The following is a 68,619-nucleotide window of genomic DNA, read 5'->3' as shown; positions in this document are numbered from 1 at the left end:
AACTGCCAAGCGTTTTACAACATTTTGACTGATTGTCCAAGACCCACAAACAGTGTGTTCTATGACCATGTAAACAGGTCAAGTAGACTCTCTTCTCTCATCAGACATCATTGGGAGCCAATGATCTCCAACATTTAGCACGGAAATGTCTAAACTCTCAATATTTAAAGCTGAAAGCTGGAGATCGTGAGCCCAATCCCAACCCGTTCAGTCGTATTTCAGTTCAGTGACCGTGTCAGGATGACGTCTGTGCTCCGGTCCTGCAGGAACTACTGAATTAATCTTTTTAATAAACTCATTCTAATGATTCAGTTACACCGAATAGACCAGTTTGTGCGCAAAGTGAATAAAACGACGTCACGGCAGTTTGGACCCCGCCCAGGAAGTATGATCCTAATGCCAAAGTATCAGGCACATCCAGTAGAGAAGTGCTAGAACTTTATCATGAAAAAACACCTTTACTCGACTCTCATTAGTTGGTGAATGAATTAGGTTTACGAGGGTGAAGCCGTTCACCGTCATTTGTGAAGTAAAGTCCTGCTTCAACATGTGACACACAGAAATCTGTTGGCTCAAGACGGCGGCCTCCATAAAGCAAGGTCCTTGACTTAAAGTACATATGAAAGACTAATTCTATAGCCATGAAAAATGAAGTTTAAAGCAATTATGCACTTATTCAGTCACACTCATGGGTTATATATTTAATTTCTATCAATAAAACCTCAGAGTCCCACACAAGACCTTTAAGACACAACGTAAAAACAGGTTTTCACTGAGTGCAGAAGTGAAAGTGCAAAGTTCCTGTCCTTGCAGTGAACCGCTCATGTTTTCAATATTAATTTGTTTATGAGAGGAACAAATTCAAAGAGCTGTGTGACTGATAATAATCCGGAAAGCCAAATACTCTCCGAGGTGAAGCAGAGGAGGAGAAAATAAAAGAACACTGTGAGCTCAACGACGTCGTGTGTCTCTCAACATGAGAGAGAGGGAGAGAGAACGTGTGTCTCTTTACTGTATGTGCAGCAGTGAGCGTATGTGCAGACATGTATGTGCAGGCATGTATGTGCAGACTGTGCACGTGTCTGCAGTACACATCAGACACAAGGGGGAAAAGGGGAAATACTGCAAAACCGAATATTGGTGCAGGACCAAAAGCCACAGAGGGAGCGCTGGATCCAGCATCACTGAGCCCTGCAGAGACACAAGAGCAGAACAGTGGTTCTATTCAAACCAAACCATTTTTCCCTGGCTCCGCTTTGAATTGGTAGAAAATGAGGTCACTTTTTTTTTTTTCTTCTTCTCTTTGCAATCACAGAACTGTCAAAAAATTCAATTACGGGGAAAACAGAAAACCCTCTTTCCACCAGCGACATAAACAGCAGCGGCTAACGCGGAGCTTGTATGCAACAAAGTTTGATCGTACGACTATAACAACGAAAGAGCAAGACAAGAGACAGAAGTGTGTTTGCATTGAAGCTGAAGGGGCCTCACTTTTTCCTAGTGGGAGTTTCTCTTCGGAAGTGGAGGGGAGTGGAAATATTTCCTTCAGCTGAGTAAGAGCAGACAAATAAATTCACAGATTAATTCCACTTTGACCTTCATGACTCGGTCTTTTTTCCCCTCCCGTGTCACTCCTTCCTCCACTAACTGCAGAGAAAAAACACTGTAAATACACGGCCAAGAAAAGAAGTGTCTGTGTCTTAGATTAGAACATGCAGTCGCCGTGGTATCACTGAGATAAGCTCATGTCACAACATTCATTTCACCATGATCCTGCTGGAGCAATGTCACATTTATTTCAACCCACAAATGCATTGATTTAAGATATTTAAGATGTATTGATGATTGGTAAAGATGTCCCCCTGTGTTCAGTCTTCTCCAGCACATCCCCAAGGATTCTCAATGAGGTTAAAGTGCAGACTCTGCGGAGGCCAATCCATGTGTAAAAAATGATGAGTCATGCCCACATGCAACCATTCTTTCACAATCTGAGCCTGATGAATCCTGGTGTTTTCATACTGGAGTATTCTGGGGGGGAAAAGTATGTGCTTTACTTCATGTTTGCAGATTTACTGACTGTATGACTTCAAGTCTACAAATCTAAAATAACCAAAATAAGACCTTCAGAACTGAACTGAGACAGGAAGATTTCAACTCAAGTTTCTTGGAAAAAAACTACAAAAGGAACTTCCACTGATCACTTTAGAGCCATGGTTCTTAAACTGTGGTACATGTACCACCAGTGGTACGCAAGCTTCCTCTGGTGGTACTTGGAGGAAAATCTAAAAAACAGTTCTACTTAATATATATCAGCTCGCGATCAGCAGTGATGTCGCTAAACACACCAGACTCCTCTGTTAAATATTGAGATTTTCAACATTTCCCTGGTAATTGTTGGAGATTAAGCCACATTTTTAGGATTGTTAAGTCTTTTTAACTAACCTACAGTTCGGCACTGTTCAGCTTGATTCTTGATTCACTATACCAGTGCGTGAAGTACATGTGCAAATGACCTTATTGGGAATAAATCTGCCTCTTGTGAAAAGTCCGGAGCTGATACAGCTGATACATATATGTATATATATATATATACATATATATGTACATATATGTATATTTATATATGTATATATATATATGTATATATATGTATATATATATATATATATATATATATATATATATATATATACATATATATGTATATACACACACACATACAGTCAGCTGTCCTGAAAAACTAACTGATAGGATTGTCAGGTGAACCCTAAACCGGATTAGAAGACGAGAGTGTGTGACTCCTTTTTTGGCAGGTGGTGTATATGCGTCTGAAATCTGTTTTGGATCATTTGCAGATTTTATCAGATGCTTTTAACACCACAGTGATGTCACCCTGTCACAACAGGCCACAGACTTTTTCAATCTCTGAGACTGTGGGAAAACACTGACCGTCAGAATAGGATTACATGAAACAGCAAAGGATCAGGAAAACAAACATGCAAACAATTACTGTGTGATTGCATAAAAAATGAAAGTGCATTCAGCACCAACAGTAAATCAGAGCTGCGAATCTGTCCCCTTGAAGGAAATCTGCATATTTTATGTATTTTCATTTAGTGGTTTTTGCAAAGATGAAAACACAGGGAGCATGAGAAGCAAAACAGTTCAATCAGCTGTTATTTAGTAAGGTCAGAATAGGAGTATTTGCTGGTGCTGTGAGAGGGATGAAATATTTTTCCCTTATTAAGACTGTAAGGAGATTACGTCACAAAGAGATTTGTTTAAATGTGTAGGTCTGAGCACTAATACATTCAATAATCTGCTTCAAGAGCAAAATAAAAAGATTCAGTATTTATCAATATGTTAATGCATTAAAGCAAACAAAGTATGTGTAGTTTTCTGCCATAGGACGTTTAAACCTACCTAATGTCATTCTTTAAAGGGACAGGTGACAAATGTTTATATGCATGTTCTCTGCATCTATGACCTACAACCTGTGAATCTCAACAGTGATTGTTCATCGCATTGTCTTTGAAAGTTGAACATTTTCAACCCGAGAGCTGTAGCCGATCATTCGTCTGTTCATGTCTTCAGATCATAGTAGTAAGATAAAGTATTGTAGAATTAAGAGAACAGGTTTTTAATGAGCCTTTTGTGGGCTTAGAGTTTTTAAGAAAACTATTTCCTTGTGTCCCCGCTGGCAGCCACGTCTCTACTGAGACCCAGCCTTGATGTCTCAGGCTGAGTGTGAGCTACTGTATGTTAGTGTGCACAGTGCAGTCAGTGCTGACAGTGCATCAGTGACACACCTAACTTAAACCCCTGAGCTAGGCCTGTAATTATTATTATTTTAATTATTAAGAACTAGTTTAAACCTCTTTTATTTGTTTTTAAATCCCTTGCCCCGCCCTACCTCAGGTCAGCTGATCAGCTGCTGCTGAGTGAACACAAGCTCAGGCGTGAGAGTGCATTCACTCACCTCTTTTCATTGGCCTTTGACACTATTTGTTAATGTTATTTCTATTATTAATTATTATTATTTTTTTATTCGATCTGTTTTTATTATGGTTTATTGGTTGGATGTTTATTTTATCATGTCTCTTAATATATTTTAGTTGTTTTGGATGTATTTTATTGCCTCATGTGAGCTTTACTTGCCTTTTATTTATTCTGTCTTTGACCTATTACTCTGTAGAGTGCTTCACAAATGAAGCTGGATTGGATAATCATTATAAATGGACTTATTTGTTTGTTTTGTCAAGTAAAAATAGGTTATGTTTTCTTCTTCGTTTAAATCCGCACAGCTCTGATATTACGGCCCTTCTAACTTCATTTGTCTCCTCAGGTTCCGAGGGACATGATAATCTCATGATCATCATATCAGGAATGACTTTACATGCATGTCCTCTTTCAAAATATTCCACTATTGACGCCATCTCGCCCTCCATTCTTTCCAACGCGGTTTAAAACGTGTGCACGGACACAGCGGAGTAGAAACAGGAAATAACGTTACACTGTCGGGTTGTGTCCAATCAGGAAGAAGAAGTGTTGTCCCTACCCTCTCCGTTACCTGAAATGTTTTTGTGTTTTCTGAAATGTCGTTGTGTGTTGACCTTCAGGGCCACCGTAATTATGTCCTTATTTAGTTACTTTGCATTATATTGTTGCAGTTTATTTCTTTATGATATTAGGAATTACCATAGTTAAAGTGTCATATTTGGCAATGCCTTCATGTAAATTAAGTGTTTCATTAATAAAAACTATTTTAATTATAATACACTTTCATCCTTTGCTGTTTATTTTAAAGCTCAACTTCATTTAAGAGTCAGTGTCCTCAGCGTGTCCTTCTTCCTGAGCTCCCGTGAGCTTCTCTGCGTCTTTGTCAATTCCCAGCAAAGTGAAAAGTTACTTTTCACCAAAACGGCTAAACTAATGTGCAACTGCCTCAGGAATTCAGGAAGGTCACTAATTTGCATTATTTCTGTTAGCCAACCGATGTGGAACTAACTGACCTGACCTGAAGCATCCACACTTATCGCATTAATGAGGTCTGAGTCCAGGAATACACTCATCTCTTCTCTTGAAGCATCTTTCAGACTTGCATTTATGTATAATATATAGAACAGATGCTTTTTCCAGGCAAATACAGAAGCAGTTAACCGATATTTGCTGGACATGTTGGTGAACATTCAGAGGGATTAGTTGTAACAACCTGCACACTGGTCATCTATTGTGCTGAATTAGGTGATAATCAGTCTGTAAACAATTTATTGCAGTACAGGAACTAAAGTGTATAACATTTCATGCCAAATCTGAAGCAAATTAATACATTTGTATGTGTTCTTGATGTGAAGTCTCTGTGAAACTATTACTTTCAGTTAGGTAACAGTGTGTGAGAGGGAATTAAAGCCAGATGGCATCCTGGCACATTCCAGTGGTCCAGGGAGCATCTCCAGGAAAAGGAAAAGAACCAAGCACCAAATCGAATGCTTAGCTTGTTTCTGAGTCTCTCTCAGACGAGCCGTCTGCTCTCATTTATAAAAACAACAGCTGACTTTATCATGTTAACATACTTGTTTGATTGGCATCGCCCTTTAGGGTGTGAACATGGATTAAAGGTACAGTGAGTGAGAATTGGTGATATCTAAATGTGAAACTACCGCGCTCATCCCCTCCTCTTCACATCCAGGTCAGGGAACTGCAGTTGTTATACTCTTGATTAATTGATTAGTTTGAACAATGACATGTTAAGAAATGGTGAAAAATGTTCCCAAACCTCAAAATGATCAAGTTTTTTGTCTACAAAGAGGAGCAAATAAACCAAAAATTCAAATTTAAGAAGCCAAAAATCACCAAACATGTATTTAAGAAATGACATAACATATGGCAGATTGATCTAATATTACTTAGTAGTAATTACTAATTGACTTAATATTGCAGCAGGCTCGTCTTTCATGCAAAAACAAGACAACACAGCTCCGACGTGGCCCACTGGGCTGTGGCTGATGTGTGTGCGTGTGCATGTGAGTAATGTGACACATTTACAGATATGATGATTTCCCCACAGACTTCACTTCTCATTAAAGTGTTAGTCCTGTGCACTGCGGCACTCCTCTGGGCTTTTAACCCCCTGAAAAACAATTACACGTTTATTTTTGTAACACGACCGATACTAGCCGCCCGCAGGCTGGTGTTTGTGAAGAGCGGCGGTTAAATGCACACTAAGTCATTTCTGCCACTAGTGGTCTCTCTCAATCAGAACAACAGCAGGGGACCTAGGTCGGGAAGCAGCATGGCATCATGGGAATTGTCTTGTGTCGTTTGGTTCTCGCTTTAAGGCGGAGAGCTTCGGCGATAGATGAGCAAAAGGCAATGAATAGTCATGATTCGTCATAAATACGCGCAATAAAACAATAAAATGAAACAAACAAAAGACAACACACAGGCTAAATAGTAACATAACATACCATAATAACATAAAACGGTCAGTTACCTTGAATATAAATAGAGATTTCTGTGGATTTAAATAGTGCTTTGGTAAATGTAATTAAAACAAACAACATTAGTATTGTCATTTTTTGATATTTGAATGCAGAAAAGTTACATATTATACCTTTAACATCACTGTTCTGCCACCTTCTCTTGTATCTGCCGGTGTGAATCTACACTCTATTATAAAGCCTATAAATCACGATTAATTAAGACATAACCAGTGCTGCCATACTGCTTTAAGACTTTGACACACATAATTATCTATATAGAAGATCCACTACACAAACCTGACCAGTCTTTATATTCACTGACAGATCTCCACCCCATCAAACTCATGTGAAATTCATTTCAACTCATTTTCTTATTCAACTGGTTTTTTTTTTGTTTTAAAGTTCAATTGAATTATCTCTTCTAAGGAAATGATTCGGGCCAGATTCTGTGTTACTTGCAGAGTCAATGGATTCTTTGTAGATCGTTGGCTTTTGTTTACTTTTTCAGTTTCCATTTATAGTTGGTTGCGCTGCTGTCAGTCACGCGGGAACTTGCCAATAAGCATCATAATACGACGCAGTGACGATGACTTAAAGGGGTAGTTTAAATCTTTTTGGTAGTTGTATGTTGTCTTTAACATAAACCTGTGAGTCCAACCTACAAAGCATGGCAGTGTGTACACAAGACTTTTTTTTGCCACTTAAAGTTACCCTATGTAAAGTTTTTCAATTAAAATATCTAAAAACAACTAGAGTCAAGTTAAATACTTTTACATAATGAATTTACACACTGTCCATTCAGCAAAAGCATCACCTAATAAGCGCTCTGCCTGCTTAAGTCTATGATATCAAAGCAGTTGCTGCCTTCATGGGGACATTTAAAAGTGCCACTTTGTGTCTTGTTTAAAATAATTGGGTCTGATTAACCTCAGCTACACAAACCAAACCAAAAGCAGGCAGCAGCTCCTGTGTCCCTGTGAGATCATCCATTCTCTATGGACTGTTGTACTTTTCCTTTGGGTAAAGTTGTCAAATAGAAGATAAAGTGGCAAACATATTCTTAAGATATAACTTTTACAACCAACAATCCTGAGTACTACATAATGTAATTTTACTGAATCGTCATTCCCAACTCATTTCTCCACAGACACAGAAAATCAAATAATCGAGGACCATTTGTACAACATTATCTCGCTTTACAAGGAACAAAATGGACGACTGTTGATGATAATGAGATACTTGTGGAGCATTGTATAAATGTGGCTGTCACAGTCAACAAGCGCAGTCAGGTGGAACTAATGTCTCTGTGGTTGCCCTCATGCTCTTTGAAAAGAATCACTCAGAAACTCAAAGCCTGAGCCGAGAGAAGTGACAAATGTGAAGAAGTCAAACTTTCCACTTCTTCACCAGCTTCTGTTGACATGACTCTGACATGACTTTAGCTTTTACTGCGGTGGGAGGACGGTCAGGAAACAGTCAAAGGGCGGTGTTGTTGTATGTGTGAAGGAGGATATGACTTATACTGAATGCATGTGTTACGGCTGGGACAAAATGCTGAAATGGAAATATAACGCCTGACTTGTGACTGAGATAAGATTATTGACAAGCTTCCAAATATTCATATTTTGTCTCACCAGCATCACCACTTCATGACACCTTGCAGTGGCACTTATCACAGGAGTGACATTCAAAAACTGAAACCTGTGTATTTTTCCTCAGTTTCCTCTCCACACAACTCATTTACTGATGAGAGACTGAAGTCAAAGCTCTAACCCGATTGGTCTAACAAGAAAAGGAAACCATCCACGATACTTCCTCAGAAGTTGAGTCAGAACTGAAGAGGCCTCTTGGTTCAAAAGTGAAGTAAAGTCGCCTACAGCTAAGTCCTGAAGATGACTGAGAACCTTCACAAGTCACTATGCTGCCTCATGTTTGTAGGTTGTTGTAAAGTGAGTGCTTGTCCACCATGATAGCACACAGTGCAGTAGATCATCACCAAGCATTTTTCTGATTCTAAAGTGAAGTTAGAATAAATGTAACATTAATATTGATAGCTCAGTATTGTAGAATAGGTTCTTGTTTCCATCCCTACTCATGCTTTGAGTGGTAATAGCCAGAATGCTGCTAAAGGTCAACTTCAGACGATCACATCTGTTCCAGGGATTCTTTCAGACGCTGGTACTTTTGTCCTTTCTTGTCACTTCTTCATGAAGTTAGTGTCAGCTGGCATTGCCACATCTTTCACCAATGCCCTCCTCTGCTCCTTATGAACCATCATTATGTTTGCCAGCAGCTGTGTGTTAGTCTGGAACACTAAAGTCCCACAGGATTATAGCTCTGTTCGTCTCAATCATTTTGTCAGAATGTCCCACACTTGGTTACTCCTCTTGGTGTATGTTGCCCCTACCTGCTACTATGTGCTGCACTGCACAGTTACTGTGTAACTTGGCCTCTATGGATTTGGTGTGAAGGTTTGTCTCCTCCAAAAAGTATCTTTGGGCTAAAGTTTCTAATGAAATTAAGTAAGTTTACACAATATAATTTACAAGATAATTTAAAAAAAGTTCGCTCAGTTATTCTTCTGAGGACACAGCATTGACTTTAATTAATTTGGACAGCCTAATTAAAGTGGCATACTTAACCTTAACCATAACCAGTTAATGCCCAATCCTGACCTTCCCCTAACCACAATTCCGAGCTTAGCTCTAAAATGAGGTTCTGCCTCATTAGGATCAGGTCCCGGTGTGTTCATGTGAATGTCACTTTGATTTGTCTGTGTTGTCAGAGCAAATCCAGCCCCTGGCTCTACAGCACAACATCACAGGTGATGGAACAGTCAGACCTAGACTCAAAGCAACAACTACACTAACTAGGATAAATAAATAATGAATCATTTTCATTCTCTCACACACAAAAAAAACCCACATTCATTGATATATAAATAATAATAAACAGTATAAAACACTGATATTATTTCAGTTGTGAATATACCCTCAGGTCAAAGTCAGTCTTGACTGAGCAGCCACTTGCAATATTCACCCAGCCAAAATAAATGGAACAGCATCATCAAATGACCATTAATGAGAATGGAAAAAAGTCTAGTTCAGGCTAAACTGTTCTGGTGCACACACTGTGCAGACACAGCCTCTGATTTGTGATGTTGTCATGTCAGAGCTGGATGACTAAAACCAAAAGGATTAGTCGGGTAGTTCTGCCTCTGAGTCCTGATGTAAAAACATCTGAATGTATCCACTCAAGCTCTGACACGTGGTCTGATAACTACAAATAACTGATTAATACATCGTTTTCACTGATTAAAACAGTGTCCATTTCCATGTGCTGTAAAATAAACTTTAACAATTCAAACTGAGAGTAGAATCTGTCCGTCTTCTTTGATGTGAGACAAATACAGTATGTGTTTATGGCAGTCCTGGATTTAAGCCACCGGTGTCTTTTTTGCACTTAAAATCTCAAATATAAAAAAGTTGGGAGCCATATGACAGGGGAGGAGACGTATGCCACATTTAAGTGGTTCTGGCTCTTGGCGGGGCGTTTTTCTTCTCACCAAAACTGACTCATTGTGGTCTTCCAAAGGCATTCGCCTGTTTCCTGAATGCTTTTTGGAGGAGATTGTTAAATCTGCAGCTGAACTCTATTTTTTCTCTTTATTTAGTTGTGTGGAATTTAATGTTTCTGTTGGTTTGCGAGGGTTTTTTCACTTTCATCACACTTCTCTTCCCACATTCTATCTTGCAAGATCATACTATAAAGCCGAAGAGTACACGTCTGCTTTTGCTTAATGAAGATTAAGCATAATTCGCTCCAAGAGGGCTGCTACTCACTAACAGTCGACTGTATTGTGTAATATTCTGAACAGAGGAGGTAAGGTACTGTGGCTTTGAATGACACGAGCAACTCGAATATTTATTAATGACAAAGATGCAGATGAACAGATGAATGACTGTATAAGTGTGATAATGAATCTCACACTCTTTATTTGCAGTTCTTCAAGAAAAAAAGGGAAATTTCACATTAATCCAACATCTCACTACAGGACTTCACTGAAGATCGCTGTGTATCCCACACGACAACAACATGCTGCGCTGTGATTCATGTGATTCATTGACCAGTGACTGAATCGTTGTATGGTTCAGTTTGGTTTGGACTGAGAACAGTACCTTTACTTGGTAGGAAAAGTTTCAGGCGCCCAATCAGCTGACTGCTGTAGGTGGAGCCAGTCTAGCTCCATCCTCACCGTACTGTACCATTTTACTCTGGTACCCCAAGGGAAGGTGGGGCCAAAAAATGGAATAGTTGGGGCCTGTGATTTTACAAAACGCAAAACGCAAAAAATACGTACCATACTGTACGAAGCCGAACCTTTGGAAACACGGCTATCCACTACATGATATTTCACCAGGAGCCCCTGATGAAATGATGAAAAACACATTGAATTTAGCTTGATTTCATGTCTACAGGGCAACCACTGATCGTTATTTGTAGACTTAGACTTAGACTTAGACTTCCTTTTATTGTCATTGCACAGAGAACACAGCAGTGAAAACTGGCAACGAAATTACGTTGCTTGGCAAGCAGATAAAAAAAACAACAACACATAGCATTGACGAGGTAGATTATTGTGTACTGTGATTAGTAAAGGAATAAATAAGTGTTTTTGTATTATAAATATATATAAAGTGCAAAAAAACAACAAAAACAGGAATGAAACCTGTGAGCAGCAGAACAGATAGCAGTTAAATATTGCACAGATCGTGGAACGAATTCCAAATTCCTTATTTGGAATTTAGTAGTCTGATGGCCAGCGGAAAGTAGCAGCTCCTTCTGTGATGTCTTTTTTGTTGTTTCATTTCTCTTTTCCATCTCCCTGTTTTTCTTTCTGGTGAACCGTTGTTGTATTCTCTCCTGGTCTCTGATTGGCTGGTTTGGCTTAAGTTGTCGCAGACTGAGATCAAAAGTCCCAGCATGACGTTACGTCTGATGTGTCTTTGAATATTTCACTTAGTGGCAACTGCTACTTACTTACCAATTAAGGACAAACAGCCATTACCTGAGAAAGTCATTAGCAAATGGATCATTGGGCTAAGTGCTAGTTGTGTTTGTGTGACATGTTATTGTCAGGAGCCCACAATTAAGAAGAATTTAATCCTCGTCTATGAGCAAAACACATATCCACACAATTAAACTGCACTTTCAGTGATGTTAAGCAAAGGCTATACACTACACTGCCCAGCCAAAAACAAGAGCCACATGTTTTGATATTTCTCTAAGCCTGGAGGGCAGTGTTACGATCTGTGGTTGCTTCAGTTCGTCTATGTTTAACAATGTTATGTGGCCAAACACTGAGGTCAGCTGACTATATAAACATACGGAATGACATATTCCAAGATGACAATGCCAGGATTCATCAGGCTTCACACATGAAATGTCCAGAACTGAACACAAAGGTCCAACTCTCGCATTATCAATACAAGATCTTTAAAATGAAAGCAATACCAGGATGACGTAAGGAACCTAAAGGCCAGTCAACAAAATACTGTGTGAAATATTATGGAGTGTGTGACCTTTTTTTTATTGCCTGGGTAGATTATTGAAAACAAAATTCCATGACTTTTTAACATGGACACAGATGTAGATCAACGTGATTGTGATTTAACCACGTGATGTGCTTATATGGAGTGATCAGCAGTGCTGTTGCTAAATACACCAGACTCCTCTGTTAAATGTTGAGACATTTCCCTGGTAATTGTTGGAGATTAACCCTCATTTTTAGGATTGTTAAGTATTTTTAACTGATCTATCTTTTCCTGTGACGGTACTCTGACCAACCAGTGGCCGACAGTCTGGCGTCATCACGCATAGTATCACCTCAGCTCGCTTGGAACCTCACCATAGCTGTGGAAACACAACGGTAGGAACGTGCCATTATAGCGTCTACCTCCTCTCCATAAAAACATACAATACATGACATAAACACACCTAGATTTCCTTGTTACCCAACAATCCACCACAAATCTTCCAAACTTTTGTCTCACATCTCACTTTGTTTCGCACCATCACCATCCCTTCAACCTGCAAGTGACAATGTTACCTCAAACACTGCACTATATGTCACCATTGGTGAGATAAACACAACATCATCTGGGGAAATGATGAAACAAATATAAACACAATTTGAGAATAGAGATTCGCAGTGTGCGAGCGTAATTAATGTTTGACGAATTCGACCCGTGGTGTCAGTCCCACCACACTATGCTACTCAGCCGCAAAAAGTAACCTCAAGAATCTGGCTATATGCCACAAAACTCTACCTCCATGATATGAAATATGCCACCCATTTATTGCTATGATTCGGTTACAGCCAAGGGGATGACCTTTAAAAAAATGCAGCCCCATAAATGCTGTCAGGAAAAGATCAACAAATAAATATAATTTATATGATGTCAACTATAGCCAATATCTATTTCACACTTGGTGCAAGAGCTAAATGCCTTGAAGTGCAGGTAAACTGCTATGTTGAATTTCATTTTGACGTAATACATTTAGAGTACGTTGGAAAATATAGTGGATCACAAGCCCTTCCTTAAAATTGAATCGCTTTCTACAGTGTGTGTGTGGTTTTATAAGTCAATTAAAAATGGCTGCACACAATAAGGCAAAGGGAAGAATGCTTCTCGGGCATCAGGATGTTCATTTTATGATGGCATCTGTAGCCTCTTCCAATGCTGCCTATCTCCTGGTTAAACTCTCAGATTAAACCAGGAGATAGGCATCCGTCATCCACTGGAACACTAACTGTAAGTGACACCGTTGACAGGCGGTGATACTGAGTGACAGCTCGGGAAGATGGGGCATTAAAGGTTGGACGAATTTTCACGGGCGCTAATTTTACCCATGTGAGACCGCAGATAGACGCAAACTACACGAGCGTGCACCGGTGGACCGTCTTTTTAAACATGTGTGCATGTGTCAGTGTGAAATCCTCATCATCACCTCACACATAAACAGCCCTGCTGTCTGCAGCGAGCGACAGGTGAGTGTATAATGTGTTTTTATCCATGTAACAGATCACAAACTGTCCTCCGTGGGACTGAGCCGAGTCCTGAAAGGCTCAACGGAGAATGAAGAGTGGCAGCCTCAGCTGCTCTCCATCAGATGGACAAATGCTCAGGGCATCTTACTCACCCGGGGGGGACGCCTCCTTTGGGTGTGAGATAGTGCAGCTGTGTTGGAAGCTTCAATGTTTTTCCTCATTTGCCATGAACCCCCGTGTGAATTTCACATTCACAAACAAATGCAAGTGATGCGCCGAGGACTGCACGCACACTCAGATACTGTTCTGTAACCTGGTGAAGTTCAAGTTGTTTTGATTCTCTGTGACGTGTCAGAGGTTAAGACAGCAAGCGATTAAGGCCGATGCAGAAACTGCTTATGAGGAGGACGGTTCTTTTTGTTTAGATGTTGCAGTGTTTCATTTTTGGTCGTTCTTGTGGTCGATGTTATTCTGCTTGTCCTTCTGTCCTTTTCCGGCATGAGGGAGCATTTGTGTTTATACAGCAGCAGAGCAGGGGGATACGAAGCAGAACAAGCAGAATTCCCTTCTTGGGCGCTTCTTTGTGTTTTCACTCACACTCCTAACCCTTTACAGTCTTCTTGCTTTACTAATTACACAACATTGTTGTTGCCTCCTTCTGTCTTGACACAAATTGAATTACTTTCTCAGAAATGTTATGCAACACAAGATCTATTCATGTGGAGCTTATACAGTAGGCCTAATCAGAATTGTGTGAAGTCATAAATTAAGCACTGATAACCCGACACTATATACAGATTGGGAATCATGATGCACTGTGAAACTGTCTCATCTGAGCACAGTGAGGCTTAAGATTGTATGCATCAGCTGTTGAAAAAGGCTGCGTCACACCACAACATCTGCTCTTTCGAATCGCCGTGGTAAAAAAGAAATCTTCTCAAACTGGCAAATGCGTTGCTATAGTCACCTACTACATAATAAACTCATCTATCCTAGACAGGCTCGCCATGCTAGGCTGATAGAATATCAAACTTGAGAAGCTGTGAAGCAGCAGAGGGCAACTGAGTAACTGGCTCCAGTTCCTTACTCTGTAAAGTATTCAGATGGATGCCACAAGAGGTGTCATGTGACCTTAGACCCCTACTTACTCCGCTTTCTGGTCATTTATTAGCTATCATTGACTGCAGTATGGTTTAACCACCTGCTGGCCCTTCCTGCTGAAGGCAGGTTAGCGATGATTCTGCCATAAATCTGATCGCATTAGGGAGAAGAATTGTGCCACACGACAGCCCACTTGCTTTAACACTGGTTGGCAGCTCATACCAGTCATACATGTGGTTTAGACTTTGAGCACAACATTTTCCATGTCCCCCATGAACCGATTCATCAGAATCACCCACCACCAAACAACGACCCCCTGACTTGACGTTGACTGCGATTAGCTGTAACTCCAACTGACCCAGCTGCTGTGCTGTGTGTGCACAGACAGTTCTTCTTTAATGAGACTGCTGTGCTCCATCATATGGTGAGTCTATTTAGGTCCGGGTTGCTGGCATCGACTCCTCGTAGGGGCTTAAGAACCAAACTTAGTTGAAAGAAGAAGCCCAGCTGGGAAAAGTGATCACTCGAGAGAGACACACTCTGTAGGCAGTCCACTCGCCTTTTAGTGTTTCATATTCTACACCGAAAACAGTGAGGGGTGGTTGGAAACTCGTGAGAATGTTCTGGTGGGATCTCATCCAGAGCCAACAGTGGTTTCCTTCCAAAATTCTAAGTAAATTCACTACATGTCCTGTTTTAAAAAACTACAATTTTAACATATTCAAAAAAATGGTCATAAAATTTACTATAGTCTGTGATGGCTACACCAGCGAGTGACTCACAACTGAAAAGTTGTGGTGAAAATGTTATGATCTTATGTCAGGAACATTATGTCAACTTCGTCTGTAGAGAAAATGTTCTCTGACAGCTGAAGTTTGACAGTTATTTGGACTTTGGGTCTGACATGTGCTTCTGAAGTAAAAACTATCTCGGTCTCTCCATTTTTTTTTTTATGTTCTGGTGATAATCTGAAATTCAGCCCCCAGTTATCACCGGCTACCTTGTCTTGACTTGGCAGACTGACAATATTTATTAATATTATTGAATTTCCCCTTGGTGAAGGCCACAGACTGTATTACTCTCCTCCTGTATTGTGATTTGTCCAGATTAAGAGTCATCGTCCATGTAATTAGTGCCATAAATTATTATTCAGTGAATCAAACTACCAGTATGTCTTAATATGGTATAGGTGAGACCTATAATTTACTATATACAGAACTTGTCATTGGTATACAAATACATGTCATTAATGCGTTGTATTGTGTACTGATATAGTTAGCACCGACTGCTGTGCATGCCCCCATTCCACGAATTAGCTTGACATACATTTGTATGTCTATATTTTTAGCTCACGTGGACACAGGTGCTGCTGGTCTACTGAAGCCTCATTTGGTAGGTTTGCATCAATTGAGTAAATCCAGATGAAGGATTTCAAATAATAAAGTCACAAATGAACACAATTGAACTTGCTGATTGATAGAGGCAGCAGAGGATGAACAACTCCTGTGTGCTTTCATGTAAATCGCCAATTTTCTCCATGGACTTTGGTGCAGCAAGTGAGTGTTTACCAAAGTGACAAACATATATCTCCAGTTGGAAATGAAGAAAAAGCAGCAAACACATTCTTAAGATATGGTAGACCTCTGTAGATGTAGGAGAATGTGCCCATGTCATTTGGTTCCTGTCTCCACAGGGTGTGTCCTTGTAGTAATACAATAACAATGAGTGCTGTCAGTTTAACACGTTATTAACGGCATTAGCGCAAACCCATTTTAACGGCCTCAATTATTTTATTGTGAGATTAACGTTCTTTTTGGCAGAGCAAACTAGTAACGTTAGGAAAAACTACAACACCACACCAGATCTAGCTAGAACGGAAACCAAACAACAGGCACGTCGCACACTCTTGTTTGGGCTTGCGAGGGAGTAGTAGGCTAACGTTACGTTTTTAATGGATGGCGAGTGCTGAACGCTTCTCCGCCTCCAAGCGGGCTCTCCGTAGCCAACACAGCCTGGATCATTTCTCGACGCACTCCCCACATCTAAGTAATGATGTATGCAGTGTAAGCAACCAAGCTGGCAGACCCCCCCGAACTGTAGTAAGGAGACCTCTGACGATAGCTAGCTAGCTTAGCTCGGATTAGCTCATTACGGCAACAACATACTAAACCACGGGACTCCGTAAGAGCATTAAAATGAGAAAAAATAATGGGACAAAAAGAAATTAGGGACATTTAGAATAGATAAAGATGTGCGATTATTTGTGATTAATCGCTAAACTATGACATTATGATGAATCGCAACTAAATATTTTAATAATTTAATTTAATAAAATACATTTATGAAGCTCATAATTTTCAGATTCTATTGTTTCTTAATCAGAATTTCATTTAACTGTGAGATATTCCTAATATATCTACTCAACCAGAGTGGGTGTTTTTGTTGTTGAAGGTAACTGTTTCACCAATTCAGCCTTTGAAATTGTGTCAATATAATTTTCTCATTCACAACTCTATCACACACTTTTGTGACTTTAAAGCTTGTCTGTATTTATATCCTACTCACATTACAATCAGAACTCTGGTAAGTCTTGAGTAACATGGTTTGGTGTGTAAAGGTGGGAAACAAGGCCCCCAGAAACATCTAGAAGGAGTTCATAGGTTCATGTCTCAGACTGCACTTGGTCAACTGTGTTGACAAGGAAGCCATCCATGTTGTGTTGGAGAGGTGTCGGATATCATTTGTGGTGACGGTAAAGGACAGTGCAGACGGAGGAGGCGCAGCAAGTGTCTTTTCACTGAGTGGTCGAACATGATCTTTTCTAGAGTGGGAAAGCTGGATCTGAATGGAGGTATCAAAGATCACAAACATCAAACCCAAAAATATAATGACTGTAAATACTAAATGGGTTTGACAGAGAGTACGAGTGTTGAGGCCTTTACAACTCAAGCGTTGAAAAACACCAAAAAGCAGATTTTCCTTATATCAAACTACATTATCATATTGATACTTTTGCATAAAGCTGCAATAGGACGGATTGAGAGGAAAACAGTTGATTGTTGTTTTGGATGGATTTGTCACCGGCGTTCGTCCATTTTGTGCCAGAAGGGATCTGATCCAGTAAGGGCGTCTCCTGGACCGGCCCCTTTTGGTTGGTAGCCATGGTGTTGGGTGGCTTAAGATGGTAAAAGCCCATAGTTTATCCTCCAGTAAGGACGTAAATGGTTGCAGACCTCTATGAGAGATGGATCCCATTGGGTGTACTGGATCAAACATGACGCCTTAGAGACAAATAAAAATACACTAAAAATACTGTCAGAAGGCATTTTCTGTTTGTTTGTTTCTTGTGCTGCTTCCTATGGTGGCACTCTGACCAATCAGTAGACGGCAGTCTGAAGACGTCACACATAATAGGGTCAGCTTGCTTGGAACATCGCCGGAGCAGATACTAAAAAAAGGACCAGGTACCATCGCTAATGGAAAAGCTAAATAACCGAGTCGAGTCGAGCTAGTGGAAACACGCTATTTATGAAAATGTCACATGAGCCCAGGCTATCTCTCCATCTCTGACACATGCCGTCAATATTGACACACATTTTATTGCATGTATTGACCAATTCTCTGTTAGACTTTAGGTTTGTTTGCAGATACATAGATAAATACTTTATTTTTAATGTTTTAATTGCATCATTTTGTCAAAGGAGCTCAATTCGCATAGTCATACCAAGCACAAGGGAAAATAATGACCTAAATTGAATTTATCATAGAATAGGTATTTGTTGCTGGTGCTGATGTAGGCTTCATTCCACTGAAAGGACCTGTATGCAGAGTAGGTGTACAGTAAAACAGCCAACAGTAGCGGCCGCACGCACTCTCTCTGATCTGCCCTGAGATCGGTCTCCTGTGATGCTACATATTCAGTCGTGAGGCTGTAATCAGAGCTCAAGGGACGTGCAGAGGTGTTGTTCTTTCTCAGATCTCTTAATTTAGAATTCCACAGTACTGATCAAGAACACCAGAATTCTGCTACCACTGTACCTTTAAAGATGTAGTCTGAAATTGCTGTAGCCCCTTTCAATACCGTAATAAACATGGCCCATGATTTCATTTGGACCAACCTTCATACCTGCCCGCTTCATCATGATAATGTCTTGTTTTCTTACAGGTGATTTCCTGCACTTGTCAGTTAGGCCTTGTTTATGGGTTCTGAGAGCAGAGCAGACACAGGGTTGTATGTATGGGTTGCATCGTAGACGATAATTTCAAACATTTCAAAAATAAGTTTATTTATTGATGACTAAGTGGACGTGAAGAAGATTTCAACAACAAAAAAGTGTCTAAGAAACAAATTATAAACTAAAGCTTTAGGCACAGAACCTGAATACTTCTTTCTACTATTGTTTAAAAGTTGGACAAAATGACTCTGAACCAACTTTGCCTGCCATAAATATGAGTAAAGTATTATTATAAGCTCACTCATGCGTGTCATTGCTACATAGCAACGAGGCTGCTGCTCCCCCAGAGAGAGCGAGAACCCCCCAGAAGGATTGAGCTCATACTTTCTTGTGTTCAGTTAGTCCATGAGGTGCCATGGTGTACCACAAAAGACATAAAATAAGACACAAAGGCAGACACAAAGGCAGATATATGAGATGTGGGATGAGGGGAAAATATTTGTGTCATAACACACTCAAAACTCTTCAAAGTATAAATAATTTCTGAATCTCAGTGCACGGTGAGAAAGCTATTTAAAAAACAACAACAAGCAGAGATTAAATACCAGTTGTTTGTCTTAGGCAGAATGAGGAGCATGTGTCTGGGGTTATATATCACGTTTGAGACTTTGGGTCTAATGTGAGATTTCACGGAGACTCTTTTTAAGACATGCAGAAAATAACCATGAGCAGAGATCATCTATCAGCAAGTGGTAATCATTTGGTTACTTGAATATGGCTATTGTGTGACACAAACCGGGGGATTTTCATCTGTAGAACAAGTGAAGCTTTATTTTGAAAGCATTTCCTGAAATTGCGACCACAGTGCCCTTAAGATGAATTACACAATGAATCAGTCAGTCAGCATTATTAAGAAGAGTGTGGCTGCTTATAAGAGGTAACTGCAACCAGATGGGTATCTCAAAATATGCAAAAGGACTGTGTTGAGGAGCGGCCTATGAACCGGTTCACCTAAAAGTGACTCTCAGTTCATTTCCTTGCACAGTGAAGTCACTGTGGCTCTATGTGACAGCACATACAGTATGTTGTACCAGTGTATCAGCACTAGCTGGGGATGATGGATTGAATTTAGTGTCGCTCTGCTCCACTAGATGTTGATAGGTATTCTTTAGCATTAGCACATTTTCTGCTTGACCTGGTAACACAGACAGTGTTGCCAGGTTTCAGACCTCCTTGGGGACTTTTTTTCTCATTTCTTTCTTTCTTTCTTTCTTTCTTCTCTTGTTAAAGTGACTAATAACAAATCTAGCAACTTTATGTTCAAACCTTAGCTTCTTTCCGAGGAAGGAAGTCACAAGTGAGCTGAGTGACTCTGTGGACTATAATGCACAGAACTTCACTTACAGTTTCCGTGAAAATATTATCCAACTCCTTTACTTCCAGTCAGTTGTTGTTAAGGGGAAACTTGGAATTTTAAGGTAATCTGAGCAATTAAAAATTCTCATATGGATCACAAACCTTGACTGTGTCAGACAGAGTCTGTGCTCCCGTCATGGAGGAAGTACTGAACTAATAGTTTTAATGAACTGATTCTAATGATTCAGTTACACTGAAAACAACTGCTTTACAAGTCACTCGTTTGTGTGTGTCGCATATAAAACAAAGTCACCGCAGTTTCATGTAGCTGTGCAGTGATGACTCCGCCCACATTGAGTAGGTACTATTTTTTTGGTGGAAAACCAACCTAAACTGTGGCGAGACGAGGCCATAGTGGAAAAAGGCCATTAGTTTAGTGGTTGACTTACCCAGAAATACTTGGTCTTGCTTATTGAAAACAAAGAAGAGACCGTGCATGTCGTTAAGTGGACCTCCACTACACTAGATGGCGATATATTTTTTAAGCTCGTCTGTTTTGGTACATTTCCCGGTTGACATATTCTGTAACAGACAGTGTTGCTAACTTGGTGACTTTAATGCTACTTTTTAAGCGAGATTTCAGACCCACTGAGTGACTTTTTTTCTTTAACAAAAAGCAAATTGCGACAAATAAAACATCTTTCTGGCCGAACCTTACATCCTGAGGAAGGAAGTCACAAGAGAGCTGCATCTGGCTCTATTCACCGCGGGCACAGAGCTGGTCTGGCTGTAGACACAAAGAAGTTCGAGCGAGAAGCACCGTGACCACACAGAATCACAAGAACCAGCTGCGCAAGTGCAGCGCAGCTGACCACGTGCACACCAATCGCTAATCTGTATTATTCATCCAAGAGAAACAGTGTCTGTGAAGATGGGCTTTGTTTTCTGATCTGATCAATCAGTTTACATGTAAATAAAGTCCAAAGAATATAATCAAAGGCACAATCTAGCACGGGCAACATGCAAATACAGCAGATGCAAATTAGCGTAGGATGCGTTCTCTTGATGTCTGGCTTTAGTTACTTTCCACTGAAAGTTGGTACAATGGTCACAGTCCAAAACAACTGGCAGCTAGCTGGATTTGGAGCTCCATTCCTTATCTTTGTACAATCCATTAACTTCATAATATTAAATTCTTAAACTGACAGAGCATAAATTCCGTCTCCTTGTCAGTCCAAAAATGCACAAGTCTGGATTGCACCATGTTTTCCTCGCTGTTGTCTTCTTCCTCTTCTTCTTCTTCTTCTGTGAAGCGGCTTCATCTTCAAACAAACACTATAATTCAGTTTTTTGCTGATGTCATACATAGATACTGAGTGAGAATCAAAAACAGCTTTATTTCAAGAGCTCATACCTTGTGATACACCTGTTTGAGAATTCAGTGAAAGAGTTCACAATCATATTTTTCCTCCATACTTAAAAGCTTCATTTTCCAGTCAACAGCCAGTGATTACTTATCTTTATAAAGCCAGCACTAACATTTGGCCAAAGATCCTCCAGCACCTGCGGCTTCTAAGAAGCAATGTCGACTGTGTGTGTGTGCTCAGGCACGTCAGCAAGGAGACGGACAGCTCCAACAGGTGGGACGGAAGGACGAGTATGAACTCTTTTATCCCGGCACAGAGGGAGAAAGTGGTGTCACAGAGGGATTGCCCAAAAATAACCTGCCTGGTGTTTGGACAGTGGCGCTATGATGCAGAGCCAGAGAGCTGGTGAGAGAGATGAATGGGAAAGGGGCCACTTGGCAAACTGTCAGTAAAGTAATATACTAAGTGTCAGGGTGAACGGGCTCTATTATAGCATTTCTGCTGTATACTTTACCTGATACAATTACAAGGATATGCAGTGACTTTTTATGTCAGTGGAAATACTGTAAAGAGCAACATAATACGCTCTCAAGGTGATTTTAAGAGGCAAATGTCAACTCCTGGAACCATTTCTCCTGGAAATGACATTGAACAGTAAAAGAAAGTTGAGCTGTGAGGAGGTGACGGCGTGGTTGGTTGAATTTTCTACTGGATTTGAAGTTCATTACTTTGTACCGCTGGATAAATAAGTACAGTACCTACAATACTGCACACTACAGCACATTCCAGCAAATATGAAAGTGCAGAATAGCTTTAAATAACCATTAGTGACGGATGTCTGTGAAGGTTCTCGGTCTCAGTCATTTTCAGTAGTTAATCTGTAGGCGACTGGATACATGATGTTTCACCGCTCATGCATCTTGGATAAGAGGTGAGAACAAGCAAGTCCAGTCGCCTACAGCTAACTATTAAAGATGTTAAAGTGATGGTACGTGTGTTTGTAAGAGGTAAAGACACGGACACAGTTCTGTGTGTGCCGCCAGCTTGAGACATGGACACCTGGTCTCTCTGACCACACGGCTGACAGCAGGGACTCGAGGAAAAACTGATTATACCCTCTTAACAAAAGGCTCGCCTGATAAGATCGATGCCGGCTCAAGCCTACGATATCTTAACATTGCGTGCGCTGCTTTATCTCACTGATTTTCTGACTGGAAACTGAAGTTTTAAACTCCCACGCGTCAAAGTCCATCGACGACAACCAGTGATTTTAGCTGGCAGGGACACAGGAGCTGCTGCCTCATTTGGTAAATTAGTGTCACTTTTGCAATTTCACAACACATTTGAACGCCATGATGGAGGCAGCAGTGAAACAACAACTCCTGTGTGCAGTGGTGAAAAACAACAAAAAAAAAACACAGTCTTTCTCTATAAAGTTTGGTGTGAGAGTGAGTGATTTACATAGTCACATAAATGTGGTCAAATAGCAAGATAAAGTGAAAACACAAGAGAAAAACAGCTCTTGGTGTCTTCAACGACCATTTAATGCGTATAGTTCCATTGTTTATACGACTACAAAAGAAAGAACTTAAGTTGTGTATGAGCTGCTCTGTCTCGTTTGCTGTAGCACATTGCTCAGTAATTGGCTTTTACCTTCATGACCTTTTCAAAGTGAGCACACTTAATCCGTTGCTGGCGCTGGTTTTGTGCAGGGCAAAGTGCTGACTTCTGTGCGACTCTTTGCTCTGACGTTATGAACTTAAAAAAAAAGTCTCGTGTTTATTTCACCTGTTGCCGTGTTTTGAATTATTCAAATTCTTCAGAGGAACTTCAGGATGTATGAAGAGCATGAGTTGAACGCATGGAAATGTAATGTACTTCCAATGCAAATCTACAGTAGTGCAGTTTAGCACATTAACCTTACATTTACCCTGTGGGAAACAAACCACTTATGATAAAGAAATTTAACGTCTGAACAGCCACAAACGTGCAGTGTCTGTGTACTGCACATATACAAATATAGTAAATATAAAAAGTATTATTAATAATACATTACAGACATGTGTGAAATGTAGCTTTAAACCTGGTACAGGAGACTTGTAAACTCTTCATTAAGATTTAAGATATTATTAAATAACATAAAGCTCAAATCCAAGAGAACGTCTCCATTGTTGGAGTAGATGACACAAATAATTTCAAAATATAATATTAACATAAAAATTAAGTGTGTAGACGCAAACTATCACAAAGTGTTATTTCAGTTATTAGAATGTTAAACAATATTTTTCCCTGTGGGAAAGTGAGAGACATAGGTCTCAGCAGTTGCTTTACTTGGCGACGAACTGCAGATGTAGAAATAATAAAAGAGCGTTTCTGTTAGACATTCCCAAAGAAGGGGGGGGGGGGCGGAAAAAGCAAAACCAATTAAGTCTTATCCTCGGGACTGTTCTGGGCGAGGAATGCACCGATTTTGCAAACAAAGCCAGGAAAAGCAGAAGATAAAGAGATGCCAGGACGGTGCCTTGTATGACTCCCAGCTGACAGAAAACTGAAACAGACAACAGACATATTCACTGTCTCTTTGAAACTCTGCACAAGAAAGATGTGTGGAACAGGATTAAACCTAACATCCCCCTTCTGTGTAAACCTTCACTGAGAGGGAGACAAAACGACAGTAACTCAATCATCTCATTTTCATTTAAATATCCAGGATAAGTACCTGCACATTTGAATAGTGAGTTTTTCAGAATTTGCATTTTCCCACCAAAAGAAAAAAAAATGTCAGGAAGGAAAAGCCTCTACACGAACCAAGTTTAACCTGTGCCAGTGACAGCATGAAAAACATGAAAATTAATGGAGCACTGAACTGAAATCATATGGATCTGGAAACCTGTATCAAATTCATTTAGACTGAATATTAATATGATTAATATGATCATGAAATATGATCAAATACTGGAATAAACTGTAGTTCAAGAGGGAGCTTGTTTGTTTTCCACCACAGTCACGATTTCTGCGCTAATAATCCACACTTCAGCAGCAACAAAAGCTCTAGCTAAGGAGCTAAAGTTATGACAGAAATGGTTGTATTGATAAAGTTTAATTTAAAAAAGTGTTTCCTCATGTAAAAGTTTGATAAACACTTTTTTAGATAAAGCGAGCTATAAACAAAATATATGATATTGCATGTTGGAGGTCTTAATTTGACTTTGAAAACTAAAAAAATGGTAATAAAATAATGAGAATAATAAAGACCAGTGGTGAAAAGTGCAGTATTTATCATAAACTTAAATAAAAAAGAACTGTGACATGGGCTCAGTATCCAACGAGATTAACCCGACCACATATTAATATCTCATTTCATCCACCTAAGCTTTTTATGTACAGGCACATGAATAAAAGCCAATCAACTCCTAAGACTGTTAAAAATAGTGGACAACATGCGACTGTAAGTATTTACAGTGCTGACTGCTGAGTGCTGAGTGGCGTTCATAGAGGCTTAGCATAATGAATACGACTTTAGCAGTGTTGCTCAGATCACAGTCACCCGTTTCTATGAGACTTGACTTCAGCGGACGCAGTCAAGATTAACATTACACTCAGCACAGTCCAGAACTAACAGGCATGTGTCTATTTATCTGATTTATTTATTCCTACAGTGATCGGTCAAAAAGATCCATTATATGATCATTACTGAGATTGTTAGTTGGAAGCTTTTCAAGACGGGCAGACACAGACATATAATCCCTAAAACAGCAGATTACGTATGTCCATGACATTATTGCTTTATGTTTTATTTATTAATAGATTACTTTTGCGTCATAAATACATTTATATTGTGAACTATTAATCATTCCACATGAAAACAAACACTTTTACTTTTAAATGATGTGAAATATCATTATTTCAATGACTTTTTTTCATTTGACTGACCACTGACCAAACTAGACACTCAGGTCATTTGAGTGTGAGACCCCTGATTTGGCAGTTCATAAAGAAATGATACCGAGTGCTGTCTAGAGCTGCAACTAACAATTATTTTCATCATCAATTAATCTGCTGATTATTTTCATGATTAATCAAGTAATTGTTTGGTCCACGAACGTCTTGTTTTGTTCACAAACCAAAAAGATTCTGTTTTTAATGATTTCTTTGTTCTATAATATTCACATTTAAGAAGCTGAAACAATCAGAAATCTTGTTTTAATCATGAAAAAAGCTTCTAACCGATTAATCGATTATCAGAATAGTTGACATTAATTTAGTAATCGTTTAATAACCGATTAATCGAGTAATTGTTTCAGCTCTAGCGCTAAAAACGTGAGGATCGCTACAAAAGTTAATGCTAACTTGATGACCACGTAAAGCTGCTTTACACCCCAGTTTTGCCATTCACACATTCACCCATTCATTGATTCATTCATACAGTGAATCTGTGCAGTGTTTGCCATCACACATTCACACGCTGCCTGCACAGGCATCAGGGTTAGGTGTCCAAAGACACATTGGCATGTAGACTAGCACAGCCGGGAATTGAACCCACAACCTTCAAGTTCATAGACAATTCCACATGCAGGGTCATTAAATCTGGGAGTGGATGTCAATGAAAGTCATTTCCACTGGTCAAAGACCTGTTTAACCCCTGGATTAAATACATTTAACTGGATACTTGTACCAACAGACAGGACAGTTTGACAGCAGCTGTACACAGTAGCTGCTCCTCCCATGATTCACGTATTATTCACGTGCAGACAGAGTGATGTTGGTATCACAGGGCGGCTGCTCGTTCAAACTCCTGCGCTTCAGATCGACGCGGAGAAGCCGCTCAGACAGAAGGCGGAAGGATATATGAAGCTGCGCGTGTCACAGAGGAGTCACACCCCCTTTCTCTGGCTGACCATGCGCCGCTCACTCTGACACAGCGACACACACTCCGACACACTTCAAACGAGTTGGGCACGAGAACGCAGAGAGCAGCGAGAAACTGGCTTTTACGCATTTGTTGGTTTTTTACCCACAATTTTTACGCACCGGTTTCTGAATGTGACGCAGTGATACTCAGCGACCACAACAGCAGCAGCAGCAGCAACAACACGGTAGGTGGATTGGTTTCATTATTTTCGTACCCTCTTCATTTTGTGATGGAAAATAATTTTTTTTTTAAATGAAATTATGAATTTGTCCGCGTTAGGGACGAGGAAAACGAGGCGTAGTGGCTGCAGTTACGCAGCACATGACACACAAAGAAAAATATGAATCTCCGATATAAATAGCCTATAAACCAAAAATAATATTAATATTATAATATAAACCTGTTTTATATGTCTGACTAATATAAAATAACACATGTTGGTCAATAAAACTAAATATATGACTTTTATTATCATATTTTGTGACGTCATGTTCATTTATTGTTTTATTTATTTGAAAGCTGCATCATGTGTGTACAATGCACACACTGGAAGTCACCTGGTAAATGCCTGTCCAGACCAGGGCTGCAACTATTTATTCATTTATTACCGATTACAAAATGAATGGCCAACTATTTTCATCATTGACGAATCCGTTTGAACACGTTTTGTCACAGTTCAGCTTCTTAAATGTGAATATTTGCGCAGTTTCTTTGCTCCTCAGTACCAACAAAACAACAAACAATTGCTTATATTGCGCTTAATAATGAAATCATCACATGTGAGGATGTTGGCATTTTGAGGTTTGAGAAAAACACCAATAGATGTGTTGTTGTTATATAGAAAATAACTCACAGGGACACAACAAGGACTTGATTGTGGTAATAATGTTCAAGAAGGTGTATCGATTGGTTATTATTTATTTGAGAGAGATCTCGTGGAAGTGAGTTATTTCATTTACAGTAGGAACTGTTGTTTTTAGTGGTCAGCCCAACGACAGAATGACTGTTGTGATTGCAGGTTACACTTAAACGTCCCCACCTACAGTAAACGCCTGCAATCTGGAAACTGGAATTGTCCTGTAGACTTTCCTGTAAATGCTCATCTAGCTGGTGTCTGTGGTGTAACATGACACCCGCGCTCTCTCTGCTCCAGTGATGCAAAGAAAAAAGTTTGAAAACATTCGCATGCAATTTCCTGCTGGGCTACCGGATCCGGGTGGAGGTCAATCCTCTTTAACAAACACCAGCTGCATAAAAGGTACACACTGAAGGAAAAGGTGTTCCCTCTTATGTAGACTGGCACTGCTCGGGCAAACCAAACCAAAGTGCACCTGCTGTCTTGAGAACACAAGGGAATGATACGTATTGTTCCAGTGCAGAAGGTTTCTTATAAGTTGTTTACATGAGAAAAGCAAGTCTGATCTTCAAATTCAAAACCTAGTAACCCAGTCTATATGTATGTTTAACTCATTTGGACTAAACTGGTTAAATAAAGGCTAATTCATTGAATAAATAAAAAGATTCTACTTAGATGTTTTCCTTATCTGTACAATTAATTGCAAGTTGGAGATTTTGGCCTTAAAACTTAACAGACGAGTAAAATGAACCATCTGTTAGTGGAGATGATGCTTATCTTTTAATATCTAGGTGTTGAATGTCCACATATATCCACATATCAGTGGTGCGAGAGTAGAAAATGACTTGTGAAAGTGAAGGGAGGCACCGTGTTTTCACAGTGCATCAGTACAGACACTGCAGACTTTCTTTGTGACTATTTAGTGATCAATTCCCTTTGCATGTGTCACAAACTGTTGTGTCCATCTCCCCTGAAAGCAAAAATTAGGAGCATTAAATGAGTGCAGGCTTATTGGTGCCATGTGGGCACTGCATCCACGGCAGAAATGAAAGCATTCTGGTTGTACAACATGCCACTCATGATTACCACAACAGAGATGCCAACTGTGCGTCCAGACCATGCAAACACAGCTAAACATCAGCTTCACTTGTATAACATCGCTATTTAGTGTGAGCTCCAGCCTGAACAAAAACACACAGCTTTAACCGCCGACTTCTCTCGTATGCGAGCGAGTTCCACAAACATGGTGATGACAGACAGCTGAGAAGCTGAGCGTGTCAGTGTGAGGATGCCTCGGTGACACCCCTACTATAAGCCATTTTGCGTGTACAGACCAGACACCATGCAGCGGGTGTTTTTAGCTGCTACTCACAGCGGTGATGGATATGCAAAAAGAATTTCATGGTAAAAAGATATGATCAATGCACAGTATAATGCAGAGACACATCAGAAAGTGATGTGAGCTGGACTGCAGTACATGTGGACTGCTCCTTGGGTTGTTTGGCCAAGAACTGACCACAGAGTTTGACATCATCATTATTATTATTATTATTATTATTATTATTATTACAACAACAACAACAACAATAATAATAGAATTTTCTCCCAATATGGCAGCCTACCACACTCGACTTAAATCCCCTCTCATTCTGCAACACCCTGTACCCAAATTACATGGTGGGCAGAGAAATGAGATCAGAATTAGTTAGACACGTGCATGGAGAGACATTGCAGTTGGATTTAAATCATTATTATATGAATTTGTATGTATGTTTCTCAACAATACAGGTAGTAAAAGGATGTTTTGGTTAACAGCAGTGACTCCCAAAGCCTGGGATGGGCCCACAAATGGGTCATGGGAGATTTTTTTTCTGGTCCCCAAACACAATTGCTAAATTCCCCCCCCCCATATTTTAGTAATTTATGTGCATATGTGTTAAATAACATGAGGTTTTTAATTCATTTACCAAACACCACTTGGAAAGGATTCATTTACAAGTGATATTGAGGTGCAACAATGTGGCCATAAATGTCATATTATGCACAAAAGTTGCTCTTGCCACAAGTTAAAGAAAATATATTAATAATAATGTTTTAGTTTTTTTGTCTTTTATTTAATAAAACCACATTGTTGGAGTGGGAATAATGCACAGACTATTCACTGTCTGGCTCTTCTCATGTCAGCAGCAAACCCAAAGCAGAAAAACTTAAATTGCACACTTAAGTATTTATTCATCCACTTATTGCAGCCATATTATAGTAATTTGCTCCCATGCGGTGTTGTAGACGAATCTCAAGTACATTATTTGCGTCTGAGTCATCAAGGTTGAATCTTGTGCTCCACTCTGGCACAGATAATAATCACTGACAGGCAAGGAAAAAAAAAGAAGATACAACTGTCACCATTTCATAAGGAATTTTGGGCCACAATTGCCAAACAAACGCACTCGCAAGCGCACACACACATACCCAGTATTACAGTATTTCCATAGCAATCAATAGTTTCGGCCAAATTGTATGTATTTAAAAAAAAATCTAAACAAAAACAAGTCTTTGTCAATGAAAAAGTCAGAGCCTTCACCTCCATTTCGTCTCATTTCAAATGTCAATTCTCGAGTCCAAGTTTAAGTCATCAGTGCTCAAGGTCAAGTCCAGAGTCTCCTTTAGGCTGAAGTCCTGGTCCTGGACTTGTGTACTTAAACACTGCTCCCTGGTAACTGTTTCCAAGAGCTTCAACTGATGTGTGCAAATGTCTTATTGTTGTTGTCTCCTCTCTCCAGCACCTAGTGCTGTAAAGTATTATTATTACATTTGTATGTGCGTGCATCTTTCTATACCATGGAAAAACATCACAAAAACAGATTACCCTGCAGCCAGTAAATACGATATACTGTAGACGTGCCTCAGTTACTGGGATAATGTTAGTGTTAAACTTGACGCCACAGTCAATGCCAAGCCGAACTGTGTTCTCATCTGTCGCTGTAGGTGAAAGGCAGAGAATAATGTTACATGAAATCTCAGCACGAGGTCAACTGTGTGTCTCACAGTAACAGAGGTTCCCGCAGGACAAACAAGTCTATATCCAGCTATAACCCAATGAGGCGGGTCGTTGGGAACAAGTTATTTCTGTTTCATTAAATGACCAGCGGAGGAAGCTGTAAGGTTTATCTTGTGCGAGCAAGTGTTGTCAGTGGGCTTCACTATCCATTAACCGCGCCGGCGTGTGAAGTGTCTCGCTGCATTTCAATAATGTAAATGAAATATCGTGCCAGTGACAGTTGCTGTGGTTTTTCTGAAATAGCGCGCGGGGCGTCTGCAGGGGCGTATATAGATAACAAATGTGATTCCAGCTGCCACCGCGGCATCCCGGTCTTAAGGATGAGCAGCATGATTGAATGGAGGGGGTTCTTGTCGTGTGCTTTGAGCCATGTATCAGGTTGCCCGGGTCATTGTTGATCAGAGCTACTTTTGCTCTTACATGAAATACACAGCTGATGAGGATTGTACAGCTGTCGCTGCTTAGTCCAGAGAGGAGGGGGGAGGAGGGGGGAATGTAAATGGTGCGTGTATCTGTGGCGTGTAACTGTGCACGTGAAATTCAGCCACTATTGCTATTGACATGCTTTCATATTACTACGACTCTTTCAATCCGTCTTGTCACGTCAACACATTATCTAAATTCTTTACACCCGTCATTTTCCAAAGACGAGGGCGGGTCCTACAGATGGTTTGCAGGTGATTTTTATTCAGCGTTGTCAGTATATTTGCAGAATTGTTTCCAGATCTTAAACTAAAGCGAGCTGTATGTAAGAAATGTATCGCATTAAGTCAGAAAATGTCTATGGTATGTCATCAGAGATAGAGGAAACATGTTAGCTACTGGTTTCACTGATAACATTGGTACACATAGTTTACACAAAGCCTCTCAGTCTCAGTAAATAACCAAAATAACTGGCCCCAATCGTTCAATTCTTCCCTTGGGATACCAGAGGAATGGTAGGGTATGGGCGGAGCTAGACCCACGACAGTCAGCTGCGACTGTTGTTTCCTCAATGGCGGCAGTCTATTCTCATCCAAAGCTGCACGTCGTGTCGAAACAGCCATAAACAGAGAAGAAAAAAAGAACTGCTCCGTTGTCTGTTGTCTGTGTCGCGTTCAATGTCGTATGTTTGTCAGAGCACCGGCACAACTTCACGCCACTTATCTCTCGGCCATGGAAGTAAAGGTACTGTTCTCAGTTGAAACACGATCCTGTTCGAGGGCTTTACTGTTCCAAACGGTGCCATAATGTACCAAACCGAACTGTACCATGATAGAAACACGGCTTTACACTGTGCTTCAAGCAGTGGACCAAGTGACAGCTCTCGCATTTATAAAAGGGGGAGGAGTCTTGGACAACAAGTGTGGACTAAGAAAGTGTTTGACCAGAGAGGCAGTAGATTTGCCAATTTTTTATCACATGTATAATTTCAATACTTCACTGAATTGTAAAGATTTGTACCTGGCTCAACAAATACACATATACACTGGTTCCTGTCTGAAAGAACAACATGTTTATGTTGGATGTACGTGCATGTGGCTCCTCATAGATCCATCACAGCTTATGCAGGATTGGTTCATCAAACTACCTGGCAACCTCAGGTCTCTAGGAAAGAGGGGACGGGAGATGGCGAGTGATAGACGTCATCACTGGACATGATAGCCACTTCCAAGAGGTGTGACCAACAGAGGTAGATGAAAATGCCTCTGCATGCAATTGAATAGATCAACAACCAATCAGACCAGTGATCCAAAAGATGTACGCAGAGCGACGGAAAACGTGTCGACAAATGAGCTTGTTGTAGTTTTCTAGCGAGGGCTATCTAGTAATGACGTCAAACAACTTTTGCTTGAGGAACTCCATGGAGCTAATCGCTTAAAATGGAATAAACAGAAGAATCGAAAGACAGCTGGTCTTCGGGTGCCATCATGTTGAAGCCTGCCTCTAATTCAACGGGGGAAAACCTGATTGTGATTGGTCCCCTTATTTTTTTCTGTAGTTGGCCAAAACAGTGGCCTTTCCAGACGGATCTGCAGAGGGATTGTGCAGATTTGGCAGGATTGACCCAGGCTAGAGGGGAGACGGTGCTCTCCAATAGTTGTAGTATGGATTGCAGTACCCGTTTTAAACTCTACTTGCATTAATGGCACTTTTCCATTATAAAGTTCTAGCACTACTCGGCTCGACTATACTGGTTTTTTTTTGCTTTTCCATTAGAGAGAGTACCTGGTGCTTTGTTGGTACCTGCTCTGCAGAGATTCCAAGTGAGCTGAGCCGATATTAAAATGTGACGTCAACAGACTGCCGGTCACTGATTGGTCAGTGAGTATCGTCACTGGTCATAAGCATCACGTTCAACACAAGAATCAAACCCGCCCACAGCTGCTGTCAGCTAAAGTACACCGAGGTCCATCAGCCATCAATGCAGATGTTCCTGTGTTTGGTGGCGTTTGTGTCACAGCCATACTATGTAGTAATGGAAAATGATGTGCCTGATACACAAACCGAGTAGAGTCGCGCTAGTAGAGTCGAGTAGTGCTTGAACTGTATAATGGAAAAGTGCCATTAGCCTCTTGTTCACCATCATTTGTTAAAACTGTGGATATTTTTATCCTTACTTAAGTAATTTGATAACAAGTTCACCTACAGTGATAAAGCTGCCTGAAGTTATGGTGTAAACTAGGAAGGATGTGCTGTGCGGTTGTGTGTGACTGCACCACAATAAGATGTGGTGGAATGGTATTAATGATCACAACGTTATTACAGCCCAAGTATGAGTCAGACGTTGATGCTGGTGCTTGTTTTTCAGGTTTAGGTTGTGTGTTACAGGGGAAACCCTTCAAGTGCATGTCTGTCTGAATTCATGTGTGTTGGTAACTGTGTGTGCACTGCATTCTAGTAGCAGCACATCAAAAGAGTGTGTTTGAGAAACTGAAAATGTCAGTGATTACGCTGCAGACCACACAGCGTGGAGGAGCAACAGCTGCAGCTGGTTATCAATCGAGGTTCCAGAGCGGAGCTATTGAACCCGATTCTGCTGTACAGTCCCGTTTCATTTTCCTACCGAGGTCAGGAGGCCAAGGCATCCATGTATTCACACGTACTGTACATGGCTAAATTTAGTTTGTGTGTTAAACGGTCATAAATCAACAGTTTCATTAGCTGGAGTATGCACTTTCTTAGTTTCACGTCAACCAATTTCAGCCAAATGAAAATGTGTTGGCCTTTAAAACGTTCATACAGATTCAAAGCAATAGATGTTCTCTCCATAAGCTGCTTAAAGTTGAAAGTTGTAGTTTTCCTGGTGAAAATGGAGAGGTTTTTGATAAAGAGGGGGCACATGTGAATGCCATACTTCAAATGTGCACAGTAAGCTGTATTGACGGGTATGCTGAGGCTGGACCTTCAGGAAATGATTCTCTGAAAGCCAAAGACAACAAGGACTGAGGGGAGTGGGAAGTTCACAGAGCACGAGGAGGGGGGTGCTGGGGTGACACGGATCCATTTCAATCCTCTCCAAAATAGTAGCTGGGGGATATACACTGAGACGTCCATGTGATCGCACGCACCATTTGTGAAATCCCTCTCGTGTGTAGCTGTCAATTTCCTCTTTCCACTGTCCCGGAGGATGATAATAATAATAATAATAATAATAATAATAATAATGAAAGATCAGTTATGTTTGATCCGTGGCATTTACCGAATTCAGAGGATCATGAGCCACAGAGAACTCTGTGTAGGTCCTGAAAGAACAGGAAATCAATAAAAAATAACAGGCGCGTACAAGTGAAGTCCTGGGGGAGTGAAAAAGACACATCTTTCAATGCTACACAAATATGGTGGTCTGAGTTTACTGAGCACACAGTTAAAAGTCATCATATCTCTGGGAAACAGATGCTTAACCACAGGCAAATGTGATGAGGTGAAGCAGCAACTGTTGTAATTTACTACTTTCCCATTGGTATGATCAGTGCTGGCCAAGTCTTACTTATTACATTTTACGACTTCAACAAGTAACTAAATTACTTTCTTTATTATTTAGGATCAAACGTAATAAGTTACATTACTTGTTGTATTACTATTAGGGCTATTGATGTTAAGATTTTAATGTGATAATCAATCATTTGTGATTGAATTGTGTGCAGTTTCTCATCGGAGCTGCTTGCTCAGCTGTTTAAAGACAGCTGATCATCATGTAGCATATGCACCTTAAAAAAAAAAACTGGAACAAAAAGCAACTTCAGGAAAAAGACTGGGGATTAATAACTTAGTCAGGAATTCCTGCTGAGAGGAATCATTCTTCTCTAAATCACTCAGCCTGTATCATTTTAGACTGTTAGTAATTTCCCTTGCGTTTAATTGATTCCCGATCAAGATACAGTACACTGGTAAAAGTTGCTTCTACACATTGCAACTAATCGCAATGAATGATTAAACCTCTGAAATTAAGAAAGACTTTATTGTATGACAGCCCTAATTACTACATGACTTTTGTAAACAATCAAAATGTCATGTACAAGTTTCCACTTGCTTCGAATTCTTAAACAAATCACAAACAAGTAACAGTAACTCCACATTACTTAGTAATTGTCATATTACTAATCTTTAGTAAATTATAATCCTTTACACTACTTTACCGGGTTAAGTAATATATATAAGTAATAATGTGTTACTGTCCAATTATTTGTGTTAAATAATAATAAAGATATCAATCATGACCATATATCAGCCCGTTTAACACATCTCAGCTGTAAATGAGACATTTTTGCTGATGTATTTACCACCAAGCAAATAACCAGTAATGTCAAAAACACGATGATCCAACAGCGTGTTTTTGACGTGTTGATATAGAACTTGATGTTCAACTTGCGTTGTTTTTCTGTGGCTGGAAATCAGCGCAGTCAATAGATGATAACTTTTAAAAAATAATAAATGATACACAGAATGGTTTAACTTCAACATTTACTGCCAACATCTGATTTTGTGTCTGCACTACAGTGCACTTATATATTTTAATTATGAATAATGTATTAACTAAATATTATATACATTAAACAGGGTGTCAGATTAGGATTAGGATTAAATGTAGTGCTAACTGGAGTCCATCATAAAAATAGTAAAACACAAAAGCTGTTGTATTTTCATGTGACTTAGGTGACTGGTTTATTTTCCCTCTGCTGTTGAGGAGAATCATATTTGTTGGATCTGACTGATTGTGTTGGTATTTATTAGTTGCCCCAACAGTTGAGTAGTCGGACGACTGACGCGAGACTCCCCTTTATGCAAATGATCAGTGTCTAAATAAAACAGGTTGTGTTTGGATGCCCTACACTACGACACACTGCTGCCCTGCCTTTTTCACAGCTGCTCTGTCTTCACGGACTGTTTTTGAAGTCTATCTGCGACGGTTAATCTGTGCTGGATATTCGATTTCATGGATTTCTTGGACTCTGGGCTTTTGATTAGTTCATTATTGTTGGCGAGGCTAAATGCTCCTTCAGCTGTTCATGCAGATGATTAATACCCCGTGTTTTAAAAAGGTGACAGGCATTTTATTTTTTGTCAGATTTGCCTTCTAACATTTTCCAAATCCTAACTTGGACGTACAACTGTTTTTTTGTGTGTGACAGTTTGAGGTGGACTGGCTGCAGTGATGTCCAGATCCACAAAATCTGCCTCAAGGTCCCGGAGCCACTCAAGATCCCGGTCAAGATCCCGCTCCACCTCCCGCTCCAGAAGTCGCTCCAGGTCTCGTTCCAGGAAGCGCCGTTACAGGTAAGAGTCCGTTTGACGATCCGTTTCCCCGTGTTCTTTGTGCTTACGAGCAGCTTTGTTTTCTTTGGCTGTTCCTCATTAAAAGGTTTGATATTTCAGTCTCGAGTCTTACCTGATACTTGAGATACTAGATATGGTGAAAACACTGATCCGCCTAATTCTCAGAAGTAATGGTGACCCATAAAAGTTGGCAGTCATGAACAAAAGAGAAACTGGAAGCAGGTGCAGCAGAAAACATCCACATGTTACTTCTTTCCCACGCTAATTCCATACATTTCATTTGTCTTAAATGTTGATGCTAATTTTTTATTTTTTATTTTATTTAGTTTCTCGTCTGCAATAATTCTGTTCATTTCCTGTCAGACCTGGTCCTGTCCTGGATTTTGTGAAGGGTTTTAAATGAACAAAGCTGGTGCAGTTTTTTAAATGGATTTGGGTCCGACCCAAAGTCTGGAGTCAGCTCCTGGGTCCAGAGGAAATTGTTGTTTGAGAAAGACTTCAGCTGTCGCTTAGTGAACAAAACTGGAGTGTGTGCAAATGTCGTTAAATATAGTTTAAATTGCACTGCATGGGAAAATATTTGCATGTCCTTTAAAGTCAGTGGCACACTGAAGGATTTTATCAAGCAAATCTAAGCAGCATTTGATGTTTGTTGCTTTGCTGATGGAAAAACAAGCCCCGGTTGTAGGGTGATCCTCTGGCTCCGAAGCCTCTGCTGTTTCTGGCAGATTGACTGTGGCATGGCAGGGAAACTGGCAGGGCAGCTCATTTCCTGGCAACGCTGCAGCTCGTATTAAAATTAGGATAAAGAAGAGACATGGAAAGAATCTAATAAACTTCTCTTCCTGAAACCACCTTGCACATGTGTAGATGGGTTCGTGGAATCGCAAAAGCATGAAAGCACAAATTTGCATTGGGTTTTTCTTTTGTACAAATGCTGACTAATAAACAGCCAAGAAACGCAACACAGACAGAAAGTATTCATTTCCTTAGTACATCTCCTTGGTAAAACATGTCTAATAATGAAAAACAGAAGCATTTTCTACCTCTCACTGTGTCCTTCATACCTTACTTTTTACACCTCAGTAATTAAAAAGGAGTAATGCGTGTTTCCACAGTGACTTAGCACATGATTAATGAAAGAAACTTTAGTGTATCTTGCTTGCATATGACATTAAGATCACTTAAATAAAAGCACCTAATGAATTTGCTCTAAAGCTTTTACTGCACTGCATGAACAGCTCTGGTAACTGGCAATCATAGAGTCAAAGCTTTTTTTTTTTTTTCCTCCCCGTCATATGGTCCATGTGACTCCCCCACTTTACCAGAGCTGGTCAGAGGAGATGCAGTGTCTGTGGCTCGCACTGTGAGTATGCAGTGCTGCTCAGTGCGCTGCTGCCTTCTTTAAACATTCTGTATTCCAATGAAAAAACACACTGGGTGAGTTGTGGTGCTTTATCAGCCTTTTATGCATGGCTTTAAAATGTGTTTGGGCATTTTAGTGTGGCGTTGCTTTGCTCTCCCAGTTCAGCTGAGAATTCTGTAGTTTACTGAAAGTTTTGCATGTAAAAGTGTTCATTTTCCCACTTTTTCTACTCGATTGCTACACAGATTCTAATCAATAACGGACTACTATTAGTTTTATTTGACAGTTGTAGAAAGGTTGAAGAGGACTAGAGATGTATTGTTGTTATGGTGTCAATGGTGTAAATTCAGAGGGCAGACAAAAGATGTGGATATTGTTTTAAAAATGTAGTAAAACTCAAAAGACAGAAGTCAAAATCGCCAATTTGACATAAAGAACGTGCTGTACTGCATGGAGGTTACTCTGAGGAGTACGTTAAAGGTTGTTGCATGAATACGTCTCAAGGCACATTCATTATCATCAGAAGCTCGATAGAGACACCATGTGGACAAGCCTGGAGCTGCAGCCTTCCTCAGTCACACTGACATCTTTGCTTTTTTTTCTTTTGTGGGCTCCCATCAGCACGGAGGCCCACATGTTTAATGCTAATGTCAGACTGATGTATGGCTGCTGCTGGATATAGCTGCACTTCCGTCTATTGTGAATTTTTGTGGTTTGGAAAAGTGGTTTCAGATGTTTGTACCACACTGTGTACAAATGCTGCATTCAGACTCACTTTTCCCCCAGTTGTTATGTTGACTGTGATATTAAAGCGTAGAACAAATTTTAAACATTGTTCAGAAAGTTTGATCAAACTTGCTTTACTTCATCCTTAGTTAGTCCCAAACCAGCTCATCTGATTAAGTCAAGAGACCATGTGACCATGTTTTGGTTCATAAAGGTCTGACTTTCATTGCCCTCACATTCTGATGTCACGACAAAGGAATCACAGGTTCACAGTAGAGGAGATCTGCAAGTAATCATTCAAAGTTGGGTCCATCACATTTAAAGGCTTCATTTACTGTGAGTGAACCTGTCAGTGTTGGAGTGTTGGTCACAGTCAATCTGTTTAAATGTCAATAAAAAGTGGAAAAAAAATAGTATTTTATAACTTGACTCGTACTGTATGCAAAGACAATGTTTATACAAAGTGAAAAGAGCTATCTGCAGTGTATTAATAAAACACATCAGTAGGGATAATAGATGGCAGAGATTTCCATTTTTGGAACCAAAAACCATTAAAATTGTCATCTCTTTAGAGGAATGAATAATGTGCCTTCTTCTTTTTACAGCTCTAGGTCTCGGTCACGGTCAAGATCACATTCTCCATCTTATAACCGGGAGAAGAAATATCCGAGAGGTTACCAGAACAACCGGGAGTTCCGAGGCTACCACCGCGGCTTCCGGAGGCCATACAACTTCAGGGGCCGAGGGCGGGGCTTCTTTCCACGCGGACGCTACCAGCGTGGCGGTGGTGGGGGCTACAACAACAACAACAACTACTTCCGTCCCAACTGGAAGAATTACAAGCAGCACCCACAAAAGCAGCAACAGCAGCAACAGCAGCAGCAGCAGCAGCAGCAGCAAAACAATCCGCGCAGGCAATCGTACAACAACCTCCAAAAACGCTCAGGAAGCCCCCCCAGTGGTCCCTCGCACCACTCGGACAGATCCTCCTCACCGTTATCCAGGCAATCTCGTCATTCTTCTTCATCCTCGCACTCGTCCTCTCCCAAATGCAGGCCAGCCGTGTTTGTGGCTAATCAGAAGTCAAAAGACGTGAAAGATGAGACCTCGGCCTTAAAGGACGCACAGAAGGAAGGAGGGAGCGATGGGGAGCAAGTGGATCTCGATGCCAACGGAGACGCCAAAGACAGCACGGGCAATGGGAAAAGTGAGGGCAAGTGGCAGAGTCTGGAGAACTGCAGCAGCAGTCCAAAGAGACCCAGTTCTGCACTTACTGTTGGTCAGAGCAGCCAAACTACAAACCAGTCTGGTCCCTCCCCTAAACACACAAACGACACCAACAATGGTGCCCCCTCTTGGAAGGCGATATGTAGTTCACCCTCCCCCAAAAAAGTCTCCCATGAAAATCTGAATCCAATGCTTCCCAGCTACGACTTCTTCTCCAGTGAAGAATACCTGGATGGAGATAAAACGGCAATCTCCATCGCCTTCAGAAAGTAAGGCTGATTTTACTTTTCTTCTCTCAAATCAGTTCTGACATAGCTTTTATCAAACTATGCGAGCTTTAGAGACGTGCAACAGCCACGTTATGAATTACTGTTTGGTTCTTAAATGCTTTCATGTGTGTTTGTAGATCACAAAAACACTTTTATCTTAGCAATTCCTTGGCGTTGCAAGGTTTGGGTGCGGTTGTCATAAAAACAGTGTAAAATAATATTCGAAAAACTTGTGTTGCCTAACAACAGTGTTACACAGGTGTGTGTGTGTGTTTTCATAGATCCGACTCTGATTTTTATATGAAGATTTTTCCTAAATATTACAAACTGTCAGCCTAAATTGTCTAAATGCCTAAGTTAGATGCAGCTCTTCATCTCTTTGTCATTGTTTAGGTTTCTGGAGGAGCAAAATAAAAAAGCCACACCTGAAAAATGCACTAACTCAGAGGCAAATGATGTGGATGTGGAGCAGAGGAAAGTAAATGGCAAAGCATCAGCACTTCACGCTGACTCAATGTCCAAGAAGTACAAAGGGGACATTGACAGAGAAATGTCTCTGAAAAGCTTCTTGAAAACGTCTCCTTTTCTGCATGTTGAAAGCGGAGACGAGGAGGAAATGGTCATCGTGCCTCATTCTAAATCACTTCACAAGGACTGGCACAATGGGGGCGAGTCCTCTAAGCTAAACAGCAAGGTCACTTACTCAGCCAGTGAACTCTTTGAGGAATGCTATGGCAAATGGAAGAAAGCAACCTATTCTCAGGTCGCTAACAGTGACCTTGACGGCATGGCAGAGGAGATGTATCACGGTCGAAAGCCGGAGGAATCAGCGGCTCTCGCTGCTGCCCTCGCAAAGAGGGAGTTGGCGGGAAAGCTTGAAGGAATGTCCTCGGACACGAGTTGTAAAGCCAGGAAGATGGCACAATCTCCTCCAACACCACGGAGGAACTCTGACAGAGAGATGTTTATGGTCAGGGGAACGGACTCGTCTCCCGTGTCCTCAAGACAAAAGGAACCAAAAGTTAATGTCAGAATGGATTTTCTTGCAGATGGCTTAATAAGGTGAGCATCTAAAAGTCGTTTGATGTTTCCTCACTGAACCAGAACTTCTAGAACTTGTAGGCTGATAACTGACTTTAAGGTATATCCTAGTATTAAAACATCACCATAACAAAACCTCAGCATATAAAACATCTCAAATAAAAAATATGAGACTGGGATGTTGAGTTACACAACCATCAGGTCAGTCACCTGTGTTTTTGATGTTAGGACGGTCAATATCATGCCTCTCTGTCCTGTAGTACTTGTTTTCGCTGCTACAGACAAAACAAAAATGTCTTTTCTTGGGTCATTTCCAGCTCGTCTGATATTTTAGCCGAGGAGCGACAGTTGTCTCAGGATCTTGTGCAGTCCTCAAAAAAGGATCAGGAGTTCCGCTCCATCTTTCAACACGTTCAGGCTGCTCAGTTCCACAGGAGTCCCTCTGAGCTCTTTGCTCATCACATAGTCACCATCCTTCACCACATCAAAGGTGAGCCCCCCCCCCCCACACACACACACACACCCCGACATGCTCTCTGCTAACCAAGTGTTTCAATAATGAAGTAAAGCATCTATTTTTCAGAATCACAAGCCATATTGCATTTGTTTTGCCCACTCATGATAGGCTCAAGTTTACTTTCAAATCATCACAAATGCATTTTGTTTCTGAAAAAAGCACCGTTTTGTTTTGAAAGATGTAAAACAGAACATTAGGGGTGGGCAATACGGAAGTAAAATGTTCTGGAAAAATCAGTTGTAAAAGTGTTAATGGACACAGTGACTACACAGGTAGGTCTGGTTTTGGTTCATCCATGGAAATAAATACTTGGAAAAACTAGAACACTCAAATTAAACAATAATAATTGTGACCGGCAATGCAATTCACACTGGTCTAAAATCAATCCACATACCGCCATTCTCTCTGTCTCTCACCGTTAACTCTCACAGCTCAGCACTTTCCATCTTCTGGCATGACTCTAAACCAGCGATTCACCATGTACCAACGACGAGCTGCCGAGAAGGAAATGATGAAGCCGAGAAAAAGCCCAGAGATACACAGGTAGAGTCGCCTATTGAGTGACCCTCTCACCTTCAGTGTGCTGTGGCTTCACCTCCTCTTTTAACAGCTTTCAGGTATTTCTTTCACCTTTCCTACCTGAAAATCTTCGCTTATTTGTTCTCATGCTCGGTGGAGGTCAGTTTTATTTTCTCACCAGTGTTTCTTGTTTTGCTTTTTTGTTTTTGGCTTCGTGGTTCAACACTGCTTGGAGTTTGTTGTTTTTGGCATCCGTGTTGTACAGTGTCTCTATACTATGTGCGTTGAATTGTCTCGTTTTAACGGTGTTTCTTTCCCCGCAGGATAATTGACGTTTCAACAAGTGCATTTAAGAAACACTCGCAGCTTTTTGAGGCGGTGAAATGCTCAGAGGATGGCACTTACAAGGTGACTCACCATTTTGCAGTATGACGTTTGTTGGAAAACCAAACAACAACACAGTGAGCGAGACAGATGCCTTTTGACTGCGCTCTCCTAAAGCCTGTGGCTTTCCTTGACGGGAGACGCTCAAAGTCTAAGAAATGCAAATAAAAAAACAAGGCACTTTGACTTTGTTGTTTGATTATGTCACCTTCACACATGGTGAATTGATTGTATTGTGGGCACAAGCCTGACCAAGGCTAAAGAATCAAAAAAGAGTCAGAAATGGAAGCCACTGTGCCAAAGCTGTACAAAGGACTAAACAATTGTCTTCGTAAGTATTCTCTTAAAAACAATTAGCAACGGAAATAACCTTCAGCAAGTACTATGTGCACTTGAGCTTACATTTACATGCTTCTGTATTTACTATAATGGTTTACCACTTTCAAACAAGCGTAAAAATGATCCCCTCCCCTCAAAAAAAACAGTTACACTTAATAGTCAAACCAGCATGAAAAATAGTATCTTCATGTTCTTAATCATTCATGTACAGATAAATCCCAGCCATTTACATCACAGATTTAGGAGTATATCAAAACTAATGGACATTTGTATCAGTACAGGATATCCAAGAGATATGACACCGGGCTGCAGTTAAGTAATTAATTAGTTGTTTGGTCCATAAAATGTAAAAAAAAAAATTATCCATCAATCAGTATTTCCCAAATTTCAAAAAATGCATTTGTTCTGAAATATATTGTTTGTCAATAAACCAACAATTCTTCAGTTTATCACGTCCGTTTCAGATGAAAAACCAAAGACAGTCTTAACCACTTTAACAATAAAAACACCTAAACCAATTCATTGATGAACAAAACAGTGCATTTTTATTATTGTACCACACCTGTATGATAAACAACATAAAAAGACAAGTCATTTGTTTTGAAATAGTAGGCACATCACAACAATGACATGTTTGTGAATCAGCTGCTCGATGTGACCATAAACATGATGAATATGCAAGAAAACTATAGTTGTGGACTCTTTAGTTCTTGGAACGTCTCAAAAGCAAGTGAATGTAAAAGTGAAGAGGTTTTCTCCTGACTAAACATACCACTGATTTAAAATACAGCTGACTCTATGCCTATTCTGCCCATTGATTTTCATACATTATTTCAATAGCCTAATTGAAGGATCAAAACAAATAAACATATGCTTGGCGAGGAAGATTCAGATTTTTAGGTCCGACTAAAAGCTACTGGTCCATTAATTGAACAGGAACATTCACTTCACTATGACTTGTTTTTATTCATGCCAGCAGGCTGTTACACAGGTTTGTCTCCATTTCTCCTTGACATGTAATTAATATAGAATAACTTAGGCTTGCAAACCAGCTTGGCTGAGATCAGACTGAAAGCCTCTTCATGCTAATTCAAAGTCTGTCCACTACGTTGTGCTCTGCTTTGCTTTGCTCAGGACGGCGGGGAAAAAATAAAGGGTGACGCGATGGACCTCCGTTTGGATATTGAGCGCCGTAAAAAATATTCCACCCATGAAAGTGATCATAAACAGGATCAGGGACGAGAGTCCCCAAATTCTAGCAGAGAGCGATCGATGGAAAAGTTCTCCAAATGCCACAAAAGATCAGAGTATGTACAGTTTCCCTCCATTCTTTCATTAACACTTTTATTCATATATATATATATACACATGTCCTGGAATATAAACAGATGGTCATGAAAGACTTATTACATATACCATATCTGTTTTTAGAAAAAGCAATAAGAAGCGCTCTCGCTCAAGTTCATCCTCGTCTTCCTCATCAAGAACATCCCAACAAGTAGAAGATTTGCCCGCAAACAAGTCTGATGCCAAAGATGAAGGCTTTAATAAGACTCGACTGGGTCAGGGGGGATCACCAGGGCCTGAAAGAGGAAGAACACTTGGAGGATTTGTAAGTTGAACAAAACCGTTTGTAACAGTTAGAAGGGTTTATTCATAGATATTACACTTCATACTTAATGGAGACTTAGGATTTGTGCAATTGCTTTCTTAATCTTAAAATAAACTGTCTGTATAGACGTTAGGCGAGGGCCTTGCTTTAATGGAGGCCACCATCATCCTCATGTTTTTCTGCAGCAGCCTGAATAGACTTGAGAGTTGTGAAAGAGAGTTTTCATCCTTACTGGTATGCATAGGCATCCATACTACCCTGACATGCTTCAGTCTCACCATTAGGGGTCACTAATTCTTACACACTGGACTAGGGATGTCCTGATCCAATATTGATATCGGATATTGGTCCAATATCCGATGACTGCAGGTAACTCTGAGTTTACCTGCAGGACGAGTCGCTCACCCTGTGTGGGTTGGGCTAATCCAAAATAGTGAAAACAAGGGGGGTGTTCTCTGAAGACACGCTGTTACCTGTGAAAACACCCCCATTAGCACTTGGTACTTTCCTCCTGATGAAATTAACCATAGACTGTATGAAATAAACATGGAAAAAAATCCAATATTCTTATGTTGAAGGTTAAAATTGATGTAACCCATTGGTTAATAATAAATGGTTCAGTTTTTCTCATACCTACTGTTGCTGACTATTGTTTTCTGTACAAGTAATATAACTTGATCAAGCCTATTCTAACATTCCACACTACAAAATATGTAATTAAAGTATGTCTGATTCGTGCTGATATTGTATCGGATCAATATCGGTATCGGCCAATACTCAAGGCTGCAATATCGGTATCGTATCGGAAGTGAAAAAGTTGTATCGGGACATCCCTACCCTGGACCTTTAATTAGGCGTCACTCCCTCATAGGAGCTACCACTGTAACATTTGACTTTCGCGGTGTCTTCGGTCAGTGATCTCACGTCCTTTTCTTTTTCTCTAATTACAGCAAGTACGAATCCGTGGAAGGGGCTGGAACAGAGGCAACTGTCAGGGGAACAGTTCACACATTAACCCCGTAAAAATGGCAGAGCACCAAAAAAAAGGTGAAGGATGGGAACCAGAGTACACGCCCAAGAGCAAACAGTACTATTTGGTAGGGTCAATCTCTCGTTCATTCATGCTCAGATTGATCACATCTTGTCATTTAGACTCATCTAGCTCAAGCTCGTCCTTGTCTTGACAGTCCTTCATACTTTTCCTTGTTCTCAGCACGACAACAGAGAAGGGGAGGCAGACCATATTAGAGGGCGAGGGCGGGGAAGCGTCTCGCATGGAAGGGCACGTTTCATCATCCGCAAAGCCATAGCAGGCTCCGCCACCAATGGCCCCAGGTGGGCCCATGACAAGTTCCAGGCCAATGGGGAACAAGGTGGTTCACAGGAGGCCGAGAGAGGACAGGACCATAACGAGGGGAAAACAGACGGAGACGATCACTGAGCTGTGAAGGAGTCTGCTGCAAATCTTAACTGTCTTTCTGTGTCGCTGCGGGATCTTGCTCAGCAAAATTATCCAACTCAATGGATCAATAAATGTAGAAAAGAGATGTTTTTTTTGACTCCGCTTTTGCCATTAAAGTTCATTAATTTCACAATAGGATCATTACTTTACCTGGATACAACCACTTCCTAGATCTAGACTAAATGTTTTTGATGAAAACTCAAATTTCTTTATATGAAACAAAAGTTTTGCATTGTAGCTCAAATCGACTTAAGTCATTTGTGACACAGAAGAAATGTTTCCTGAGTAGAATTTGAGATAAATGCTTCTTTAGTAATAACTGGCATCGGTAATTGCAAAGAAATCTAAGGATGGGTCCACAATGGATGTGTGAGCAGAATAACACTTGCTGATTAGAGCAGCCACACTGTGGCCATGTGAGACACTCCTGATGTGGCTCTTTTTAATAGAACACAGAACACAATCCAGTCACAGCTGTCACAAACACACAAACACACCTGTACTCATTTCAAAGTAAAAGCACTCTAGAATTTCAGTTTCCTGAACCCGTTGACTTTTTGGGCTTGAATTGTAAACTATCTGCAGGACTCATGGACGTGCAGATTCATAGTAAAGAGTCCAGGCGTTCAGTTGAGTATAGTTTAGTTAAACAGTCATTTTAAAGTTAAGCCCTAAATGCTTCCTGTGTGAACAACAGAGGAATGCAAGATGCTGCAGATGTAGCGTAGCAGCCGTCACGCACTGTGCACGCATCCAGGGCGGCCCGGCCAAAATGACTTCAATGAACAATGAATGTGGAAAAAGAACTAGCTTCAATAGCAATGAATACACTGTAGTTCATGCTGACATAAAAGCATCACTGTTTCACCAACTTAGTACGACCCCGATGGGACGGTGGGACCAAACTGCGCGGGTCATTGTTGTCAACCTCTGCAGTCAAACATCCAGCAGGTCTATAAATCCAGCTGCCAGCAATGTATACTTTCATTATTAGGCAAACTGCATGCACATTTAACATGTTCATTAAAAAACACTGTTTGTGCTGTTAGAGAATCCTCGTCTTTACAGTCGTATTGTGTCTGATGGTTGGTACCACTAATCAGTTAACGCTAAGAATGTTGATTTTCATTTTCCCCGCTCCAGAGACAATCATTGTAGTTTTTGTACCTGACTAGAGAGCATTGTGACTCGTGAGTGTGAAGGCGATTTGTGTTGTCGTTAGTTGTTGTATTGTTGATTTTGTGATCTGTGTTCTCTTCAACCAGTGATGTTTCGTCAAATATGTAACGCGTGTGCAGAATTGTGCGAGCGTAGATTGAGAATAGGATTGATCGTGTGTACTCCGTGAATAAAACAAATCTTTTCTATGCCTAGGATTAATGATTGTTGATTCGTGTTTGGCTCACCGCTGTTGCAGTTTGTGCCTTACTGTGGGTGTTTTGGTCTTATTTGTACAATACAGGCCCACAGGGTGAAATTCATGTTCAGCTGTGTAAAGGTTGCCTGCCTTGGGTATTTCTTTTTTATAGAGGTGTTGCTTCCATCTTTTTTTTTTTCTTAGAGACTGTAAATTAAAGATTTATTTGATGCTCACCTTGATGTGTCCATTTTTGGTCTCTAAAGTAATAGCAAATGTTTAAATAAATTTAAAACATTTATAAAAATAACAGCAGCAGCAGCAGCTTGATGTATGAACATGAACAGACCTGCATCAGTTTGCACAGATATCTACAGTTTCAAAGATCAGTTAACCTCAATCTGAACCTGAATGTCAAAAAAAAAAGAGAAAAAAAAGGGTAAACCTGTTTATCAATAAGGCACACTGTTGGTTTCATTTGCTTTCTGACTCAACACATTAGTAGAGAAAACTTTATTGACTCAAAACTCAACGATCCTTTCTTCACCTTGCACAAAAGGTACCAGAAGAATCCAGAACAATCTGTGGACCTATTATTATCCTTGTTCGCTGGGAATGCCGAGTCATTCCCCAACTACTGTTGGTAACTAACCAGCTTTATTGATCATTATGCACAGTCACTACCTCCTACTACATTTTACAGCCCATTCCAACACAGACACACCCTCAGCAAGATTATTCGGCACTCTCTGCGGGAAATGAATACCTTCTTAGTCATTATTATTGTTCGTGGCACCTACAGGACCTCTAATTGTGGATCACCAGTGAGGATGCCTCATGTGATCAGAATAAGATTAATATGCTCTACTCTGGGCGAAGATCACTGGCTCTACAGATTAATCTGGCAAAGGTTTCTAAAGAGGTTTTTTTTTCTCTTCAAATAATGTTACATAATCTATCACCAGCTTAAGATGACTCTCCATGCAGCCGTCACTGTGAGCAGGAAGAGAGTCACTATGACCAGAGACCATGTTAAACGCTCTGTATATAGCACAGTTTTTACATTCAACCACTTTTTCCACAGTGTCTTGCCCAAGGAAACAGACATGTAGACTAGCGGAGCCAGGAATCAAACCCACAACCTTTGAAGTGAAAGATGACTCGCTATACCACTGAGCTACCGTCACCCCACAATAGTAATGGCAGCACATTAATCTGACGATTTGACGATTTTATCAATGAATCTGTTGTTTGGTCAATAAAATCTCAAAAAATCCTCAAAATAATGTTTTCAAATGTCTTGTTTTGTCCACAAACCAAAATGATTCTGTTTTAATTATTTATTTGTTATATGAAGCAAATAAACTAGAAAATACACAAAATCACAGAGCTTGTTTTCAGTTATTAGAAACATTTAAAAAATAAATTAAAAATATTTGCCAATAATTGAGTAATTGCTAAATAATTGCAGCTATAAAACATATCAGAATCAGAATCAGCTTTATTGGCCAAGTATGTGAACACATACAGGGAATTTGACTCTGGTTTTATCCAACACACGCTGTACATTAAACGTAAACATCAACATAACTTAACATACATTCAACAAAAGTGAATAAATAAGGTGTCCAGAGGTCCGGTCTATTTTTAAATGTTTAAGCCTCGTTCAACAGGAACAGTACTGACTCACAGACGTGTTGGACTCTTATAGAAACAGTAATCTGTACACTGTTTTCTGTTCTTCATCTGAAAACAGGCTCTGTCCAGCAATACTATCAGACCTGACTGAGGGAGCATTTGTGCGTATACAGCGGCAGCACAGATGTGGGCAGGGGCAAGAGGCCAGGTAGAAGTTAAAGTTTTTGTGGATGCTTTGTGTTTTCAGTCACACTCCAACCTGTGTGCCTCCATCTCGCTTTACTAGAACAATGTTGCTGTTGTCTCAACATAGAACTACTTCCTGTGAGCAGCATGCTAATGTCACTGGGAAACACTGTTCTATGAAAAGGAAGTCACATGGAGGCTTAATCAGCATTATGTGAACATTGTTTTTTTCTTTTTATTTCATAACTAGTACCTGTAGCCAGTGTTCTGTAATGATACTTTTATTGTCAAAACACACCATAAAGTGGTCGTTTTCTTCTGTGATTTATTGCTCCTTAGTCAGAGTCATGATGGTTATATAATCACAATCAGTCATAATCATATGTACATCTTAGCGCCATGTGTGGCAGTTTGTATAAGACTGAACGCAGGCCAGGACAAAAGAGGCCGGTGACAACCACTAAGTCTTTCCTGACACCACTAAATTTGTCAACAGAAGCAAAAATGAGGAAGTACTTCAATGGAGTCAGCCTCCGTAAATGATGACCAACATATTAATAGGATAACTTGAAATGCAACAACGGCAGTCTTTATGTAACAAATGAGTGCATTTGATTGGAAAATACCTTGGTTCTGCTTTCTATAAATGGCAGCAGACAAAAGCAGCATTACAGGAAGAAATTCCAATCTACAAATACGAATAAACTGTAACAAAGTCCTTTTTGATCAAGGTTTTTTATGCTATAGTAAAAAGATAAGATTGTTTTGTATTAGTAAAGTGTAATTGTTTTGCTTTATGTGGCCTTTTGTGCTCCAATTCTTTTCTCTTGTTTGCTACTGCAGATAAACTTTATTGTTACGCTGCTTTTTAAGTTGTACACACAAACCTGTCCTGCCTGTTTCTCTCCCCCTTGCTCTCTCTCTCTCTCTCCCATGCTCTCTCTCGCTCTCTCTCTGTCTCGACTGTATGACCCGTCCTACTCCTTCCTTGCTGTTGACTTGTCATGACTCGCCTCAGGAAAAGTTGCTCAATGTTAATGTTTGACAAGTAGGAAGAAGAAGGGCCTTGACTGCTCTGTATCTGCGTCTTAAGAGAACAGAACACAGCCAGACTCTCTCAGTTCTCCTTCTATTCATGAGTTTGTCTGTTGCTTTGTGAAGGAATTAGTTTCAAATCAGAGGAAGGAAGGGAGGAAGAAAGAAACACACAATGGGTGAGTCTGCAGTATTGCTTCTTCTTTTGGAGAAATAAACAGAATCTCTATTATTTTTCATCTCATGGCTTGTTGTTTACTGGACTCGGAGGACTTCAGCACAAAGGCTGTACATTTGACCAAGTTAAATTGAAATGCAAATGAGAAGAAGTGGCACGATTCCCACTGAACAGCTCTTTGGCCCAGGCTAATTATATGCAGCTGTGTGTACAGGGTAAACACTTTTGTATGCATGTCAGTGCATGTTAGAAAACAAACCAACGATATCTAAAGTTCTTTTAATGTTGCAGGGGGAAAACTGTTCACTACTTGTTAGGAATGATTACTAAATGAAGAAAACGTCTGGGTTGATCTGTAGTAATCCACATTCCACTCGCTGCTTTTATCCCTCACTACGTTTTAGTGCTTTTTGAAATGTCAGGACACATCAACTTTCTACTTTCCTCACCAGCCTTTGTGCACACAGAATCTAATTTTCTGCCCCATTTACGGCTCCCACTGCAGAGGTGCTGGTGCTGATCGACTTCGAGGGCACCATGGGAGACGAGATCACAATAAGGGCAGGAGATGTGGTCAAGAAAGTAACCAAGGCTGGCGAGGAGGGCTGGCTGGAGGGGGAGCTGCGAGGAAAGAGAGGCATCTTCCCTGCAAACTTTGTCAAGGTCATTTTTTTTAACACCACACCATTCACTGCAATGTGTGGGCTCATGCTCATCCGAGGTGTTACAGTATGCCTCCTTCTGTTTTGTTTTGTTTTTTTACAGGAAGTGCCAGTCTATTTGATGGGTGACAGCAAGAGGGAACCGCGAAGCATTAGAAAAAGTATGTAAGCAAATCATGATTATTTCACCGTTAATAAAATAAAAAGTTTAAAGAATTGTATCTATTTTCCTTATATAATATGAAACCGCAGTGGATATTGTAGTCTTTTGTTTTCAGGTGGACAATGTTGCCATTTGGAATGAAACCTTCCATTAACTATCCATTAAATCTGTTGAAACATGCAAAATCAAGATTTAACTGTCTCCCAGCATGACAGCACCTGGTGGATTAGATCAGTGCCAGTCAGTAACAGATGATTTTAATACATTTCATTTCCTTGTGTCTGCACTTACTGTAACGTGACGTCCTGGTTTTAGCATGCATTATAGAGTTGACTTAAAAATAGACTTGACAATGCTACTCAAATCTGGTTGGTTTATCTGCTGTAACTGTTACAGCCTGAAATCACAAGTTGTTCGAGTTGTGGTCGATGTGGTGCATGCGCTCAGCGAGACGCTGTAGCGAGCAAGCTGACAGTAAATGTATGTTTACCACATCCTCACCACACAAAGCCTAATTATAACGTATGAAAATAAGACACATAAAGACAGACAAGAGTCTTTTAGAGATCAGACACGACAGAAACGTGAACCAGCACCCAGTAATTTGCTTTGTATCCCTTTAAAAGTTGACGTCCCCCCCCCCTTTGTTAAGATTATTAGCAGTGGGTTATGAGCTCTGCTGATGGGGTTGACGATTCTTTCATTGTGTCTTCAGCAAAGAGGATAAAACAGACGAGAAGATGTGAGGTACTCTTCGCCTACCACGCTCTAAATGATGATGAGCTGGAGCTTGTAGTCGGTGAAACTCTTGAGATCATCAAAGAGGTAAAGTCTCTTTTTCAGCGCCGCTCAAACACAAATGTCATTGACTTAACGCGCTCTGCACACAAGTTGTAGCAGGCGACAGTTGAGGTGCCCTAAGCAAAGTAATTCTGAAACCTGCGTGTTGTACTCAAGTTTTGGTGAAATATCTCGACTGCCATTGTTCTCAAGAGGATTTTATCTTGAAACTGATTGGAGTCATAGGTGTCAGTGTTGTTTTGTATTCGGCCTACAGCCTGACATACTGTTTCACAGACAAACGCCAGTGTTACATAATTGAATTCATGTAAAATCTTCAAACTGTCAAACCATCAGAGCTTGGGGATTGTGATCTCTAGATCAGTACAGAAGTTTCACACTACATTAAACTCACACATTGCTTATTACGTCTTTAAAAACTGTCGCTCTTCTCTCGGTGTGATCTCTCCTGATCAGATTGAAGATGGATGGTGGATGGGAGTGAAAAACGGCAAAGTCGGAGCGTTTCCTTCCAATTTTGTCAAAGAAATCTTTGTTTCTCCCAAAGGTTAGTCTGAGTTTCACATTTAAACTATAAAGCGTAAAAAACTGCTGAAGTCAGGATTGTTCATACTCCCTTTACAGACGGCAAGCACAGTGAGGGCAAGACAAGACCCAAACTGACAGACGCAGTGTTCTGTAAGGAGGTACGTACAAGAGAAATACCTTCTCTGGAACACACACCAGCCATTTTCATTCATTAAATTCATTTTGTTTTTGTCTCGATGAAGATGTCTCAAAAAGCAAGTCTGAGGAAAAAAGACAAGAAAGGTCAGTTTGTCATTCTTCTGTCTAAAAGTCAGTATTGTTTGTTTCTTTGTTTGTAAATTGTAGCTTAAGTGTTTTCAAAGTCACACCTCAAGGACATTCTCACGTCAGACGGATCTAATTTTGGACAGCATTTGAATAGCAAACAAACAGGTTTATTTCATGACATACCAGCAACGCGATACACGTGAGATTTTACATACTTTTACCAGAATGGTTCATGGGTGGAGTCACATTTCAAAACTCACAGTAACACATTTTAAATAATCAGTGCACAGGTGTGTGGAACTCCCATCAGAGGTCAGAGGTTCACAGCTTTTATCTGCAGTTAGTCATGACTGGGCTGTTAAGATTAATCATTACTGCTGAAACCTCTTACTCCCATACACACACACAGGGTCTACAACACTCTTAACAAAGTTCTCATTGTGTCTCCTCAGCGGTGGAGTATTGCCAAGTCATGTTTGACTACAAGGCTAAAGCGGAGGACGAGCTGGAGCTGAAAAAGGGAGACATTGTTGTGATACTGAGGAAGGTGTGAGCCCATTTTGTGGTTATGGACTGAGATGTTTTGTTTTTGCTCATGATGTCATGCGTTTGACGGACAAACTCCGCCAGGTGCCGGTTCCTTTTCTAACTAATTAGTCGTATTATCTACACAACCAACTGGTTGTGTCGCTTCTCAAGGAAACCATGTGTCACAGAGCACAAGATGACGCACACGTGTTCAAAAGGTGCTGATGTAATACTTGAGCACGTATGACTTGAGCCTCTTAGACAAAGCAAAAGCAATTGTGAGAGTTAATGCCATAGCTTAGTATATTCTAGCCAGTCACCTATAAAAACAGACCTGAAACATAATAATGTCTACATCAAGTTACATACGAGTCCAGGGAAGACCAGCTATATCTGAGACAATCTGGTCCACTTTGGTTCTCCATCACAGAAACGCCAGATCAGTATTGACCCTAATGTTATATCGCTCCGTGTTTATAAAGTCTATTTAGCCAAAGAGCAAGCCTTCTTCTGAGAAAAGTCAGACACGTTCAACTACTTTCAGTTTCTTCAGAGCAGCTTGACTCACAGTATCTGTTGCTGCGTTCAGGCTGACGTGGTAAACATGTAATCACAACATACGCAGGACATCCTGAAGTTGACAGAAGATTTTCCCAGAAACATCGAGTTAACGGCTCATAAATGTGAAGAGGTTAATGTTCAAATGGGCTCATCTGGTGAAGATGGTAAACAATGCTATTTGAACGCAGCGTATTTGGGATATCCTGTTGTACTCAAATGCAACTGCTGGACTGGCCAAAACAAAGGCTTGATAACAACACACACACACACACAGAACGTGTGTGATGTCAATATTTACTCAAGGTATTAGTACTCTACTATTTACACAGACAATATTTGTTTCCTTGTGTGACAGAATTAGCATCAAGCACCTTTAGGACAAAAACAAGGACAACAACTCACTTCACTCATGAAGTCCTATGATAAAGAAACATTATGGAGACGGCATCCACGATAAATCGATAAACAAAGCAGCCATTTGGTGACCTCTCATGCAGTCATTTCACATCCCTAACCCAGTTTGAGCTTCTAATGTGACTCTTTAATCTCCATCTGAAGGAAACAGAAGATGAAGGCTGGTTTGAGGGCGAGCTGAACGGACGCTGTGGCCTCTTTCCTGATAACTTTGTCATGGTGATACCGCCAGTGGACAGTCTACAAGTGAGTGAACCTAACTCACAGTCTCATATATATCTGAGCTTCCACAGATTCCAGAGGTGTTAGACCACTGCAGGACACGCTTTATAGTAACTAATATTGGCTATACATTTATTTTTTCTTTTATTATTTTTGAGATGTCTTGACTGCAAAATGTGTGTTTATCTTCAGCAGGCTGAAGACTGCAGCCACTGCAGTGACTCAGCCTTCTCTTTAACATCCTCTGTTTGGGAATTACTCACTGAAAATTCCCCCAGTGGAAAGAGTGCGCAGAATAGAGATGTCTTTAATGCACAAGGGGAAATGCGAGGCAGCATGTTGAGTTTTCCATCTCTCTTCTTTTAGTCTGGGACCACGAGCCAACCGCCTGCACGCAACATCAACAAGAGACTCTCAGGTAGGAGAACAGTGTGTATCCAGTAGCACGGGGACATAAGCTGGGTTGGGCTTTCGTGTTTTCAAGGTTCTCGTTTGACTCGTGAGTTCTGGCTGCAGTGGTGTTTGGCCCGACTGTGTGCCGTTTCAGCAGATGGACAAATTGGCAACATCACAGGGCTGGGTGCTTTTTTGGCATGTGGTATAAAAGCAGTCACAATGGTCCCCTGGTCAATGCCATTATTTCAATGTGCCTCTGTAGGACCTCCTTTAGTAAGCCTCTACATATTAACACACTATACTGCAAGATAACTTTATTCATTATTTCAATTTGTTTCAAATTAAAAACCTTTAAAAAAAAAAAAACCTTTGATGTTTTCATGCGACCATACAAAGTAATGATTTTCAACTAAAATTACACATTTTCTGGCATTATAATTGTATTTATGTTTTTAAATTTCATAATTACATAAAACCATGGTTCTCAAACTGTGGTATGTGTACCACCAGAGGTACGCAAGCTTCCTGTGGTGGAAATATTGTTCTACTATATATACCAGGGTATGTGATCAGAGTGGAGCTGAGGAATTCTGACCAGTGTGCATAGAAAATTAAACAAAATGACAGAACATGTTAATTAATTAATTAAATAAATAAATATAGATATAATAATAATATAACCATAATTACAGTCACCTTATCTCTCCCCCCATCTTGACCTAATTTCACTATACCAGTGTGAAGTATATGTGAGGAAGCTAACTTTGCTCTATTTACACCACTGTATTTTAACCTAGTTTCCTCAGGTGGTTCTTGGTATAAAAAGTTTGAGAGCCACTGACTATTTTCACCGAATATAATTAGCTTCACAAACTTGTTAAGCTATTCATTTAGTCATCAGGCAAAGGCTGTTTTCTCCTCACTTAAAGAAATGCATCATTTAAATGATGCATTTAAATGATGCATAGTTTTTTTTATTTGGTTTTCATTCTAATTTAATTTATTTATATAATGTATTTTGATAGGGACTCAATCCTGCAATATACATGCTGTACAAATGTAGGGTTTACATATAGAGGTTACAGCTATTGCTAGGTTCCAAATTTGAGACATTAGACCTTGAATTGCCACAAAAATAAATGTACATTTATTTTAGTTGAGTAGCCCTAAAAAAAAATGAAAAGCCCATTAACAGCACTTGAAACAAAAAGATGTGGAAACAAAGCCTGCAAGATGCAGAAAGCAGGATGTGGCTTACGGTTAGGTTTCAGTTTAGGAACGCTCTCAGTGGTGCAAGATGCAAATTTTGCAAAAACATTTTACCAAATAATGTCGCTCTCCACAATTCCTCCTCACACTTGGTTGGAATTATAATGCATATCTGTTAACACATTGGTGGATAAACACTTGTACATAATGTGCTAAAAACTTCAGAAATGTTACCTAAACTAACTAAATATCAGCACTGTCACGTTTTCTACATCACCACCGCTCTGTACAGCATGACGTTTTTCCTGAGCACAGTATCTCACAGGAAGTCTCAGACTATAGTGAAATGGGGGGGGGGATGGTTAGACTGGTCATGTGGCACAGTTCAAGAGTCTTGGAGGAAGCGGGAGGGGGGGGTGTAGTTGAGGAGAGGAGAGCTGTGTCGCACAGATTTTTACAACCAGCACAAGAAGCAGCGGTTGAGCTACAAGTGCTGAGTGGATTGTGTGTTGTGATTGAGGGAATGTTACACAATGCTTTGAAAAGTCAAGGTAGGCTTCTTGTGTTGTCATCTGCTCTGTTATTGTCAGAGTCTGAGGAGTTTTATGCAAAGCGTTGTGCTCGATTTCAGTTCTTCTTCTTAGATTTTATTTGAAATATAAGCCGGTATGTAACCAAGGTTTCCTTACAGATGCTATCTGGTGTCACGTATTTAGACTTTGATTGCAAACAGGCACTGTTGTATTAAATTAATAATAAATTCCTCTCATGTAGTTTGCAATGATCTCTGCCATTCCATGCAACTGCAGCTTACAATATATGTAGACCAGAAGAGATAGAACGCTTTATCAAATGCAACACAACAACTTTTTGCAAAAACATTGTGAATAATTGATAATAATTCAGTTAATATTACTTTCATTCTTAACAGTGGGCATGAGGTGGCTACAAGTAGTTTGCAGAGTAGCAAAGAGTTGCTAATGCTGCCAAAGCAATGATGATATAGTTTCTGCTGTTCTTGGCTGAACCTGACCAAGCCCGAGAGAATATCGACTGAACACAACCTGAAACTGACAAGCGTTCTATATTTTTTTTATGGGAGCCAAACACAGTTAGAATAAGCTGAAGCTACTCTGACTGTCATGCAGGTGGTTGTAGCATCGATTTATGGACACAGCAAAGGACAGTAGTTACGAGCCCCATGACCACACACACACACACACACACACACACACACACACACACAGATACAAGTCCCACCTTAAGAGTTACCACCAGCACCTACGAGTACAATAAACTTTCAGTCTTACACTTACGGACCATCAGTTCTTCTTTATCAACTCTTGACCAACTGTAACTACTGATAAGTGTTCATATAATCCAACCGTGGTGGTTTTATTATTGTTGGAGTAAAAAGGACGTTGAACACAACGCACAGTGGACGTTATCCTGTCATAAATAGCACACTCTGGATATAAAGAGAGACACTTGGTGAATCCTTTGTACTTTGTACCCATTATCTCTTTTTTTACACGTTATTTTTTTTATTTCACTACAATAGACTATTACCATTAACGTGACCAAACCTGACCTCATGACATTTTCTGACTGATAAAAATACTGGCGATGGGAAGAGCAGCCTTGTCTGAGAACTCCGTTTGGACGGTGAAGTGTTGGAGCTGAAATGCATTAGCGTGATTTGATTGTCTGCAGTATTTGTATAACATGACTTGATTGGCCGGTGCTTCACCATTGTGGTGTAACTAATGAAGTGAAAACAATTGGGTCACAGGAAAAAAAAACTCATCGAGTCAACATGCAGCAATGATAAGCTGGTGTAAAAACACACGGGTACTTCCAGAGGAGGAGAGCTTGCTTGGCTCAGGACTAGGGGTAGGTCAAAATATCGAGTTGGTGAAATCTCACCATCCTTCCTTGCACGATACGATAGTCGATACGCCAGGGCAAATACCGCTATTTTAATTAACAAATGAAGGCACTCTAAAGTAAACAGTCCCGGCCAGTTTCACTCGCCAGGCATCGCTACTTCATGTCTCCTCGTGGAGATGCTGGCTGAAGAGGGAGTTTACAGTGGTGATGGTGGAGAAAGCCATGTTACGAGATGCTCCATCCGAGTTTATGGATTTTGTTCTCCATGTTGTGAATGAATAGAGAAATCCTGCACTTTTAACTTTTCACGGATGTTTTGTTTTCTTCAGTTACACAGATATTGAGATATTGTGTATCGCTATTATGTCTTGCAATACATGGATTATCATACAATCGTTATTGGTATTGTGGACCATGTATATCATATTGTGAGGTACCCGTGATTATATTTCACCTCTTAAGGATGTGGTACTTTTTTTGTAAATAGCCCAATCCGTGCAAATGACCTTATTTATTTATTTATATGTTTATTTCGGTCAATGCTTAATGCTTTAAAAAAAAAATGTTTTAAAAATACCTGGTCTGATAAAATAAAAGCCACAATATCACTCAGTGAGACTAATTTGAAAGCTCATATTGACTGGACACAGGTTTGATAATTAATAACGTGCAAATGTATTGCAATAAAAAGGTCTTTACTTTGAATTATATCACAGAACAACCCACACAGGAGATGCGACGGCCAACCGCAGATTTGATAGAACCGGGAAATGTCCTAGAGTCTGATGTGACTTTGAAAACATTAAAGAATATTTAAGGGATTGTTCACCAAATCACAGGCCACGTCCGGAGGGAAACGGCACGGAACATAAATGATCTTTTACTTTGCCAAATTTAAAAAAGTTCCCTGTAAAGATGACTCAGAACAATGTAGCACACATGCCAGCACTGTAGTTGCACTGTTAACTTTCTGTTTAAAAAACAGAAGACGATGTTGTAAAAGTTAGATATAATAACAGAAACAGAGACAGAATGAGCCGAGCCAGGGGAAAGAAAGAGAGATGATGTCTGTTTAAGTTTACAGTTTGTGCAGTCACTGCTCAATTAAGTGCACAGAACATACCAACATGCAACTATTTGGGGTTAATTTAATTTTAATGTTCTTTTTTTTTTCAGTGAAGGCCGAGGCAACACCAATGGAGAAAGGTGGTCCAGCAAAGATGAACGGTATACATTAATAAACAAATCATTATACTGGGACATATTTAGTCCAATAAAAAAAAAATAAGGAGTAATGTGATGAATCTACTTCACAGATGATAAACCAGAAGTTAAGGACCTGAGAAGCAATCCTCCAACCAAAGTCAAGCTGCCATCATTCAACAAGCCAAGTCCGCCTCCTGTCAAAGACAAACCTAACAAGGTTTCACCCAAGTGAGTGCTGTCACACAGTTGTGATGCTCTCTTGCACCATTTCTCTTCATGCACAACAATTAGCATTATATTCCTTACTCGGTGCCATGAGCAGTGATTCATCTGCAACCTTTCTGAGGCAAAAGAGAAGCACTTGCGGGAAATGTCAGGAACACTTTCTCCTCTATGGTCTGGCACCAGCAGCGGAGCCTTTAGATGTTAAAGGTTTTTGTTGCTGCCACCAGTTGCCATGGTTTCCTTAAAAGAAGAATGCCAGGATGCCCGACCTTTAGTGGGCTCAGTGGAAACTGTGGGATGAGTCAGATCGAGCCTAAACACACAAGCGCAGCCCATTTCCTGTTTCCTGAGCAAAACACGCACACAAACATGTGCTTGCAAAATTACACTCACAGAGACACAACTGAGAAAACATAAACAGCCCTGTCATAAGGGGGCTGCTAATAGTGGGTGACCTTTTATAAAAATAGTTTCCAAAAATGGTTGGGAGGGATCATTTTCCAGCTTCTCACAGAACGGCTCTTACTGTTACATAAACTTTCCCCAGTTCTTAACATTTAGTCTGGTCGTTTAAAAGCGTCATATCTGATAAAAACCTGTGTTTAAAGGTTACTGAAGCTGAGATGCAACTCTGGAGACCTGCCACCATTTCACTTTACATTTCAACTCACACTACAGATGAGTTACAGGAGATTCATTTTAGGTCCAGAATTGTCCAACCTTTCAGTTAAGATGTTTGTGAATATGTTTTAAATAACATTTATTTAAATTACAGGAATTATGTCTTTATCAATTAAAAATTATATAAGGTGTGACTGATATGGCTGTAAATGAGTCACTATATTACGCACAAATTTGCTTTAGCTGATATGAATTGGGTCAAGATATCCATCTTGGTCAAGATTGCCATCTTTAAAAATTAAAAAAGGGCTACAATTCCATGGTAAAATGATCATTGATGCTCTTAATGCATCACTGTTTTCCTTTGAAAACATACAAATAGGATAAAACCAGGATTTTGAAAGTCCTGTAACGTTTTAACCGGAGTTAGCAAAAATACAGACGTCTGAGGGTGTTTTGGTTTTTGTTTAATTTCTGATTACTGACCTTTCTGCGTCAATTCATAATCCTTTTAATGAGAAGCATGATGCATCTGGGAATGAAGTTGTTTTTCACACCCTCATTTCATTTATACCGTGAAAGTGAAACACATGCCAGGAAGACAAACAGCTGCCATGCTTTGCACCTGCAGCTATCAAAGCCGAGGAAACCAGAACAAACATTGAAACTGAACAGTCTGTGCACCACAGTTGACTATTTCCCACACTTTTTATTTACTTCATAACTTATTTCTTATTTCCAGTAGAACCAATGGTGACGCGGCTCCTTCACCAAAACAAGCTGAGGAGAAAGAAAGTGAACAGTTTGATGGAGTGGATGTGGAGACGGAAAAGCTGAGCCATCCTACAGCAAACAGAGCCAAACCCCCTCAGAGGCGACCGCCATCAGGCCAAGTCACAACAGTATGGCCACTCTTTTGATTTCTTTATGACAACTGTTGCTTTAGAACTCCAATATCCTTAGTCTGCCTCTGTTGAACTGAAACAGTGCAACATCATTTGTGTGTAACTCTTATTACTACAATATAGTTTTTTTAAATGACAGACTTGATTACTGTAGCCCAGATGTGACGACATTGTTGCTTATGTGGTTGTGACTTTTAAAGTCAATGATAGAAAAGCTTTTCCAAAGTATGCCATATGCACTACTACACATTTCCCTGACTCACCCATTTTCAACAACTACACAAGAAAAGTCATAAATGAGCAAGAGATAAGAATTTCAATGTCAACAGATCTGAGTGCAACACAGCCATACGATGTGTTTGAGCAGGTGAAAAGACCCAAATGTTAGACACACCCACGTTTTTATATTCCCACTTTACTGTGAAGGCAGCAAGTTTGGGTCTGACTGGAAATGGAGAGCTCGTATGAAAGTTGTGAGAACTGAATGTCATTACATTTATGGCCGAATCTGACCCACTTCCACAGACTGTCACTGACCAGACAGAACCAGAACAACTTTCAAAGAGGTTCCAGCCAGAGATTTTACCTGGCTTGAAAAAGGTTTGTGGTTTTGACTGACTTTTATATGCAATACACAAGTGTTGGAATAAAAAACTGAGATGAGATTAAAACTATCTAAGGATTGTTCATTTCAGGGTACCGAAAATCTCCTGCCATCACCTCCAAAGCCTGAGCCTCAACCCAAGACGCCGCCTCCTGCTCGACCATTACCACCCAAAGTAGTTGTGGAGGGCCGTGCTGTGGGCCCGAAAGAAAAGCCGACATTGGAAAGCCTGCAGGCTGAGATCAAAGAGCTGAGAATGGCTCTGGAGCTGCTACAGACACGACACGCGTGAGTAACTCATTTGCAATGTCTGGAACCCTGACGTGTATCACATTTAAAATGAACTTATGACGATTGTGGACAAAGCACATGCAGGTCGTGACCAATCAGTAACAACGTTCCCTTGCATTTCTCAAAGTGGTATCCTTAGTAAGTTACCTGCCAAGTTTGAACCACTGGACAGTTACAAGATTATCAGCCGTTCCTCAACTAATAGAGACATTTAGCATTTCTAATGTCTTTGGTATTAAACAAAACAAAGTTCTGTTTGGTCAACATGAGCGTGTGCACTTACAGACACAGGATTTGTGGCTCTGCGTATATGTTTTAACTGGAGTAGATTAATGAAATGACTCAACAGGTCCATATATTGCTACCATTTTTGAATAATGCATGTCATACATCACTTGTCACTATTCTTTCACTTAAGTCACACCTGTAAAAGTACCACAACTAACCCTGTGATCATACTTATTTGGTCAGGCTGGTGTCAGTTTTGAGACAATATTAAAAGATGGTTTAGGTTTTTTGAGGGGTGGTTGTGTAAAGGCTGAGCTGGTTGCCCCCCCAGTGCACCCCCCCTCAGCAAGGAACCAGCTTGAGACATGAAAAACATGGCTGTAAAACATGTACACAAGGATAAAGTGATGTTAGCCATGTGACAAAAGGCTCGCCTTAAGTGAATACAATCAGTTTGTCCTTGTGTCTCCACTGGCAGCCGTGTCTTCAGAGAAAGCGAGCATCCCCGTCTCAAAAAAATATAAAATTTTAATTTTAAAGGCATCTCTTCACAAATTAACAGCAGTTGTTAAGCAAGCCTTGTTTATATCACACTGGGAGAGATGGGTCTGGAAATATTAGTCATAATCAGCACCGGCCCAAGCCTTTATAGGGCCCTAAGGAGAATTGTATTTGAGGCCACACGCCCACAACCTCGGAGTAGCATGTGCTTGATTATTATTGATACAAGTGTAATACTATCAGTTGCATCCATTATAGTTGTGTTATTTACACAAAAGCAGATGTTTTGTTTTTTTTAAACTTAGAGTGCAGTAAGTGTGGTGATGCTGAACTTGAATTTAAAGTAAAACAGTTTAATGGTTTTGGTTTTTGAAACTAAAACCAGATGTGCAAATGACAAATAACCCCCAAATAACTTATATCTTATGAATAGCACAGACTCAGATGATGTGACAGTATGATACAAATAGTTGTTTTACATTTAAGACGATGAACACTGTCCGAGACGCACTCGTTATTTCGATTCTCAGCTAAATCAGAGTTAGTAAAGAGTTTACTCAGCAGCAGATATGAGTACTGTACTGAAGGATGTGCCCGTGTGTCAAGGACGCTGCAGTCCTGCGCTAATGAGTACATGCATATGAGGATGAGGAAGAGGAGGAGTCGTCCGTGTGTGTGTAACAAGCAGAGTGTGTGTGCATCTAATGCACTGTTTAAACAACCAAAAACCACACCATTGACTTTAGACCACCAGGTTTATGTCGGTCAATGATGCAGTGGTTTTCTGCTGCCTCATGAGAGCAATGTGCCAACACTGTGCCCAACCACAACTCCTTTTAAGATGAACACAAATGCATTTGAGACCTACACAATGTGGGTGCTGGGTGTGCAAATAACATCTGCGTCATTTGGAAACTACTTGTAGTCTGAGCTGTGCACTAAACTGTGTAAGATAGAGCCTCATATCAGACTTTGAACAGACTGTTCAGGCAATCTTTTCGTTTTCGAGGGACTCGTAACATTAATGCTTATATTATGTAGTATTGTTTAATATAGTGCAACAATACGATTGTCATGGCAGCAAAGTGGGTTTCGGAGGCTCCAAATGGTCCAGAAAGCATCATCTTTACTGACTTTTCTCACACTATAATCAACATCGTGACAGATTCGACCATGTTCTTCTTACAGCTTAGATACAAGCACATAGTAAAGCATTTAAAAATATAATTAATTACATTCCCTGCACAATCGCACCGTGTGTTGTTGACTATGTGCGCTTATGTTGAAATCAAAGTCATTTGTTTTAATCAGCAAATCTACTAAAAATGACTTTCAAATCCACTTGCACCATTTATGTTATTTGACTGAAGTGCCAGCACAAAGCGCAGTTGACCTATTTAGACATATTCATGTCTACAGTCTCCTCTTTTTGCCTCTGTCTCTTTTGATCAGGCACGACATACAGGAAGTGAAACAGGAACTGCAGAGAGAGAGAAACAAGCAACTGGCACTGCAGGTAAGTGAAGCGTGTCTTGAGATTTGCATGCAATCATACTGTGTGTGTGCTGCGCATTGTCAAATACACAAATCACTTAGCGGTGATCCCTTAAGTAGCAGGATTGATTGTAAAAAGGTCTCTTGTTGTTTAAGTGATTGTAGTTTGTTTGAAGCATGGTATAAACACTTCCCTGTATACGACGTTTATACACAAAACCTGGCTGCCAGTGGTAAAACAAAGAAAAACTGATTTTAACTCACATTGACATGGTAGCTGCTGGGCTGTTGCTGTCTCATTTGGTAAGTTTGAGTCACTTAGGTAAATCTGAAAAAAGGATTTCAAACACAGATGTCATAAAACAACACAGATGGACTTAGTGGTGGAGGCAGCAGGGGATCAACAACTCCTGTAGGCCATGATGCCAAATCAATGATTTTCTCTATGGATTCTGGCAATGGACCATACGTGATTTACAATGTGACAAAAACTTAATTTTCCTGTTGGAAAAGGTTGTCTAATAGGGAGATAAAACATCAAACATAATCAAGATATTAGCGAGAACAAGCATGGGGTGAGATGGGGAACTCACTCTGCAGCCAGTGCTGACTATGTGTCAACACCACAGACAACCACGCTTCAAAAAACCTGAACTATTCCTTTTTTTATGTCTTTTCCAGGAGGAAGTGCACAGTTTGAGGATGAAGCAATAACCAACACACACACACACACACACACTGTGACTGAGGAGGCTGTCTGACACTGTGTGGACATTGCAGGCCCTCAAACTGCAGATTCAGACATTTGTTGTGCCACAGAGTGGAGAGGAAGAGGACGAGTGGACTCTTCTACTGCAGACACACAAACCACGGTTACATCACAAAGTACAGTTGAAGTTAAGATCAAACGACTCCTCTTGCACTGGGCTGGACAATCTGAGAGCCTCTGAAAACGATGTACAGCACTGTTTAACTGTTTTTCAGCATATCTGAATGCTGGAAATGACAAATACTGGGTTATGCTTAGTAGCAAATTAATGTTTTACATTGTGTTATTTTATCTGACAGCCTTCAGGTAGTTTTTTTCTTCTTTTTTTTTACTAACATTTACATTATGACTCAGCAGAATGTGTAATATATGCAAATGTAAATAGGAGGAAATAGTGTAAGTGAAAGATTTAAAAGATACATTTATATCATCAAAATGAGCACTGTTATGTGAATGTTAGCACCTCAACTGTCAAAGCAAATGGACTGACATGCAGGTGAATCGCTACATGTGAATGTACTGCTGTATTAATCCACTGGGGGGCACTATACGACCATTCGGAAGTGTTGTCAGTGAATGCTGGATGACTGGGGATGCACTGGTGGAAGTAAATTTACCTTAGAAAAGAAATAAATACATTAAGAGTGAGCGTCAACATTGCTTTTTATTTAAAGACAACATCTGAAAATGCCACAGAATTCATGAAGAGTCTGTGATCCACCCCCCGCTGTTCCACTGCCACTCAGAAAAACTGAGTCACTGCGAAAGCTCTGAACACAGTGACTCATTGTGATGAGTGTGAACATGGAGAAGATAAATGTGGAATTATTTGCACCCACCATAGAGAGAGCTATTTCACTTGACCACATTTGGATCACGACGTCATCACAATAAAGGCACATAGGTTTGGATTTTGGCTCCGAGTGGTGGTAGTTGTGGTGGTGTGTTCCTGTCTTAGCGTACTATGGAGTGTAGCCGCACATCTGGGAAACATCTGGAGCTCGTCAGTGACCGGGTGCTTCTGAAAATGCCATGGGAACGTACTATTTTTAAAAACTGTTTTGAAGAATGGTCATCAAGGACACATTCACGTTCCCTCTCGGGCACAGGGTGAATTACATGAGTGTAAACAAACATGGTCAAATGATAGTGGAAGAATTGACTTTTTATAAAGATATAAAACAATGAATGTCTTTTCTTAAAGCTCTGCAAATGAAGGTTTTATTTCTTCCACTGAGGGACCTTTAAAAGCTACATTTATCTCAGTGATGATGGCGGACACTATAGGGCGTTCCTATTAATTATTATAATATAACTATTGTAGGACTTTCCTGGAAGACACTTTGTGCTGTGGGTCAGAGATGACAACAACTCACAGTACACAATTCATTTTGGAGACATTTAAGACAAATGGGGGGGGGGGGGGGGGGGGACTGCTGCTGGGAGAGTGTTTGTTGAAAACCAAAGAATTTCTGAGTTTAGAGGTCAAACATTTTGTGATAAAATTAGAAAGAGGAGCTGAACTGAGAGAGAACGGTTGTCCTCTGTCTAAGAAAGACTGTCTGGATAGACTGATTCAAAGACAACCTCAGGGGAAATGGTGATAAATCTGCAACACAGTGACTCCATTTTAATAACTTTATTCTCTCTGATGCATCTGCAACTCCAAAACTGCTTAAACGTGATCATTGTAATTAAAAAGAAAGAATTTATCTATTTAAAGGAATGGTTAAATAGCAAGGATACAGCTATATGTTATTAAGGGTTGTTTTCTGGAATTAGCCAAAGCACCACAGATGACAGCCTTATATTTTCTATTATTATCATCATTGTGGAGATCTTTCCCACGCTGTGAAGTGGGTCAGATTTGCCCCAGGGTGGATTTTCCTCATGTACGGATGTATTGTTTCATAATTGTCACAGTTTTTAAAACATGTTTCTAATTACATCCTGCTAAAAAGTCAATCATGGGTCTAGTAAAACATATTTTGAGTCCTATGATTTTGAGGTTTATATAAATATAATTATACACAGCTTCTTCAAAGAGTCGACGCCATCGACGCCACCGATTTGTGAAAGGCCTTTGACCACATGAGGGGCCTTTCCAAGACAGCAGAGAGAGGACTTCAGTGTGGTCTCCCACTGAAAACAGAGTGAGCCCCAAGGCAAACCTGAACCCTGTCTGCTCCTACAGCACAGTGTGAACTTTAATATGACTATTGTACAAGTTTTTGGCTTAATTTCCTCTCCAAGCAAGAGGTCCCGCCATGCAACACTACACCAGCCACACAGCACGCGGACAAAGGACTAAAGTCTCTTGCTTCACGTTGGCCGGCAGAAAGAATGTGGACCCTTGCCATACCCTGATGAGAATTTAGTATACTTTCCTTTTATTAATAAGCCAAGAATTCATCGTTTCACAACGTTTAAATCACCAAACTACTGGAGATTGACATGTGATAATGTGCACCGCAAACATTCATCCGGTTCGGGCCATTAATCAATGTTCTCTAAAGTCTTTATTGGCAGCCAAACAATATTCCAGTAATTGAACTCGCTGGAACAAATTTATAATGTGAATACAGAGTTGGTGTTAGCCATCTTTGCTCCGACACCGTCGCTCCCCACGAGCATGCACCAGTGTCGGAACAGCAGCGTTTCCTCCTCCTTCAAAACCACATGAGAAACAGGGCCTGACACCGACTATTATGTGGAATGTACTATGTGTGGGCTACTCCTCTAGAGACTGAAGGGAACGAAAGAACATATTATTTACTGAGCCTGTTCTTTCTGTGGGGTGGGCATTATAATGCCAGGCCAAGACAAAGCCTTTTCCTTCAACACATTAATGAGCAAACTGAGCCAAATATCACAGTAATAAGATGGAAACAGTAGAGGCAACACCAGAGCAGTACTAAAGCGAGCAGTTATTGAACTGAACATAAGAAAATAAGTGTTTCTCTACAGTATAAATGTGGAGCAATGGGATGATATACAATGTGACATTGCAATAAAAAGCACATATACAGTCCTAGTAATTTATGTCTTCAGTGCCACAAAAGGTGAAACCTGCATTTTTCCAGTCATCCCAAAATCTCATGATTTACAATGATCTTACGTAAGATCCTTGTTTTTCACTTTAAGGCGTTCACATAACAATATGTACCCTATCTGTGGTGTGAAAATATATCAATTTCTCCATGAAATGTTAAGTTTGGCTGCAACAATTATTCGATTAATCCATTGTTCATCACTTACTAAATTAATTGTCAACTATTTTGATAATCGATTCATGTGTTTGATAAACAAGCTCCTTTCAGCTTCGTAAATGTGAATTTCTCTGTTTCTTTGCTCAAAAACAAGACATTTGAGAAGATCATCATTTCAAGGTTTGGTGAACACTGAGATTTTCTGGCATTTTACAGAACAAGTATGTGATTAATCAAGAAAATTGACAGATTCATTGATTATGAAAATAATCATCAGTTGCAGTTCAGTGAAGTTATTTCAATGTGTTTGAGAGTCATTTTACGTACAAAGCAGATTTTTACAAAATTGCAATTCTTTTGGTCAGATAACTGTAATGTGATATCTTCTCCTCATGCCTAAGTTTGTCTGATGAAAATGTGACTTAGTGCAGTAATCAACTTAGTGCTTTTATGTTCCCCAGTGAAAACAATATTAAAATAAGTAACATTCAAACAGTTTATAAAGCCAGACACATGTGTCGTCAGGAAACTTCATAAACATAAAACTATTTTGCAAAACAGATTGAGCGCAATGAACAACATCCAAAATATGAGAATCACGTGTCACAATCACACTGTTAATGCCAAACAGCCACAATTACGATGTCACAATTATGGACAATTACTATCAATCAGACACCTGCTGTACATTAGCAGAATGACAGCAGAGATCAGCAAGAAAGTAAAAATTAGGAGCAAAATAAAATATCAACAGCTTCGGAGCAGAAAAATGTAGTGTTGCAACATGAGAGTTAATACAAGACATCACACAGAAAAGAAATTAGCAGCCAGCATCATATCAACAGCATAGAGCAGGGAAAACAGTTTGCATTGTGTTGCAACATGAGCACATTCAGCCAGCACACAAATAATCAGCAGTGCAGAAAACAAAAGAGAGCAGAAATTAGGAGCCAG

At 40.1% G+C, this 68,619-nt stretch overlaps 2 protein-coding genes across 5 annotated transcripts; both read left to right on the top strand.

Moving 5' to 3' along the window:
- Positions 1-26,388: 26,388 nt before the first annotated feature.
- thrap3a (thyroid hormone receptor associated protein 3a) lies at positions 26,389-47,170 on the top strand. 3 transcript variants are annotated; one of them, XM_058648368.1, is made up of 11 exons: positions 26,389-26,628; positions 35,971-36,115; positions 38,813-39,703; positions 40,097-40,765; positions 41,062-41,234; positions 41,693-41,804; positions 42,104-42,188; positions 43,638-43,810; positions 43,935-44,115; positions 45,066-45,212; positions 45,329-47,170. In XM_058648368.1, exons 2-11 carry the CDS (start codon positions 35,994-35,996, stop codon positions 45,554-45,556), a joined length of 2,781 nt encoding a protein of 926 aa, XP_058504351.1. In that variant the 5' UTR covers positions 26,389-26,628; positions 35,971-35,993; the 3' UTR covers positions 45,557-47,170. The 3 variants fall into 3 exon arrangements, with proteins under 3 accessions (XP_058504351.1, XP_058504352.1, XP_058504353.1); XM_058648369.1 differs by lacking the exon at positions 26,389-26,628 and adding an exon at positions 35,700-35,880; XM_058648370.1 differs by lacking the exons at positions 26,389-26,628; positions 35,971-36,115 and adding an exon at positions 37,460-37,555.
- A 2,573-nt stretch (positions 47,171-49,743) lies between these two features.
- On the top strand, positions 49,744-65,111 carry sh3d21 (SH3 domain containing 21). Of its 2 annotated transcripts, none has more exons than XM_058648668.1 (17): positions 49,744-49,972; positions 50,477-50,634; positions 50,737-50,794; positions 51,512-51,621; positions 52,054-52,144; positions 52,222-52,283; positions 52,368-52,407; positions 52,845-52,939; positions 54,040-54,141; positions 54,484-54,535; positions 58,789-58,839; positions 58,929-59,046; positions 60,410-60,566; positions 61,095-61,169; positions 61,265-61,461; positions 63,646-63,709; positions 64,369-65,111. In XM_058648668.1, exons 1-17 carry the CDS (start codon positions 49,969-49,971, stop codon positions 64,399-64,401), a joined length of 1,467 nt encoding a protein of 488 aa, XP_058504651.1. In that variant the 5' UTR covers positions 49,744-49,968; the 3' UTR covers positions 64,402-65,111. The 2 variants fall into 2 exon arrangements, with proteins under 2 accessions (XP_058504651.1, XP_058504650.1); XM_058648667.1 differs by having other exon boundaries at positions 49,746-49,972; positions 60,407-60,566.
- The last annotated feature ends 3,508 nt before the right edge of the window (positions 65,112-68,619 follow it).

The sequence above is a fragment of the Solea solea genome, chromosome 13 (assembly GCF_958295425.1).
Source record: "Solea solea chromosome 13, fSolSol10.1, whole genome shotgun sequence".
In the NCBI taxonomy this organism is placed as follows: domain Eukaryota; kingdom Metazoa; phylum Chordata; class Actinopteri; order Pleuronectiformes; family Soleidae; genus Solea; species Solea solea.
Note: the sequence above shows the minus strand (reverse complement) of the source record. Positions and strands in the feature narration are given on the sequence as shown.

Bases quoted from the DNA above. Each gene is read 5' to 3' on its own strand.
- thrap3a (XM_058648368.1), top strand. From the start codon at position 35,994: ATGTCCAGATCCACAAAATCTGCCTCAAGGTCCCGGAGCCACTCAAGA. The intron at 39,704-40,096 runs GTAAGGCTGATT...GTCATTGTTTAG, and splicing joins ATCTCCATCGCCTTCAGAAA to GTTTCTGGAGGAGCAAAATA. The intron at 41,805-42,103 runs GTAGAGTCGCCT...CTTTCCCCGCAG, and splicing joins AAAAGCCCAGAGATACACAG to GATAATTGACGTTTCAACAA.
- sh3d21 (XM_058648667.1), top strand. The intron at 59,047-60,406 runs GTGAGTGCTGTC...TCTTATTTCCAG, and splicing joins CCTAACAAGGTTTCACCCAA to TAGAACCAATGGTGACGCGG. The intron at 60,567-61,094 runs GTATGGCCACTC...CCACTTCCACAG, and splicing joins CATCAGGCCAAGTCACAACA to ACTGTCACTGACCAGACAGA.